Source organism: Crocuta crocuta, unplaced genomic scaffold (assembly GCF_008692635.1).
Source record: "Crocuta crocuta isolate KB4526 unplaced genomic scaffold, BGI_CrCroc_1.0 scaffold136, whole genome shotgun sequence".
NCBI lineage: Eukaryota > Metazoa > Chordata > Mammalia > Carnivora > Hyaenidae > Crocuta > Crocuta crocuta.
The window spans coordinates 196,822-268,910 of record NW_027531009.1 but is presented as its reverse complement, the minus strand read 5'-3'; the positions used below and the strand labels follow the sequence as shown (position 1 = coordinate 268,910).

At 40.2% G+C, this 72,089-nt stretch overlaps 2 protein-coding genes and 1 long non-coding RNA gene across 3 annotated transcripts; all 3 read left to right on the top strand.

Annotated features, from left to right (window-relative positions):
- Positions 1–8,771: 8,771 nt before the first annotated feature.
- On the top strand, positions 8,772–10,381 carry LOC144237141 (protein FRG2-like-1). The gene is made up of 4 exons (XM_077770820.1): positions 8,772–8,952; positions 9,235–9,309; positions 9,542–9,619; positions 9,879–10,381. Exons 1-4 carry the CDS (start codon positions 8,772–8,774, stop codon positions 10,379–10,381), a joined length of 837 nt encoding a protein of 278 aa, XP_077626946.1.
- An 11,950-nt stretch (positions 10,382–22,331) lies between these two features.
- LOC144237133 (uncharacterized) lies at positions 22,332–66,320 on the top strand. Its single transcript, XM_077770813.1, is given in 7 exon segments — positions 22,332–24,119; positions 28,985–30,961; positions 45,862–45,990; positions 46,040–46,202; positions 47,397–47,489; positions 48,461–48,525; positions 63,440–66,320. Coding segments are annotated over 7 exon segments (5,532 nt in total). The 5' UTR covers positions 22,332–23,803; the 3' UTR covers positions 66,229–66,320.
- LOC144237140 (uncharacterized) lies at positions 59,175–59,513 on the top strand. Its single transcript, XR_013336773.1, has 2 exons — positions 59,175–59,261; positions 59,370–59,513. It is a non-coding gene; the product is annotated as an uncharacterized LOC144237140 (long non-coding RNA).
- Positions 66,321–72,089: the final 5,769 nt, after the last annotated feature.

The window sequence follows — 72,089 nt, the reverse complement described above, 5'->3', positions numbered from 1 at the left end:
TGTGCTGTCAGCGCTGAGCCTGATGTGGGGCTTGAACCCAAGACCCTGTGATATCATGACCTGAGCCAAAACTAACAGTTGGTTGCTCAACTGACTGAGCCACCTAGGTGCCCCTTCAGTTCAAGTCTTTAGATGGAAGGCTGGATGGATCCACATGGGTAGATGTCATCTCAGGTTTCTTGACAGGTCAGGTCTATTCTTGTATATGTAGATGGGCATTAGCCTGGTAGGATGCTGTAGAAAAACGCCATTCAAATAAAATATATTTTACTCTCAATGAAGAGTAAAAAGACATTGGACCTATGGGAACATTTCACAGTAAAAGAAATGCAAATGGTCATTTCACATATAAAGAGGCATCCATCCTTGAGGGGCACCTAGGTGGCTCAGTTGATTTGAGTGGCCGTCTCTTGATTTTGGCTCAGGTCATAATCCTGGGGTCAAGGGATCAAGTCCTGTGTTAGGTTCTGAGCTGAGCGTGGAGCCTGCTTAAGATTCTCTCTCTCTCTCTCTCTCTCTCTCTCTTTCTCTCTCTCTCTATCTCTTTACTTCCTCTTTCTCTCTGCCTCTCTTTCCCACTCAGTCTCTCTCTCTAAAATAAAAGATTAAAATTTAAAAAGTGGTATTCATCCTCAGTAGTGGTCAGAGAAAACCAATTACAAATTATCATATGCTTGTTGTGTGACCATGGGTTTGCTAAGTTAAAAGTTTACTAATATGTTCTCTTTCTGAGATCAGTAGAAGCACACCATCTCATACATGCATGTAGGGAAAATCAGTGGCCAGTGACTTTTTGAGAAACAATTAGGGAATCTTTATCAAAATTAATAGATGCATATTCTTGCATATAAGATTCTAGTCATTGGAAGACACTTGAACATGTACTTAGTAATATCCTCCACAGCTGTCACTGGTGGACATGGAATAATAGCACAAAAACAAAGAAAAGTACATATATATCAGGAATCTCTTTGGTCATCCTGGATTTTAAGGATAACGCCCCTACATGAGGGACATAGAAATAAAGTAAATCAGGAGACCCATGAAGAGCAGCAGAGCAACAGAGAGGGAAACAGCCTCAGAGTTACAAGAGTCTGTTATTTCCTTCCTTGTTGTTGCTCCTCTGGAAGTCTCCTGGGAATCTCCTGGAGTAGAATCATCATTGTCTGCATCTCTTCTTGTTTATGGAAGAACCTATATTAAGTGTCTGGACATGCCTCAATTTCCTGTCCGTACCTGGGAACTGGGAAGCAAAGGCATAGTCTTATCTTGTGCTTTGGGGTGAGAGGGGCATTGAAGGTGCTATGAACTTTGCCAAAGATTCTTCTTCCCTCATGTCAGATCCAATCTTCAACCCCAGATAGCCCCCCATGGAGTCTTGAGGTACAATAAAGAAATGGGGTACTTTCATTTAGGCTCTTTTGCTATCCTGCCTGCTGTATGCAGTTTCAAGATTTCCCTTTACATTTCTTTCCAGATGATCTTCCAGGACTACAATGAGTAAATGTTTGTCTTTCCCAAGCATTTAAGATATTTTAACATATAGGGGCTCCTGGGTGACTCGGTTGATTAAGTGTCTGACTCTTGATTTTGGCCCAGGTCACGATCTCATGATCTCATAGTTCGTGAGATTGAGCCCTGTGAGACTGAGCCCTGTGTCGGGCTCCATGCAGACAGCATGGAGCCTGCTTGGGATTCTCCCTGTCCCTCTCACTTTGCCCCTCCCCTGCTCACATGCATGCTCTCTCTCAAAAATAAATAAACTTTAAAAAAAGAGAAAAAATATTTTAAGTGTTTTACTTATTTCTGAGAGAGACAGCATGAGTAGGGGAGGGTCAGAGAGAGAGGAAGATACAGAATCTGAAACAGGCTCCAGGCTCTGAGTTGGCAGTTAGCACAGAGCCCAACGCGGGGCCTGAACCCACCAACTGTGAGATCATGACCTGAGCCGAAGTCGGACGCTTAACCGACTGAGCCACCCAGGCGTCCCTAAAAAAAGAGAAAATTTAAAGGACCACAAAGTACCAGAGACATCACTACAAGCATGAAACCTATGGATAACACAATGACTCTAAACCCATATCTTTCAATAACACTGATTATAAATGGACTAAATGTTCCAATCAAAAGACATGGGTTTCATAATGGATAAAAAAAAAACCCCAAAAACAAAACATGACCCATCTGTTTGCTGTCTACAAGAGACCCATTTTAGAGCTGAGGACACCTTTGGATTGAAAGTGAGGGGATGGAGAACTATCTATTATGTTACCAGAGGCCAAAAGAAAGCTGGAGTAGCCATACTTATATCAGACAAATGTTGGGGGCCGTTTTCTGAACTCATAGGTTGAGTAAGAACTCCTTATGAGGTTAAGGTAAGTTGCACGGACTCTTACTGTCAGGTCAGATGACGACCCTGATATCCACCCCCACCCAATTGTTTCAGCTTGAGTACCGACCCCCAAGTCACCTTGTTGATTGGTATTTGGAGTGATTCATTCTGGCTTTGATATGCTGATTGCACTTTGTGAAGGAACTTACTGTAGGAACTTCTTTTGTGGTTATGGGAGCCACACTGTGTTCCTGAAAGACCGGTTTTTCTTAATACCTCCCATTAAGTGATAAACAGGCTATTGACCCCTACTCACAAAGAACTAACTTTCGCCTATACTATGCTAATGCCACCTCTGGGCTATTCCCCACCTTTTGCATATCAATGTTCTGGAGAATCTTTACTGATAAAAGGATTTATCATCAGAATGCCACTTCTGTGCCATCTCCCAAATACTAAATCATAAAATAAAGTTGAGTCTCAGGCAGTGTGAAGAGGCCTGGCTGATGACCGGAAAGAATCTCGCGCCTCTCTCATCCCTTCCTCACCGACACCGACCATCCTTCAGGGACCCCTGGACCCGGCCAGAACCGGACTCCAGCAGACACACTAGACTTTAAATTAAAGGCTGTAACAAGAGATGAAGAAGGGCATTATATAATAATTATGGGGTCTATCCAACAGGAAGAGCTAACAATTATAAGTGTCTATGCACTGAATTTGGAGACATCCAAATATATAAAACAATTAATCACAACATAAGCAATCTTATTGGTAAGAATGTGATAATTGCAGAGGACTTTAATACTCCACTTACAGCAATGGACAGATCATCTAGACAGAAAGTCAATAAAGAAACAATGGCCCTAAATGATACACTGGATGAGATGGGCTTGACTGATATATTTAGAACTATTCACCCTAAAGCAGCAGAATATACTTTCTTCTTGAGTGCACATGGAACATTCTCCAAGATAGAAAAAATAAATAAATTTTAGCATACATATTTTTTAAATTTTATAAGAAATTATAATATGCAATATAATAATACATAAACATCTAAATATTATGTTAAAATATATCTGTTATATATAACATAAAAATATTTAACATATATTTACATTTATATTATAAAATTTAAAACATATATGTTATATGGGCATCAGGCTGGCTCAGTCAGTAGAGCATGCAATTCTTGATCTCAGGGTTGTGAGTTCAAGCCCCATGTTAGGTGTAGAGATTACTTGAAGATAAAAATCTTTTTAAAATATGTATATGTTATATATTTTAATATATTTATATACATATAAAATATATAATATATATTTACATATACAAGGTTTGAATTTTTATATGTTTCATATTATATTGTATATAACATATATTATTATTATATATATTTTGTGCTCAAGAGTGAGGAACCCTGAAAAATACTGAGCTCTTTGTATATTTCTCATGAATTTCTCTGTCTGAGCCTGGAGACGACTGTGCATGCAGAACAAAGAAAAAGACATCGGAATTTCAGTGTCCTTGGACCCCCATTTTAAGAATGACTTCAACCATCCAGATTCCTCACCTTTGCCTTTTTTGCTTCTGTCAGTCTTGCCAAAAGGCCTGGGGTCTGAGGTAACTGAGGCTTCCTTCTTAGTTCCAGGTTCTTCTCCTCCATGGAGGCTGAGGGCTGGGAGACAAGGGCCCCAGCCCTGCCCTTCACGGGACACCTCCTGGTCCTCACCATGTGTCCAAAGATCTGACAACAGTTCTTGCACATTATCTGTGGGTCAAAGAGGAGAGTGGTCAGTGAGGCAGCATCAATCACTGGCAGTTTTCAAAGGTTACTATCAGGACATGCGTTTTGATTTGGGAATTGGGTTTTCTGGAGGAGACACAGACATGTAACCTGCTAAGTGTCTGGAACATCGTGATGCAATCAATAGTCATATCCACAACCCATTTTATTTTTTTATATAAACACTTTTTTAAGTTTTTATTTAAATTTCAACTTATAACCCATTTTAAAGAAGGACACAAGGAGGAAAGATCAAAAGGTCTGAGAAGGGTGATAATGGCTCTGCTGTCCTTATCAGCTCAGATTTTGGATGCTGAGCAAATTCCACGGGACCTATTGGGCTTCCAGGATAAGTGAGACAGGATGAGGCTGAGTGGAAGCTTCCCCCTCCAGCTGGACTTTTTATTGCCGGAGGAGGCCCCGCTCAAGCTTTGGAGCTCACCTCATCAGCTGGAGACAATCAACTTTGACTAATCACCAGCCCCCTCTGAAGATATAAGGAGATTATTTCCTGTTTCTTTTCCTTTGCATTTTAATTTCATTTTTATCTGTTTTTATTTTACCATACATCTGATATCAACATTATGATGTCTCATTTCCAAGCATTTAAGATACTTTAACATGTATGTACATATTTTTAAAACTACATATTACTTTCTGCAAGTGCAAGATATGCATCCACATCCATAGACTGTTTACTTCTGTATCATGACTTTTCTCTCAATTGTTTCTAAAGAATCTCCCTTTCACACATATATCTGTAGTTCATTCTGTTTCACCACTGTTTGCCATATACTTGGGCCAACAGACTGGACTTTTGGTTTTTCTCTCTGATCCTATTCATGGGCATTTATGTTGTTTCTAATATTTTCCTTCCACTGGAAATGCTGCCACAAACATACCTGGGCCATGTTCTTGTTTGCTATGAATTTCCCTGTTGCTATGAACAGAAAGTGAGGAACCAAATTTCTGGATCATGGCTTTCAGGCATCTTCATATGTAGTGGCCATATTGTCCCCTGATGTGGGTAAGCCAATCACACCCACACTAACCCGGGAAGAGAGTCTTCAGTTCCCCACATCCTTGGTACACAGGGTAACGTTGGAATTTGTACTAATTGTATGCTTGTGAACTGGTGATGTTGTTTGTTTATTTCCGTTTGTTTTGTTGTCAGCAATGTTGTATGTGTGTAACATAATATCATATTCATCACAGGCTTACTAACCCATGAACTGTTTTTTTTCTTTATTTCTTTTTCTTTTTAAAAAAATGTTTTAAAACGTTTATTTATTTTTGAGACAGAGAGAGACAGAACTTGAGCAGGGGAGGGGCAGAGAGAGAGGGAGACACAGAATCCGAAGCAGGCTCCAGGCTCTGAGCTGTCAACACAGAGCCCGACGTAGGGCTCAAATTCACAGACTGCAAGATCATGACCTGAGCCGAAGTCGGCCCCTTAACCGACTGAGCCTCCCAGGCGCCCCTTAAATTTCTTTTTAAATTCACTGTGGAATGTCTTTCTTTCCTTTTAATGGGTAGACATTAATTTTTATATATTGTGGATATATTTCTCTCTGATGGGACTTGGAAGTATGTGCTTCAATTTTGTAACTAGTCTTAAATTATATTTTCAGAAAGAATGCACCAGTTTTAGTTATATAATAAGTATTAGTAATGTAGGAACTTTATTTACACCCTAATTAAAAAAAAAATTAAAAAATGTTTTTGAGTAATTTGAGTGTTGGGAGCCATTCTGAACTCACTAGTTGAGAAAACTTCTTGTGAGGTTAAGGCAGGTTTCCAAGGCCTCCTGCTGTCAGATGATGACCGATATCCACCCCCACTAAATTGTTTCTGCTTGAGCACCGACCCACAAGGCACCTTGTTGATTGGTATCAGGAGTGACTTGTCCCGTTATTCTGGTCCTGATATACTGATTGCACCTTGTGGAGGAACTTCTTGTAGGAATTTCTTCTTTTGTGATTATAGGATCAAACATTGCATTTCCTGAAAATCCTGTTTTTTCCCCTTAAGCAAACAAGCTATTGACCCCTGGTCTCAAAGGACTAACTTTTGCCTTTGCTATGCTAAAATCATTGTTTTGTTTGTATTTGAATGCTAAAGATACCTTCCTTTCCCATATGATAAACATCTAAATCACCTACATCAATCACTATTGATAAAGGTTATGTATGAGTCTTATACAAATCTATGTTTTGGGAAATTTTTACATATCAAAGAAATTTGTCATCAAAAATCATTGTCTAAGGGGCGCCTGGGTGGCTTAGTCGGTTAAGCGTCCAACTTTCGCTTGGGTCATGATCTCGCGGTTCGTGGGTTCGAGCCCCGCATTGGGCTCTGTGCTGACTGCCAGCTCAGAGCCTGGAGCCTGTTTCAGTCTGTGACTCCCTCTCTCTCTGACCCTCCCCTGCTCACGCTGTCTCTCTCTCTCTCCTAGAAATAAATAAAACATTAAAAAAAAATCATTGTCTAAGACAAATGCCACTTCTGTCCTGTTCCCCATACACTTAGCCATAAATAAAGCTAAGTCTCAGTCAGTGCAGAGATGCTGCCTGGTGACCAGAAAGAATCTTGTGGCTTTCTAATCCCTCTCTCGTCGACATCATCCATCCTTCAGGGACCCCTGGACCAGCTGGAGCTGGACTCTGGCATTTGAGAGAATGTGAATATGAACTGGGTATTAGATGACTATGAAATTTAAAAATAGAGGTGCCTGGCTGGCTCGGTCAATAAAGCATGTGACTCTTGATCTCGGGGTTGTGAGTTCAAGCTCCAGGCTGGGTGTAGAGATTACTTAAAAGTGAAGTCTTCAGGGGTGCCTGGTTGGCTCAGTTGGTTAAGCGTCTAACTTCAGCTCAGGTCATGATCTTGTAGGTTGTGAGTTCGAGCCCAGNCTCCACCGCTCATGCTCTGTCTTTCGCTCAAAAATAAATAACCATTAAAAAAGCTTTTTAGGGGCGCCTGAGTTGCTCAGTGGGTTAAGTGTCCGACTTCGGCTCATGCCATGATCTCACGGTTTGTGGGTTCAAGCCCCGCGTCGGGCTCTGTGCTGACAGCTCAGAGCCTGGAGCTGCTTCAGATTCTGTGTCCCCCTTTCTCTCTGCCCCTCCCCTGCTCACACCATCTCTCTCTCTCTCTCTCTCTCTTAGAAATAAAAACATTATTAAAAAAAAGCTTTTTAAATAAGAGAATAAAATCTTAAAAAAATGAAGTAAAGAATAAACTTGTGTTGTAATAGACTGGGAGTCTTTTCATTATATGTTGTATCGATAGTTATTTACTCGAGAGGCATTTTATGATTCACACCTTGTTTATTACAGAGATTCCAAGTTCTAGGACTTGCACTCAAGTAACTCTCATTCCGAAGGAGAAGTTTGGAGTGGATGATACAAGAATGGCAAAACATTGACATATTTTGAAGGGGTCATAATAAATAGAGATTCACTTTATTTTCTTTAATTGTCTGCATGCTTGAAATTTCCATATTAAAAGCTTTAATGAGGGCGCTTGGGTGGCTCAGTCAGTTAGGCTCAGGTCATGATCTCAGGGTTGGTGGTTTTGAGCCCCATATGGTGCTTAGCACTGTGAGTGGGGATTCTGCTTGGGATTATCTCTCTGCCCCTCCCCCAACAGGCATGCGTGTTCTCTCTCTCAAAACAAATAACCTATTAAAAAAGATTTAACAATCTTTCATGAAAATAAGTCAAGAGGCGCCTGGGTGGTTCAGTCGGTTAAGTGTCTGACTTTGGCTCAGGTCATGATCTCATGGTTTGTGAGGTCAAGCTGCTGCAATGGGCTCTGTCTTGACAGCTCAGAACCTGGAGTCTGCTTCAGATTCTGTGTCTCCCTCTCTCTCTCTGCCCCTCTCCCACTCGCACTCTGTCTCTCTCAAAACGAAATAAATGTTAAAATAAACTTTAAAAAAGAGAAAATAAATCAACATCGGGGAACTATCTTCACCATTAATTATTTTTCGTTCATTGCTGGTTTCACTTTTATCTAAAGATGTGGTATTTGTCAGATGTACTCATTGACTTGTTGATGTTTCTACAGTGACACCCAGTCCTTAACGATCCAGGGCAGAGCTCAGGTTCTCTGTGGCCAAGAATAGGAACACAGGAAAGAAATACTCCGTTTGCATCAAATGGGTCTGGTAGATTTTTTTTTAAGTCCGATTTTCCTGTGACTTACACAAAATGAAATTACCTGTGAGAAGAATACTGACAATACATGTTTTCCAGTGATATGGAAGAAACCTTTCTAATGAGCCTACTAATCCCTGTACTCTTGGGAAGAAAGAACACAGATCCATCAGGGTCCTAAATAGTCCTGGGTGGGAGTTGGACCAGAAGTAAGACAGGGAGAGGTCCCGCTTTTTGACACCACGACAGGACCCTGCAAAAGTCTCCCCTTAGCTGAGGGGGTCTCCCCATTGGAAGCACAAGTGGTTGGCCACGTACCATCTCTCCCAAGAGCCAAGGTTCCCCTGAGAGGCAGGAAGGTGGAATTTTTCCAGCCAATAAGAGCGAGCCACGCCCTGCGGAGGCGCCTATAAAAGGCAGGTCCCACTGGCCAGTGTGCACTTGGGAGTCCCGGCGGTGCAGGGAGACGGGCCACGCCGTGGGCTTCAAGATGGACTTGGGAACTGAAGGCTCGGACCCCCACAGCTCCTCCGAGCGACACCCCACTGACCAGCCGCCCTGCCAACAGAACTCGTTCACAGAAGGCGGCTCACATGTGGAGGAGAAACCACTGGAAGGCAAAGAAGGGACATTATCGTCCCCGCTGAGAGAGAGCCGCACCCAAAGGCGAGGTAGGGATGCGGGTGGTTTGTGTCCGGGGGCTGGAAGGAGGGGTGGGGGTCAGGGTTTTATGCGGAGGTCGGTCCGGATCTAGATCCCTAGGTCACCCAGCTCTAGGGAGGCTTTGACAAATGGGGCAGTGATCCCCTGGAACCAACTAGCTTGGTTCACCTTGGCCCCCGGCTGAACAGCCTCTGTCGAGAGAACCGTCCACAGGCTGGGATCGGGGCCGGGCTAGGGCTTCTGCGGGCCTCGCGAGAGGCCACGCGCCCAAACCGCCCCTTTTCCTCCAGGGTCTGACGCCAAGACGGATGAGGAGGATTCCAAGGAAAGCGAGCTCAGAAGAGACAGCTGCATTTCCAGATCAGGTGAGAGCTGGTTTTCCGGAGGGGGGGGCGAGGGGGGGCAGAGGACGTGGGATAGCTCGGTCTCCCCGCCAGGGACCTGGGAGCCCTGCGGCACCCTTGCAGCTCCTGGGCTCGAGGAACGGCTGGGAACCTAGTCTTGGCGGCCAGCGCTGGCCCTTGCGTGTCCAGGATGGACTAGGGCGTCGAGGGGGCCGGGCTGGACGCCGTCACAAAACTCTGGCTTTGTCCGCAGAATCCGAAGGCTGCTCCAGTTGGGAGGGCTCTGGGAAGAGGAAACTCCCTTCCAGCGACGGCACCAGCCCTGCAGCAGGTGGGATCTTGCTTTGGGGCCCGAGGTGCGCACAGGGAGGTCAGATACGCGGGGCGCGGGCACGGAGGGTTGTTGAGCGGCTGAATCGGGTTAGGAGACCCGGAATCCCGGGAGCTCTGGGGGGTCCTTGGTGGGCCTGGCATCGCCTCATCCCAGAGCTGGGGCGGGAAGGCGGAGGAGACAGGCGGGGTTCACCCGAGGGAGTGGGGTCCCCTGGATCCCAGCTGGCGGGGCGCTCAGCCACGTGCGTCCTCCGCAGGGGCCTCTCCGGCAGACGAGCGCGGTGTGACTCCGGGAAAGAAGACACGGAGGACGCCGGGCTCGAGCCAAGGCAGCGACGGCGAGGAGCCCGCGGATGCCCAGCGCAGGAGGCGCGGGGCGCGGGGCGCGGGGCGCGGCCGGCGGAGCAGGTGCAGGTCCCCAGGAGGCCGGCCGCCCCCACTGCGGAAGAGGCTGGTGACCGCCGTGCGCGCCCTGTCCGAGGCCGTCTATGAGGACGTGGCTGCGGTGTGGGAGCAGCAGGGCCATTGCCCGCTGACCTGGGAGCGGCGCTCGCGGCTCGGGCAGCTCTGGGAGCCTCTGTGCGCGGCCTTGCAGACCGTCTACACCATGGCCAACCAGGCGGCCTACGTCTTCCCTGCCGAGAGCTGGCTCGTCCCCGCCCCGCCGCCGGCCCCCCGGCCTCCAGCTGGGGATGGAGGAGAAGCCCGGGGCTCCCCCAGGGAGGGACACGGGGCCCCCCCTCCCGGGGTCGGGAGCTAGGCTGCCCGCGCTCGGCCAGGCACCCGCGCTTCCGCAGAGCTGGGCGCGCAGCCCCGGGGGTGAGAACACAGCCCTGCTTCCGCTCAGACCGCAGATAGCGCGTGTTATAAGCGATAGGACGCGGGGTGGTCGGAGGAAAGGTACTGCAGACACGCAGCGGGAGTTGACGAGGTTTCAATTTCATGTTGCACGTTGTCGTGCGTTTTGAGTATCTTAGGACAGCCAAGCATTGTTTTATGATGAGAAGAGGTATCAGGATAGAATTCCTAGGTTGTTGCTAAAGTCTAACAAAGTGAACATACTTCTGTCCTCCTCTTTGATCCTGAAAAGGCGCTAAATCTTGGGTCTCTTGCCTCCAGTTTTGGAGGACTGAGGCCACAGGCCTGGGGTAGCGTCTGTGTGGAGAGATGGTTGTATTGTTCAGTGTGATGAAGTCATGGTGAAGTCATCATGTCCTTTTCCTTCACTTTTCAGTTACTTCATATGAAATATTGGTGTTACTGACCATGTTCCTGTATTTATTCTTACAGCTGGCTCATATGCTAAATTTTAAATTTTCTTCTATTTATAGATTTCATGTTAACCTGTTTATGAGAGGATATTAAATCTAATATGGATACTGTCATTTTATATACACTTTATATAGTTTCCTATTTGTACTTTTCACTGGGATCATGCAGTCTTTCATCATATAAATGTGTAGAATTTTATGTAAGCAAAGTAAATATATTTGGGCACTGTCTTACCCTTTTCTTCATAATTTCCATATAACATAGTGATAAAATAAAAATTAATGCTTCTCATGGATTGTGTGTCTTAGATAATTTTATATTCATCCAGATGGAGTTTGTTTTATGGGAGGTGAGGGTTAGGAAAGAGGCTGTTTTCTTTTCACCTCTACCTCACTTCCACGTTGACTTTCCTACACCTAGCAGCTCTTATTGTAGGCTGGGAGAGCAGTTAATTATCCCATCGAATGGAATAATTCATGATAATATATTATAAATCCATTTGAACACATGTCATGGCTCAAGTGCCTGCATTTGTATAAAAAATTACAATTTGCAAGTTATATTTGGGGATTGGGGGTGCTATTAAAAAAGGATGAAAAATAAATTTTAATGTAATAAAATAATACAAGAAAATACCTGGGAACAAATCCAATAAAAATGTATCAAAAGTGTATGAGAAACTGTATAAAATTTCTGAAATATATGAAAGTAGACATAAACTGGGGCGCCTGGGTGGCTTAGTCGGTTAAGCATCCAACTTTCGCTTGGGTCATGATCTCGCGGTTCGTGGGTTCGGGCCCCACATGGGGCTCTGTGCTGACTGCCAGCTCAGAGCCTGGAGCCTGTTTCAGAGTCTGTGACTCCCTCTCTCTCTGACCCTCTCCTGCTCACGCTGTCTCTCTCTCTCTCCTAGAAATAAATAAAGACATTAAAAAAAAAAAGAAAGTAGACATAAACAAATGAAGAAGTCATATCATTGTTCTTGGGTATAAAAACTCCCAATTAGCAAATATCAATTGTCCATAAGGTAAGTATTAAATTTAATTCGTTTCTGATACAGATACCACCAGTTACTTATTGGAGCTAGTCAAGTTATTGCAAAAACAAACAAACCCTATTACTGGGTCTCCTGGGTGGCTCAGTTCGTTGACTTCTGACTTCGGCTCAGGTCTTGATCTCATGGACTGTGGGTTTGAGCCCTGTGTCGGGCTCTGTGCTGACAGCTCAGGGCCTGGAGCTTGTTTTGGATTCTGTGTCTTCCTCTCACTCTCCCCCTCTCCCACTCACCCTCTGTATTTCTCTCTCTCTCTCTCAAAAGTAACCACTAAAAGAAATTAAAAATCCTACAGCTGAAAATACAAATAAAAATATGTAAGAAAACTCTGAAAAAAAAAAAAGAATATAAACTTTTAGTTAAGCAAGATGAATAAGCTCCAGAGATCTTCTGTACAACACTGTACATATAGTCATCAATGTATTTGTACACTTAAAAATCCATTAAGTGTATAAATAATGGGCGTCTGGACAGGCACCCCACTATTTACAGAACTATTAACAATAGTCAAATTAAACATTAACAATAGCCCAAATGTCCATCAACTGATACAGGATAAAGAAGATGTGGTATAATTATACAATGGAATTTTGCTCCGCAATAAAAAAGAATGAAATCTTGCAATTTGCAACAATGTGGATGGAACCAGAGTGTATCATGCTAAGCAAAATAACTCAGTCAGAGAAAGACAAATATAAGATTTCACTCACATGTGGGATTTGAGAAACTTAACAAATGAACATAGGGGAAGGTAAGGAAAAATAAGATAAAAACAGAGTGAGGCATACCATAAGAGACTCTTAAATACAGAGAACAAACAGGGTTGCTGGAGAGGAAGTGGGTGGGGGGGATGCGTTTAACGGGTGATGGGCATGAAGGAACCACTTTTTGGGGGTGAGCACTCGGTGCTATATGTAAGAGATCAATCACTGGGTTCTACTCTTGAAGCCAAGACGACACTGTAGGTTAAATACCTTGAGTTTAAATAAAAAAATAAAGAGGGGGGGTGACTGGGTGGCTCAGTTGGTTAAGCATCTGACTTCAGGACAGGTCATGATTTCACAGTTTACGAATTCAAGCCTGCTTTGGGCTCTCTGCTGTCAGTGAGGAACTCACTTCAAATCCTCTGTCCCCCTCTCTTTTTGCCCCTCCCCAGCTCATTCTCTGTCCCTCGCTCTCAAAAATAAATAAAAGAGTTACAATAAAAGTTACAATAAAAGAGAAGAACATGCCAATGATAATTTACATCAGGGATCACTGGATTTGTTTGCACAAGTCAGTGACAATACATTTGGAAATGTAGATGATGTGGAAATTTGTTAGGAATATATGCTTTACCAATACTGATCTCTCTAGTGTTAACAGGAAGTCTAAACAGAACAATATCTACAAAAAGGGAGAAGTTTCTGAGACCCTCGCAAATAAAAGCACCAGGTTCAGATGGTGAAATGGGTAGATTCAATAATTCCTCTCTCAGATAAGCCAATACTCCTTTAAATTAATTAAAAAAATTTTAAATTTAATTTGAGAGAGAGAGAGAGAGAAGAACACAAATGGGGGAGGGACATAGAGAGAGGAAGAGAGAGAATCCCAAGCAGGCTTTGGGCTGTCAGCACAGAGCCTGACATGAGATGAACTGTGAGATCATGACCTGAGGTGAAATCCAGAGTTGGACGCTTAACCAACTGAGCCACCCAGGTTCCCCAGTAGTCATTTAAATAGCAGTGGGTAGTTACCACATCTTCCCAAACCTGTACTTTTGATGAGTTTTCAGTGGTCAGCTCTGATTACCTATTATTAAGAAACATGAGTTCAAATTAATCCTTTGTTTTCCCTACCCCCAAATACACAATCAAATACTCCCCATATCCAAGTCAGACACTAGAACCATAATGGCGGACAACTCTTAGTTCACAAATACAAATACAGAAACAGTACACACTGATGCAAACACACGTGCATATGCACAACATACACTCAAATGCACAGCCATATACATTTACACACTCACTCACATACACTCCATAGCAAACTCACACTCACACCCATAAAATACAAGCACAGTCACATTTACACACACTCGCCTGTACTCCTACATTCCCAGTTCCATGTATGTAATTACATTCAAACAGTCTTCATGCACATATGTATCTTTTTTTTTTACGAACCAGAAAAGAATATGTTATTTATTTTTATTTTTTTATTTTTTATTTTATTTTTTTTACAAATAGTTTATTGTCAAATTAGTTTCCACATAGCACATATGTATCTTGACAATGTGCTCACCTATGGGAAGAATACAGGACTCTCCAGTCCTTGGATGCCTGACAGTGGGGGCACTTTCCACCTTTTTCAATTCTTCCATCCCTGTAACAGCCCCAAAGATGCTATTTACCACATGCAATATCTTAAAGTGCTGTGAGCATTGCCATTGCAGGGGCAGGCGAATGGGGCAGAGTTGGAAGGTTATAAGCATGTGATAGAGAAGGGTCCAAATGAGGCCAGGGGGATGGCGTTATAGGTCGTGTGCAGAGAGCATGGGAGGGAGGAGGATCAGATGCAAAACTCTTCAAAGTCATATGAGGCCATAATACTTGATAAACACAGATAGGTACAGAAAAGTAGGGGGGAAAGGCTAACATGAACCCTGAAGTACGAGACAGAGTCAAGGACATCAGGATGAGCACATATACAGCTGTAAACACACAAGGAAAATCACTAGGAAAAATAACTCAGTAAGCTAATAGGGTATAATAATGACATACAAAAAAAATAAATAAAAAAGAAAGAAAAAGGGCTCAATAAATAAATAAATATCTTTAAGATAAAATGAAATAAACCAACTAGGAATGAACCTAACAAAAATGTGTAAAGCCATTATGTAGGAAAAAATAAAACATTCCTGAAATATATGAAAGTAGAAATAAATGAACGTAAATTTACATCATATTCTTCAGTAGAAAAGCTAATTATAAAAGGTCAATTTTCCTTATGCTAATTTATAAATTTACTTGGATCTTGATATTGTTACCATCAGTTAGTTTTTCGAATTAGCAATGTTACTGCAAAATATAACAGAATAATGAACAAATAAGAAGAGTCAGAAAAACTCTAAAAAACCCCCTCAATATGAGTATGGTTATCCTTCTGAGATGTTTATTTATGAACAGACTATTAGATCAGTGAAGTCAAAAACTGAGAAGTATGCCAAAGTGGACAAGAAAAGTTAATTACCAGCAAAAGCTCAAGTGGGCATAACATCAGTAACACTTAGCATTTGGGAAATGGGAATTCCTATTAAAATGACCATAAATAGTCTTTTCTTCGCATCCCTCAACAAGATAAAAGTCAAACAAAAGAGAAGTCTGTAGGGTATAAAATAATTAAAACATGGTTAAATTCAAGACTAGCTTCTCTCTTTCAATAAATTTTTCCTAAAAATCTAATTTTCAAGCATAAAATAGTCTTCCAAAATAAAAGAGAACAAAGATTTTTAAAAATTTAAATTGCAATGACATTTAGCAATTAAGAGATTCATCAATATACGGGTGCACCTGGAAGTTCTCAAAGGCGTTTAAATTTATAATTCTTCACAGGAGGTGTGGATTCGAATACCAAATTTAAAGAGAGAAAAATTAATGAACACCACAGAGGGAGAAATTTTTGTTCCTTTAAAGAAAAGTGGCAGCCCTCCGCCCCCACAGCTAGGGCCTGGCGGGGAACTTTCTAGAGAACGGAGAGCACAAATGATAATTCAGTTAAAAGCTTTGATGGCGAGTTGGTACCGAACTGCATATTCCCCACAGGGCAGTTTTGCATTTCGCATTCTGGCGTCCATCACCGACGCCGGTCACCACGGCTTTTGCTTCATTAAACAAGGAGCTGTCACTGTCCGGGTCTCCGTCGCCCCACGAGGGCCCCCAGCCCCCGCACCGCTCCGCCTCCCGCGCTGGAGCGCGCCTCCACCGCTCTCTAAATTTTCCCCGGGAACCACGGTCAACTTGTGAAACTCCGCGGCTCCCAACAGAAGCGGCCCACCCTTCCCAGCCTGGCTCTAAACGACAGCAGCGGGACTGGAAAGAAACCAAAAGCGGAACCCGAAACCGCGGGGCAGGAAAGACAAACAGGACCAAAAGCCGGACCTAGCAAGGTGCTCAGAGAAAGACCCAGAGCTCCCCGGCCCCGCCCGCGCCTTCGCCCGCGCCCTCCTTCTCGTCCACGCCCGCGTTTCCGTAGGCCGCCTCGGCCCCGCCCCGAGATCGCCCCCCCTCGTGCGTCTAGACGCACGCGCATGCGCGNTGGAGGTGTTCGGAGTCCCCGCCTTCACGTCCAGATTTCGGGCGTCGCCTGGGAAGGTAAAATCCTTGAACCCCCTCACCCCTCTCGCTGGGAGTTCGTCCCTTTCGCCTCTCGCGGCGCGGCCAGAGACGTTCCGAATCCTGTCGCTCGGTGAGGGTCCCGGGCGTCTGCGTCGTTTCCGGTTAAAATCTCTCTGAGGCAGGTTCTGGCCCAGCTTTTCTGCCTCTGGCCCTAGCAGACCCCAGTCGCCTTGCGGGTCTTCTTCCTGCTCAGGATCTTTCTCTGACGCCTGAGTCTCTCCCCTGCCCCCAATCCCCAGCCGCGTCGGGAACGGTAGTCACTTGGAAGGTGGATGCAGGCCCTTTGGCCTGCTGCAGGGAAGGCAGAGTGGGGACAGAGATGCTGGGAAAGACGCAGAAATCTGCAGCGTCAGAGGGTCATCAGAAACTGGGGGAGAAGGGGGGGAAAAGAATGGAGGCAATTGAAAGAGGCTGCAGCAGAGTAGGGTCAAACTACTGGAGGAGAAAGAGCGAGGGAGGGACATAGAAATGGACAAAAAGAAGACAAACAAGGACACAGAGAGACTTAGAGACCAAAACACGTAGTAGGCTGAGACATAGCACAGGACCCAAACCTAGGTGAGCACTGAATTGATTGGATATGTGGTATTACGTTGTAAAGTACTGACTTGTGGCGCTATGACGTCGTTCGTCTCAAATTTGCTGAATTTTTTCAGTTATGCAGAAGAGATCGAAAGTTGTGAAATCCTGGTGTTTGAGGCATCTGCACTAAGTGTTGCATCAGAAGATAATTCCATTTGCAACCTCTATTCATCTAGAGATCAGAGGCCGATCAGGCAGTTGATGGGGGAAGCCTTTCTGTACCACATGGTGCTTTTTTCAGTGGCCATTGTTAACAGTACGGTTGCCTTCTCCTTTTTTTCGTGGCTCATGGCATTCTTTTCTAAATTTGATGTATGCCCACACTTGTTTTTTCTTTAATCTCAGAATCCACTGGATAGCTTTTTAATTTCCAAATTATTTTCCCTCTTAATTTTATTGTTCAGATTATGAGTTTCACATGCTGTCTATTCTATCATATGTTGGAAGTATTCTTTGATGTCTGTTAAGGAACTTTATAGTATTTCATTACACATTCATTAAGGATGTTGATATTCTTTCAACACTCAAAACTTAGCTTATCTGTTAATATTCAACAGTTCTCTTTCCTTACATTATGTTTTAAATTACCGAGTGCTAAGCCGAAATCTCCAACTAAGTAGATGTTTCTCTCAAGTCCCCTTTGTGTTTCCTGAACAGATGTTGAAGGATGGGCTGGCTTGATGTGGAACTTTGTTCCAGCAGAGCCCATCTGTTCATGGTACAGAGATTGCTCGGAGCTCATCTCCACTGGTGACACTTTTTCATGTTTTCCTGGACTAATAGCAATTTGTAATTTCATATAGTTCTGGAAAAGACAAGTTAAATGCTTGGGTTTGATTAAACCCGTGAAAGAGAAGCTTCTCTTGTTGAGGAATATGAACGGCAATCTGGAATTAGAACAGCCCTTTCTACTTAAGCCTGTCCAGGCCACCATTTCAGAATTTACTTACACCCAGTTCTGCTCACTCTACTCAGACTTCTTAAGGATAACTTGGTAAAATTACTCCCCTCGGAGCCCCAGTGCACCCCTCTGTAACATGAAACAATAGACCAAGAATTCTAAACCTGAACTAATAAGATCCCTGAAATGATTTTCAAAGTTGGGCATGGGTTTGTCTTTGGCAGTTTTCTGGGAGAGGGTGTGCAGTTATATATAGTTGGAGTTTACAGTGTGACCCAGTTCCCAAAATAATGAAAACCACTTAGAATGAGGCAGGAGCATAGTCTTAGAAAGAGAGACATGCCTCTTTCAGCTCCACCCTGTCTGTGTATCATAGCTAAATCTTAAAAATTTGATAGTGTCACCTTTTAACATTAAACCTTCTTATGGCTAACCATCACCATCAGGACAAAGATCTAAACTCTCAGTGTGGCTACCAGGGAGTTCTGGAGCTCCGGTGGCCCTTAAGAGTTGGTCCAGATTGATGGAATAGACAGACTTCTGTGTCCTGCATCAACCATTCGTTGGATGCTGGCTGCCTAGGGAGGGGCCAAGAACTGGAATGAAACAATTCCCTTTGGTCCAGTTCCAGGATAATGTGGAGTGTAGAGTGTGTAGGTTTCAGAAGGAGGGAAGGGCTTTCTGAAGGATTGGGTGAAAAATGCACTTGTTGGACTCCATATAGGACTTTATTGTCCCTGCTTGCATCCTGTTGTAATGGGCAGCAAAGAACTCTCTTTCTCCCATAGTGAGGTTCTCTCTATATATTGTGGCAGAGGAAGGGGTTATGTTATGTTGGTTCTAAGCATTAAACAACATGCTTTTGTCACAGAATATAACCTTACCTGAGAAGAAGACCAGAAAAAGAGGGGGGAAAAAGGAGGAATGGCTCTTTTCCAGGTAAAAGTCACGTATTTCATTCATTGTTCTTCTTCCTAAACTGTCACACTTTGGACTTGTTACTCTTCTGTGTCTCAGAGGTGTCCTGCCTACGGTATTTACTCACCCCCAGAGCCCTCTCCCAGTCTTCTCCCATCTCCATGCAGATTCCATCTCACTGTGACCCAGTGACATGGAACGTGGGAAGATGCTTCTTTTAGGTGGTCATGCTGTGAAGGATTTTCTTCCCAGGTAAGGACTGGAGGTGGGGAGTAGGCTCTGTGGTATCCGTGAGGTTGGGCTGTAAGGATTCCTCAGAGACCCCTTCTGGATCCCTTTCAGTTCATAGAAACCAGGATTAAAGAGATTACTATGTAAGTAATGTATTAATGTGCACAGGTACCTGAGAAACCCTGGCAAATAAGAGTAATGGGGGAAATTTGCTTTGTCTGATTTTACAGTGCTGTTTGACGTTAAACAAGGGAATCTGTGCTTCTAACTACAAAACATTAATATTTTGGAATAGAATGGGAAGTTCAAAGTAGGAATAAGGAATATAGAGAATGTTTTAATTAACATAATTAGTTTTAAAGTGTAGAATCAACCTACTTCTATAATACTAAGTGTTCTTCAAATTATTTATAGCACATCCCTCTCTAAAGACCATGGTGTTCTTTTAGGAACTCTTACACAGTGCACATCTTTTAGATAGAAATGTTTATAACTTAGCCAGACATAAGAGCAGAATTTTCTGTCATCAGAGAGACTAGTGCTCAATTTTCTTTTTATGAATTGTTAAATGTTGTTGTTATTATATTTTTGTATTAAACCCCCCTACTACATATTTTTGTGGTTCACTTCCACATGGGTATGCATTTTAGAAACTAAGAAGTAAAATACCCCCTTACCTGTCTTATTTTCCACCGTCACTGATTGTCTTCATCAGGAAGTGATGTTCTCGCTAGTGCAAATCAAAATGCATTTATATATTGTAATGTGATTTTAGAAAATATTCTTCCATAAATGTGTTGTCATATTTTATTCTGCAAAATTGGAATATTTACATACCATATGTTTTGACGTTGCACTCATGTTCGTAAACATAGAGATTACTGCCTTTTTTTTGGATCCTCATTGGAACATTCTCTAAGTGAAGATATGTGATTCCTTTACAATTTCTTACTGTTACAAAATGCCATGGTGGCTGCTTCTGAGTAGGCTGACTTCACTACAGATATCTAAGGATGTCTTATGAACGTACACCTTAAGCATGGTCAGTTTTTTTTAAATGATTTTTATTTCTGAGAGAGAGAGACAGAGAGAGAGACAGTGTGAGCAGGGGAGGGTCAGAGAGAGAGGGAGACACAGAATCTGAAGCAGGCTCCAGGCTCTGAGCTGGCTGTCAGCAGAGAGCCTGACGCAGGGCTTGAACCCACGAACCGTGAGATCATGACCTGAGCCAAAGTCGGATGCTTAACCCACTGAGCCATCCAGGCGCCCCCAGTCAACTTTAAGACAAAGAGAATGTAGAAAGTAGCAAGACAGAAAAAACTTCTCGTGTACAGAGATTCTTAATAAGTTTAATGGCCTATTTCTAATCAGAAACTGTGGAGGTGAGGAAGCATTCTTGTGATGTATTTAAAGTTTGAAAGATTAAAAAACAAATCTACGAGGAGTTCGTTACCAGGCAAGCTATGCTTCAAAACTGATAGTGTAATTAAGAGACTCCTACATGAACAAAAGCAAATGGAGTTCACACTTACAGACTTAGCCTACAGGAAATACCAAATGGACTTCTTTTGGCTGAAAAGGATGGAAACTAGCAGTACCTCAAATCTATAGGAACAAATGAAGAACACTAGTAAAGGTAACTACATGAGTAAATACAGAATCCAGTATTATTATATTTTTGTTTTCTAACTCATTTTTTCCTACATGTCTTTTTTTTAATAGTTTATTGTCAAGTTGGTTTACACATAACACCCAGTGCTTATCCCAACATCTTACATGTCTTAAAAGACAAATGTGTAAAAACAGTAAGAAAATCTGCCTTTGAGTGAATAAAACATCTGCTCATTTGTTATAAAGTAGTAGTTTTTGACAATAACAACATACAGGGAGACTGTATAGCAACTGTTGTATGCTATTAAAGGTGAGTTAGTGTCAATTGTAAACTGTAATCCCCAGGATAACCACTCAGAAAATAACCTGAAAATAGACAGAAAAATAAATATAACGGCAATCAAAATGTTATGCACACACAGATATAGACACCCAAAGAAGGGAGGAATTATGAAACAAAATATTAGGCATACAAACAGCAGATGTCAGAAGTAATTCTCACCAGTAGTAACTTGAAATCTGCATAGATTAAACTATTTAATAAAAGACAAAGGAATTAGGTTTTAAAAATGATTCCACTCCATGTCTATAAAAGGCGCACATTATTTTTTTGAAGTCTTTATTTATTTTTATGTTGAGAGATTCAGTGGGGGAATGGCAGAAACAAGGAGAGAGAATATCCAGCAGGTTTCACAGTGTCTGCGCAGAGCCAAATGCAGGGCTCAAACTCATGAACTGTGAGATCATGACCTGAGCTGAAATTGAGACTCAGACGCTTAACCGATGGAGTCACCCAAGGCTCACTTTAAATACATAAATAGGTTGAGAATGGAAGGATGGAAAAAGATATTCCATGCACATAGTAATGAAACCTAGCTGGGTAGCTATGCAGATATCAGACCAAATAGACTTTAAGTTGTAAAATTGTTATCGAAGATGTTGCAGGACATATATTGAAAAAAGGGTCAATCCATCAGGAAGATAAAAAAAGTGTTAAGCAATACGTACATAGTAGCAAAGCCCCCACATTTTTAAAACAACGATTGAGGAGATAGTTCTACTATACTAGTTGGAGACCTCAATGCTCTCTTTTCAAGTAATGCATGAAACAACCAGACATCAATAATAAAAGAGTGAGCAACACTGTAAATCAGCTAGACTCAGGAGACATATACAGAACACCGCATCCAACAAAAACTCAGGAGTAGAAGGGAACTTGCTCAGTTTAAAAGAGTATTAAAGTTCCATGGCTAACCTCATACTCAACGGTGAACAACTGTAAACTTCCCCTTAATACCAAGAATAAAATAAGTGTGCCCCATTTTGCCATCACATAACAACACTGGAAGTTCTAACCAGAGAAAATACAGAGGAAAAATACCTACAGTATGTCAAAGTTGGAAAAGAAATCAAACTATTTCTACTCATAGTATACATGAGCTTATATTTTTAAATAAACAATCCTCAAATATTAGAATGAAGTCATTGAAGTTACAGAATACAGTATCAATACTCAAAATGGAGTTGTATTTCTTTTGTATAGTAGCAATCAACAAATGAAAACAATTCCATTTACAAGAGCAAGAAAACAAATGGGAATAAATTTAACCGAGGAAATGGAAGATTTATACACAGTGGAAACCACAAATTGCTGAAGAAAATTAAAATGAACATAAATAAATGTGGAGATACCCTGTGTTTGTCACTCCATAAATGGGAGTCCTCCCCAGAGCAATATAAAGAGTAATGCAGTCCTCAGTAAAATCCTAACTGTTTTTTGGCCAAATGGGAATTCTGATTCTAAAACTCCTATTGAATTGGTAAGGATGCCACATAACCAAAATAAATGTGAGAAAGAGCAAAATTGGAGGACCTACAATTCCTGACATCAAACCTTACTACAAGTTTCCACTAATCAAAACTATAATTCCATCAGAGTCTAGAAATATAGATGAAAGTAATAGAACTGAGTGTCCACAAATAAACCCATATATCTGTAATCCTTTCCTTTTTTACAAGTATGTCAAAAACAGACAATGGGAAAAGACTAGTCTTATAAATCGTACTGGCAACAACTGGATATCTGAGTGAGAATGAAACTACTTTGTACCATATAAGGAAATCAATCCAGAATTAATCAACGACTAAATGTAAGAGCTAAAGCTATAAAAGTCTTAAGTGAAAACATAAGGGCAAGTCTTTATGACCTTGGGGTTGGCAGTGGATTTTTACACATGATCCCAAAAGCAAAAGAGAAAAAGACAAAGTAGATAAATTGGTCATTGTCAGAATTAATCATGTCTGTGCACTGAAGGACATTATCACATAAGTGAAACAATTTACCAAATGGAAGGAAATAATTTGCCAGTCACATGTCTACTAAAGGTCTGGAACCTAGAATATAAGGAGAACTTATACATTACATTATACATTAACATATAGAATATATGAAGAACATATACAAGTCAACAACCAAAATACAACTTAAAAAATGGTCAAAGGATTTTAATAGACATTTCTCCATAGAAGATAGACAAAGGAAATAAGCACATGAACAGATGTTCAGTGAAAGTAGTCATTAGTAAAATGTAAATCAAAACCACAATGAGAGATCATTTTACACCCACTAGGATGACTTGTAAAACAACAACAACAAAAAAGTGTTGGTTAAGAGGTAGAGAAATTAGAATCATGACACGTTGTGTTAAAATGTAGCTGCTGTGGAAAAGAATGTGGCATATTCTTAAAAAATTAAACCACTTGACCCAGTAATTCTGCTTCTAGGTATTTATATAACCAACAGAATTGAAAACAAATATACAAACACTAGTACTTGAAAGGTCATGGTAACTAATATTAGCCAAAGGTGGTAACAATGAAATGACCATCAGTAGTTGAGTGAATATGGAATACTCTGCAGTCAGAAAAAAGGAAATGTACTACTGGTACATTCTATATCTTGGATGAACCCTAATAACAACATTATTCTAAGTGAAAGAAGGCAGATGCAAAATATCATATTATTGATCCCATTTCATTCACATGAAAAGACCCAATATTGGTAAATCCATAGAGACAAAGCATTAGTGGTTGCCATGGACTGGGAAATAGGAAGCAATTGCTTAATGGGTAAAGGATTTCCTTTGGGGGTTATAAAAATGTTTTTGATCTAGATGGAGGTGATGTTTGTGCACCATTGTAAATGCACTAAATGCCACTGAATGGTACTTAAAAATGGCTAATTTTATGTTAACTGTAGCCCTTCAAAATTATCTTACAAGGAACAAGGAACATTCACTCTAGCCAAGTCAGTCTTTACACATCTGTGCTTCTCTAATTTTGTGTCAAATAAGAACACGTTCCCTGTCCACTCGGTCAGATGTGTTTTCCTTTCAGGGACGGTTGACATTCAGGGATGTGGCCATAGAATTCTCTCAGGAGGAGTGGGAGTGCCTGGACCCCGCTCAGAGGGCCTTGTACAGGGACGTGATGCTGGAGACCTACAGGAACCTGGTCTCCCTGGGTGAGGAAAACGTCTCTCCAGAAGTTGGTAATTACTTTTTATGTCTTTGCATTTTCTACTGAGATCCTCTTGATTTGATCATAAGAGTTTCAAATTCCTGTTCTTAAGGGGGTGATTGCTGCTGTTTTGATTGAGATGGAAAGTCTTTATAATGTGACACATGGATTCTAACTTTGTTTTCTTCAGAAGTTCTGCATTCATGCTTGTTTAGGTGGGAGGTGATGACAGCACTGGGTGTTGTATGTAAGTGATGAATCACCAAACTCTACTACTGAAACCAGTATTACACTATATGTTAACCAACTTGAATTTAAATCAAATCTGGGAGTCTGGGAAATAGGATTTAAAAACCCTTAAATTCTTACTAAAGTCCACTCTCATTGACATCTTTAGAGATAGGGCTAAGAGACAAGTTATTTAAAGTTGCGGGGGAAAACGAAACCTTACGGTGAATATATTTAAATCTCTGACTCTGTGGTCTTATCCTTGTGCTTTTGGTTTAGTCATTCTTGGAAAAGAACCAGATCTCTGCATTCCTACAATAATCCTTAATCATTGAGGCAGTTAGTTGATTAATTTTTGAAATATATTTCTTTTTTTAATGTTTTATTTATTTCTAGGAGAGAGAGAGACAGCGTGAGCAGGGGAGGGTCAGAGAGAGAGGGAGTCACAGACTGAAACAGGCTCCAGGCTCTGAGCGTCAGCACAGAGTCCGACGCGGGGCTCGAACCCACGAACCATGAGATCGTGACCTAAGCGAAAGTCGGACGCTTAACCGACTAAGCCACCCAGGTGCCCCTGAAATATATTTCTACACCCACATAGAATGAATGTCTTTTCCTCTTTGCTGAACAAAGAGCTGGGAATGTGTTCTGGAAGATCAAAGCAGATCATGTTCTGTTTTTCTTTATAAATGGAAATCTATTCTTGAGCTGAATATTATCTCTGTTTTGGAAGAAGGGAAAGAGCCCTGGACTGTGGATAGTGAAGTGAATATGGGGGGACATCCAGACAGGTGGGAACATACTGTGATGTGAACACAAGTCAGAGCTCAGATAGGCACAGAGTAAGTGGCTCCAGTAAATATTGTTTGGGAAGGATCTGTGGGAAAATACAAGTTTATTTCTTAGGAGCTTTCCAAAGAATTCCTCCCCCCACCCCACACACTTCTCATTCTATTATTCAGATGAGTAAATCAAATATGTACAAGGTTAAACTCCAACTTCAAGGACCTACAACACATTTACCTGGCCCCTCTGACCATACTGGTTCTGAGGTTTGAGAGGGATGGAGATGGCTGTATCTAAGAAGTCCTTCCCCCAGTCTCTCGGTTCTCATTCCATATAGGTCAGAGGTGAGGCCTCTGTAGTGCAGACCCCAGGACCAGTTCACTTTCCATTTCCATTTTGTATCCGTGGGAGAACTTCTCAGGACATAAACAAAATGTAATACCTGTCTAATAAAGTAGAGCTAAAATCTATTTTTCTTTCCTGGGCTCTCCCAGCTTCTTGAGGTCAGGCGCTTTTCCATTAATTTGGAGGAAGTCATGATGTGCATAATTCCAAAAAGTGAAATTCCAAAATTAGATGTAGTTTAAATATAGCACAGCTTACTGATATCTCTAGTTAGCTTTTCTATTGGAAAAACCTGTATCATTCCATAGATGTTTATTGTATTCTTGGTATATGGAAAATACTATATTGATATACATATATATTTTTTTGTGGGCGGGGGAGGTTATTGTTTAAAGAACTCAAGACGCAACAACAATTTTTGTTTTGTTTTTAAGTAATCTCTGCACCCAGCGTGGGGTTTGATCTCACAACCCCAAGATCAAGGGTTGCATGCTCTACTGACTGAGCCAGCCAGGCATCCCTCTTATTTATTTATTTATTAAAAAAAATTTTTTTTTTAAAAAATATTTTTATTTATTTCTAGGAGAGAGAGAGACAGCGTGAGCAGGGGAGGGTCAGAGAGAGAGGGAGTCACAGACTGAAACAGGCTCCAGGCTCTGAGCGTCAGCACAGAGCCCGACGCGGGGCTCGAACCCACGAACTGCGAGATCATGACCTAAGCAAAAGTCGGACGCTTAACCAACTAAGCCACCCAGGCGCCCCCCAAAAATTTTTTTTTTAGCATTTATTTACTTTTGGGAGAGAGAGAGGGAGGGGCAGAGAGAGAGAGGGAACACAGATTCGAAGCAGGCTCCAGGCTCTGAGCTGTCAGCCCAGAGTCTGGCGCGGGGCTCAAACCCATGAACTGCAAGATCATGACCTGAGCTGAAGTCGGATGCTTAACCTACTGAGCTACACAGGTGCCCCTTTATTTTTTTGACTTTTTGATCCCGTGACCCATTTCTGCCACTGCTTCCTCAACTTCCTGCCTCTTCGATCCACAGATATGTTCTCTGTATCTAAGAGGGGTTGTTTTGTTTTGTAAAAATTCCATGTATAAAAGAAATCCTACTGTATTGGTCTTTGCCTCATTCTACTTAGCACAGTGCCCTCAAGGTCCATCTCTGTTACCACAAATGGGAAGATTCTTTTCTTTTTTATGGCTGGATAATATTGTGTTGTATACACACATCTTTATCCATTCACCCATCAGTGGACACTTAGATTGTGTCTGTTTCTTAGCAATTGTAAATAGTGCTACAGTGAACATTAGAATGCTTCTATCTTTTTGAGTTAGTATTTTTGTTTTCTTCAGATAAATAATCAAAAGTAGAATTAGTGAATCACACAGTAGTGTGTGGCCACACCAATTTTTGCTCCCACCAATAGTGCACAAATTCTCCACCCATCACCAGGACTTGTTATTTCTTGTCTTTTTGATAATTGCCATTCTAAGAGGTGTGAAGTGATATCTCACTGGGTTTTGATTTGCATTTCCTTGATGATGAATGATGTTGAGTATCTTTTCATGGTTCTGTTGGACATCTCTAAGTTTTTGGGAAATGTCTATTCAGATCTTTTGCCCATTTTAAAAATTTGATTATTTGAGCATTTTTTTGGCTATGTTTTGGATTATTGCCTCTTAACAGATACATGATTTGCTAATATTTTCTCCTATTTAGTAGGTTGCCTTTACATTTTGTTGAAAAGTGTTCCTTTGCTGTTCAGACACTTTTTAGTTGATGTAGTTCCACTAACTTTTGCTTTTGTTGATTTTACTTTTGGTGTCAACAGTAAAAAAAAAAAATCATTCCTGAGACCTGTGTCAAGGAGCTCATTACCTCCTATCATACAGGAATTTTATGGTTTAAGGTCATAAGTTTAAGTCTTTAATCCATTGTGAGTTAATTGTTGTCTATGATGTCAGATAGTGGTGCAGTTTAGCTCTTTTGCCTGTGGGAGTCCAGTTTTCCCAAACCATCTATTAAAAATATTGTGCTTTCCCCATTGTACAGTCATTTCTACTTTGTTGTAAATTAATTGACCGTGTGTGTTTATTTCTGGGCTCTATTCTGTTCTGGTGATCTATGTGTCTATTAGACTTAAGCTAATACCATACTGTTTTAAGTACCACAGATTTATAATCAGGGTGTTTGAAGTCAGGGAATGTGATGCTTCTAGCTTTGTTCTTCTTTCTCAAGATTCTTTGGGCATTTGGGGTCCATACACATTTTAGGATTTCTCTGTTTAGTTGTGTAGGTTTTTACGTAGACATAAATTTTCAACTTATTTGTGTTAATACCAAGGAGTGTGATTGCTAGATCATATTTAAGAGTATGTTTAGTTTTGTGAGAACATGCAAACTGTCTTCCAAACAGGTGCACCATTTTGCATTCCCACCAGCAGTTCTTACTGGTTCACATTCTCATTAGTATTTGTGTTAGTGTTCTGGATTTTGGCCATTCACATAAATGTATAGTGATATCTCATTGTTATAACATATATTTACCTCAATTAAACTTATGCCTTTTTAAAAAAATTTTTATTTTTGAGAGAGATAGAGTTTGAGTTGGGTAGGGGTAGAGAGAGAGAGAGAGGGAGAGAGAGAGAGAGAGAAAGAATGAGAATCCGAATCCAAATCCGAAGCAGGCTCCAAGCTCAGAGCTCTCTGCACAGAGCCCCACCTGGGATTCGAAACTATAAACCATGCAATCATGACCTGAGTCAGAGTCGGACACTCAAACAACTGAGCCACCAAGGCACCCCTATGGCATTCTTTAAGCTGAGTATTTGTGATGTCTTGAGAACATATTTTTTGTTTAAGTTACTGCTTTAGTCAGAGAAATGTCGTTAACTTGATTTGTCATAGGCTTTTATTTAATGATGCATTATTTTAGTGAGCTTGGTTGGCTCAGTTGGTTAAGCATCTGACTGGATTTTGTCTGAGGTCATGATATTACAGTTCCTGAGTTCGAGTCTGGCAGTGTTCAGTGTGGAGACNATCTAAGTGAATAAACTTAAAAAAAAAAATTCTTGTACATGTCTCCTGGAACAGGTATATATTATATAATTCTTTGGAGTGTATACCTGGAAATGGAATTAATGAGGTATTTAATTTGATAATTTTTAGAGCAAATGCTGAAATAGATGTAAGCCTCCAGTCTTCCTATAATACCATACTGTCTCCCTGTTGAATGGAGAGATTGTTACTTCATACCATAGTATAAATTCATATAGAATGAATACTTTTATGCCTAGTGCTAAATCAGTTCCTTTTTCTATGGTCAGGCTTTTAACTTCTAACACAATCATTCCCATATATGTTAAAATACTAGTACTGTCCCCACATTTATAAAAAGAAAACTTAAAAACATTTTAAATAACAATAGTGTTTGAATACCATGCCAGAGAAACTTCCTGTGATAATTATAAAATATTATTTTGGTGTTAATTATGGAATTTAGTATAAAATATTTACATTCCAACTCTGTTTGATAGGGAGTCTTGCTGGATTTGCAATCAAGGAATTATCACCGATAGAAGACATTAATAAAGGAGAATTTTACCCCTTAGTGATATTGGAGAGAAATGAAAGTCATGGCATCAAGGATTTTGATCTCAAAGAAGTCTGGGAAAATATGCACAAGTTTGCGAGTCAATGGGGATATGATGCAAGAAATTATGAAGAAGTGCCTTGGACCCATAACAAAGATCTCATTTGTAGAGAAGATCATAAACCTAATCATTCCCCAGTTAATCTTCCTCAAAAGCAGTGTGTTTCTGTAAGAAATAATACATACCTGTTTTTCAAGGATGATGATCCATTTATAAGGAATTTGTTAAAACTGGACAATAACAGAAGCAGTGCTGGAAACCAATACATAAACTGCTTAGAAAATACAATTGGATTAAGTTTGCAGTCACACCTGGCAGAACAGCAGAGATTTCACAGTGAGGAGAACATGTATGAATGTAATCCAATTGAGAAGTCTGTCAGCAATGGTTCCTCAGTTTCACCACTTCAAGGAATTCCTCCCAGGACCCAAAACGTTTGGAATAAATATAGAAAGATTTTTAAATATCATTTGTTACCTGCACAAGACAGGAAAGCATATGCTAGAGTAAAATCTTACAAATGTAATTACTGTGGGAAAGCTTTTAGCAAAAGCTCAAACCTCACAAGTCATGAAAGAATTCATTCTGGACAGAGACCTTACAAATGTAATGACTGTGGCAAAGCCTTTACAGAGCACTCACATCTTACTCAGCATAAGAAAATCCATACTGGAGAGAAACCTTACAAATGTAATGAGTGTGGTAAGGCTTTTATCCAGCGTTCACACCTTTGGAGTCATGAGAGAACTCATACTGGAGAGAAACCGTACAAATGTAATGAATGTGGCAGACCCTTTGCTGAGCGTTCAAGCCTTAATCAACATAAAAAAATCCATAGTGGAGAGAAACCTTACAAATGTAATGAGTGTAGTAGGGCATTTATCCAGCGTTCACACCTTTGGAGTCATGAGAGAACTCATACTGGAGAGAAACCGTACCAATGTAGTGAATGCAGCAAAGCCTTTGCTGAGCGTTCAAGCCTTACTCAACATAAAAAAATCCATAGTGGAGAGAAACCTTACAAATGTAATGAGTGTGGCAAAGCTTTTAAGCAGTGCTCACACCTCATTAGACATCAGAATATACATCCTGGAGAGAAGCCACACAAATGTGATGTGTGTGGCAAGGCTTTTATCCAAAGCTCTAGCCTTGTAGAACATCAGAAGACCCATACAGGAGAAAAACCGTATAAATGTAGTAAGTGTGGTAAAGCTTTTACCAGACGTTCACACCTCTGGGGTCATGAGAGAACTCATACTGGAGAGAAACCGTACAAATGTATTGATTGTGGCAAAGCCTTTGCTGAGCGCTCAAATCTTACTCAACATAGAAAAATCCATACTGGAGAGAAGCCTTACAAATGTAATGAGTGTGGCAAAGCGTTTACCCAATTTGCAAACCTTACTAGGCATCAGAAAATACACACTGGAGAGAAACCACACAAATGTAATGTGTGTGACAAGGCTTTTATCCAAAGTTCAAGCCTTTTGGAACATCAGAGAATTCATACAGGAGAAAAGCCTTATAAATGTAATAAGTGTGATAAGGCTTTTATCAAACGTTCACACCTTTGGGGTCATGAGAGAACTCATACTGGAGAGAAACCGTACAAATGCATTGAGTGTGGCAAAGCCTTTACGGAACGTTCACATCTTACTCAACATAAGAAAATTCATACTGGAGAGAAACCTTTTAAGTGTAATGAGTGTGACAAAGCTTTTACCCAATTTGCAAAACTTATTAGGCATCAGAAAATACATAGTAGAAAGAAAGAGTATAAACGTAATATGTGTGGCAGTGCTTTTATTCAAAGCTCAAGCTTTGGGGATCATCAAAGAACTCATAGGAGAAAGAAAACTTGCAAATAAAGTGAGCAAGTTTCAACACTTAACATCAGAGATTCCATCATGGAGATGAACCATGTGAAACTAATATATGTGGCAAAGCTTGTAACCAGGGTTAACACCTCCCTGATAACAGAATACAAATCTCTGAAAGAAAGCACACACAAGGAATGTATGGCAAGGCTTATCCAAAGCTTATTATACCTTGTGGAACATAATTTTTACTAGAGAGAAACCCTACAAATGTAAAGAGTGTGATCAGGTTTCTAAAATGTGTACAAATTTGGGGAGGGGGGTAATATAGGTAAGTGGGATTAAGATGTACAGACTTCTAGTGATAAAAAAAAAAAACACAAAAAATGTACAACTTTGTGCTTTGTGGTCTTGAAAGCATTCACATAACATGGAAGTCATGCAAATGTGTCAAGGTCTTTACCTCAGGAAACACCAAAGAATTCATACCAGACAGAAACATTACACATGTAATGAAGGTGATAATTTGTTTAGCCAATTTTCTCATTGGACTACAATTAAAAAATTCACACTAGGGGAAATTGTGTATTGTGAGGATTAACCAATTTTAGGTGTTAAATTCCACAGAAAATTAAAAATTATTTAAGAGAGACAAGATGTTGTGTGTCAATGGAACAAGTATGTTGTGGAAAGACCTAATCATCTGCTGTTTAAATATTTTATAGAGGGGAACCCGGGTGGCTCAGTCAGTTAAGCGTCTGACTTTGGCTCAGGTCATGATCTCACGTTTCATGGGTTCGGGCCCCACCTCAAGCTCTGTGCTGACAGCTAGTGCAGAGCCTGGAGCCTGTTTTGGATTCTGTGTCTCCCTCTCTCTGACCCTCCCCTGCTCACGCTGTCTCTATCTCTCAGAAATAAATAAAACAGTAAAAAAATTTTTTAAATAAATATTTTATAGAGATTTTATTTACCTCTCTACATCCAGTGTGGGGCTCAAACTCATAACCCTGAGGGCAGGAGTCTCATGCTCTTCCAACTGAGCCAGCCAGGTACCTCTATGACGTTTTTTACTTAGTTACTTAAGTTTTCTTGACACTCCATTATTATTGATGACTTATAACCTCAAGTTTGGAATCCACTGATGTTATACTTCCATTACATGTGTTTCATTTGTCAACCATAGTGGTGGTCTCAGAATGCATTGGTAAGGTTAAAAGAATCTCTTTTATTAAGTGGGGCTTAGTCATTTCTTTATACCTTGGAAAAATCCATGATGCTAATTTTAAGATGCAGTATAGTATATATTTTGGAGCATAAGGAGTGGCAAGGAATGATTCTAAACGCTATTATTTTTAATAGTGGTAAATTAAAAAAACATGGTAAATTGCCATGTTCTCTGTGGCCACAGCCCCTTCTCTGGATTTATTGGTATGATTGACAGCCTTGGTTGATTACTACAGGAAAGGATTATGGTCTCATATGTGATCCTGAAACACTAGGTTGGGACATTGAGACCATGATATTTTCATGTGGGAATAATGGGTTACTTGGGATGGCATTTGTGTTAGAGAAACACAACAATGGTCTCTCCCTCTTTTGAAAGGTAATAGTATATCATAGATGAATAAAAATTACTCTTATTTTTGGAAACTGAAGAGAAAATTCTAGAGGATATTTAAATCAAAAGAACCAAAGTAGTAGTGCATAGGTGGCTCAGTATGTTGAGTGTCTGATTAAATTTTGGGTCAGAGTCATGGGATCACGTTCTACGTTGGGCTCTTCTCTGAGTGTAGAGTCTGCTTATAATTCTCTCTCTCTCTCTCTCTCCTTTTGCCTACTTGTGCTCTTTAAAAAAATAAATAAAATAAAAATAAATGACCCAAAAGTAGTATGTTTGTGAAAGATTTATTTGGTCTGCAGAATATTTTCTCTACCATCTTTTTCTTTTACCTTCTGTTGTTTAGGCATGAATATGAAATTTGAAAAATTCCCCAATATACTTAGTTAATTATTAGAGAACACACAAGTGGGGAACAGTGTTAGAGGGAGAGGGAGAGAATCTTAGGCGGGCTCCACTCTCGATGCAGAGCTGGCACAGGGCTCTATCCCAAGACCCTGGGGTGTTGGCCTGAGCAAAAATCAAGTCTGACACTCACCTGACTGAGCCACCCAACTGATCCCCCTAATATTCTTATTAAATTGCATTATTAACATGTGTAGCTAATTGAGAAAAACCTGGGATTATTTCCATGTAAATAAGACAAAACCTAATAAAGAAAAGACTTTTGCCCGTCCCCATTCATCCTTCTTGGTCATACAGCGGCCATCCTGCTGTAAGGAGACAGTGCTGAGTGCTGAGGGAGGTGCAACAGGCAGAGGACTTCCCAGGGGACCCACCCCATCCCACCCTGCATCTCTGGGCTTCCTGTTACGTGACAATGACAAACTAGTTGTTTCAGCCACTGATTTCTAGGAGGTCTGTCACCCACAGATAAGAACTGTCCTACCTGACCAATAAGATTAATATTTTACTAAGAATAGAATAGAGCATTTGAGAGGGAATCTTGAGTTTAACATTTTGTAGCTAAGAAAAGCTGCAAAAACATCATTCTTCACAGATGGGTTAGAGCTGTTTGGCATATGCTGCCTAATACAATGTAAACCAAAAAAATATAGCTAGAATTTATATGAATGTTCACAGTGCTAGGGTAGAATGTTAAAGGAGTAAAGAATTTGGTGCCACAAATGGAATCATATGGTTACTATGCATGTGAACTATTAGTCTCTGAGCTTATGCGCTGCAGTAACTTTCTACTTTGCACAGATAAAATGCATTCGCTCATTCTGCCAGTCAGGAAATATTCTAATCACTGATATTAGCAGGCAACAAAATTCCCTGTCTTCAAGTAGCTTATATTCTAAAAGGGGAAGTCTATAAGGACAAAATATGATAGTGGTAAGTACCATAAACATGTTCATGTACAGTGATATATCACAGGGTTTCCTAATTTAAACAATGTTTTCAGGCAATGCGCACAGGATGAAGTCATCTTTAGTCAGAACCACAGAAAGTGTATCATGCAAATTCAAATGGGGAAGGGCAAGTGGGTGGAGAAAACAAGCAGAAAATTGCTGGAATGGGAACATATTTACAGTGGACCTGGAATATTCACAATTGATTTGTGGCTTGGTGAAATGTGATACTCAGTTTCTACCGGAGACATTTAAAAATTGGGACTCCTTCTGGTTAGGATTAAAAATTTTTATTAAGAAAACTCCCCAGAGTGCTTAAGATTATACATGGTAGGTCCAAAACCATGATCTGTTTGGAGAATGAACAGACCGATTTCTTAAATGGCAGCCTTACCACTATCGAGAGAACACGGCGGTGGGGTGGTGTAATGAATTAGTGGAAAGGTGGTAAATGCTGTTTGTCAAAACTGTCTAGGAAGTTGATCCTAGAACTTGTTAAGTAACATACTTTTCCTGTTGTCTACCTCTCTAGCCAGCCAGGGGTGTATTGCTTTTTCCATTTACAAAAGTGTAATATTTGGTAGGACTTTTACACCTCAGTTATATCTTCAATTTCAATATCATCGAATTTTTACCATACAAGAAGATAGAGTACTTATGAATTGAATAGTAACAAAATCACATATTTCATGTTTTCCTACTAGTTCAAGACCTAGTAACTCCCAATTACTTCCAGTTTTACTCTTCCAGTTGAGACCAATTTGTGTCACCATTGCCTAATACTTTGACTGTAAAATTGGCTTTTCAGTATGTTTCATATCCTAATTTTATACTAAATCAGATGTGATGAGAATGTGACTCTGTGCAAGGTCGGCAACCTTTTATGTCAGGAACATATAGTAAATATTTTATTCTTTGTAAGCCATACTGTTTCAGTTACCACTCTTCCTGTGAGTCCTTATTGGGTCCAAAGTACCTAAGTGTGAGTGTGGCTGCATTCCAGCTACGCTTAAAAACAGATGGTGGCTGCACTTGGCTCATGTTCTGTAGGCGGCAGACTCCTGATCTACACAAAGGAATTAAGAGCACTAGAAGTAGCGACTATATGAGTAAATAAAAACGGTCTTTCCTATTTTTAAGCCTCTTTAAAATATAGTGGATGATAAGAAACTAATAGTCTAGCATATATGTGTATAGCATATGTTAAAGAAACCTAAATAGGGGTGCCTGGGTGGCTCAGTTGGTTAAGCATCCAACTTCGGCTCAGGTCATGATCTCATGGTTTGTGGGTTCGTGTCCCGCGTCCGGCTCTGTGCTGACAGCTCAGAGCCTGGAGCCTGCTTCAGATTCTGTGTCTCCCTCTCTCTCTGCCCCTCCCCTGCTCATGCTTTGTCTCTCTCTGTCCCAAAAATGAATAAATGCTAAAAAAAAAAAAAAGTAGTATAAACTCTCGTGAAGGTCGACTGTGGTAGACTCTATAGGATAAAATCCCTAAAGGAGGAGTGCCTGGGTGGCTTAGTCGGTTAAGCGTCTGACTTTCGCTTAGGTCATGATCTCGCGGTTCATGGGTTCGAGCCCCACGTCGGGCTCTGTGCTGACTGCCAGCTCAGAGCCTGGAGCCTGCTTCAGATTCTGTGTCTCCCTCTCTCTCTGATCCTCCCCTGCTCACGCTGTCTCTCTCTCTCCTAGAAATAAATAAAAATATTAAAAATCGCTAAAGGAAACACATAAAAAATAGTTATAGCTAACACCAGTGAACCAAAGAAAAGGATTTAAAACAAAATAATCTGTAAAAGTTGAGTTATTTCAAAGAGGGCAGAAAGAGAGGGAATAGAGCAAAGGAGACATTATAAAAGCAATAGCAAAGGAATTTAAATATATCTCTGTAAAAGGAAATAGTTCAAAGGCCCCACCAAAAAGCAAAACTTATCACTGGGTTGTTTTTTTGTTTTTGTTTTTTGAGTGAGAGAGAGGGAGAGTGAGAATCTCAAGCAGGTTCTGTGCTGTTAGTGTAGGCCAAACATGGGTTTCAATTTCAAGAGTCATGAATCGTGACCTGAACTGAATTCAAGAGTCTTACACCAATAACCATGTGAGCCAACCAGGCGCCCCTGACAGTTGGATTTTTTAAAGACAGACAACACAGTATTTCCTACAAGAAATTCACTTCACAAATTAAGGACACAAAGTAAAATCTTGGACAAAAGATATAAATGTTATTAAAAATAGAGTAGCTATATCAAGATCAAAGTAATTTCAAGAGCAAATAATATGACCGAGGATCATGGAATCTGTTTCAGAATCATAAAGAGGTACATTCACCATAATGACGTGAAAACCCTAATTAATCTCTTTTGTTTTCGCTACACACAAATATGTAATCCAGTACTCCTGATATCCACGTCAGACACTAGGACCATGATGGTGGACAACCTTTGTTCACAAACACACACACATAAACATTACACATAGACGCAAACACACATGCATATACACAACATACACTCACACACACATACACTCCATAGCAAACTCACACTCATGCACACACTTGGGAAATTACAAGCACACACAATTACACACACTCGCCCATACTCCCACATTCCCAGTTCCGTGTATATAATTACATTCAGTCTGCATGCACATATGTGTCTCGACAATGTGCTCACATGTGGGAAGCATACAGGAATCTCCTGTCCTTGGATGCCTCACAATGGGAGCACTTTTCACCTTTTTCACTTCTTTCATCCCTGCAACAACCCCCAAAGATGATATTTACCATGTGCAATATCTTCCAGTGCTGTGAGCATTGCCACTGCAGGGGCAGGTGAGGGCAGAGTTGGAAGGTTACAAGCGTGTGATACAGCAAGGTCCAAATGAGGCTGGGGGGAGGGGGTTATAGGTCGTGTGCAGAGAGCATGGGAGGGTGGAGGATCAGATGCAAAACTCTTCAAAGGCATATGAGGCCATAATACTTGATAAACACAGATAGGTACAGAAAAGTAGGGGGGGAAGGCTAACACGAACCCTGAAGTATGGGATCAGAGTCAGGGACATCAGTATGAGTACAGTGTTAGCTGTAGATATGCAAATAAACTGACAGATAACGAGAGAACTATAAATCTGTGTGTGAACAGGTTACTTCCCAGGTCGGTCTATTCACAGGGTCTAACAGCAATGACATCCTAGTAACAAGGAGAACACCCAGCACCCACATCTTGCTTTCTAACACTATTCTCTGATAAACTCATTGGAGTTATGGCTGATCCTATGGCGGGAGCAGGGAAAATACAAGATGAGCCTGGAGGATCTGGTAGTGACAGAANGATGACATATCAAAGGGACATAATAGCTAAACCTGAAAGAGCTTCAGCAGCCTGTCACCAAATCTCTGACACCAAATGCGATTCGATGTAATTCTGACTTTATCTGGTGTTAGTAGAGACCCCACAAGTTAAGGGCAAAGGCCTTCCCAGAACGGCCTCCGCTTCAGACACCAAACCTCCTGCACAATCTCCAGCCAACTATAAATTTAAGGCTTCCTCTGAGCCCTGGGCTTCAGTATTTGCTGGGAAGTCTCACAGAACTCAGAAAGTGTTATATGTATGATAATCTTTGATAAAGTTAATTCTTATATTAGAATCCACAAAAATGGAAGCCTCCCCAGTTGTCACACCCACATCACAAATCAGAATCTAAATCAGCCTGCTCTTATGTGAAACATCAGAAGAAAACGTAACATATACCAATCACTGTCCTCCAACTCAGCTTCAGCAGGCCAACCTTACCCTGAAGAACAGCACCTGCTGGTTCTAAGGAAATCCCCAACCTCCTGGCCAGTCATGCCCTGTCCCTGCACTGTCTCTTCTAAAACTCAGTCTTGCCCCAGAGGGGCTCTGTCCTCCCATCGATCAAGGGTTGTCTTCCCTGGAATAAAAGACAGCAAACTTGTTACTGAATTGTTTTAGTTTTGTCGTTTCACATTTTAATGTAAAGAATAGCAGTAAAGAGCCAGATGGCGGCATCCGTAGAGCAAGGTTTGGGAGGATTGCCCACACAGTAGCTTTTGTCCCGCACCAAGAAGCTCCCAGGAGCTTCTCCAGCTGTTAATCAGGGCTTCACTATCTAGGCATAGTTGATTAAATCATTGGCCATATAACGTAACTCAATCCCCATCCAGCCTCCTTCTTCTCCCAGAGGCTAAACTGCTGAATGATTCCATCCAATCATGTAGTTGCCCCTTCACAGGTGTCCTGTCCCCTATTTGGATGTTCTGTGGTGGAACTCACAATCTGCGAGTTCGTGACCTGAGCGGAAGTCGACATCAATGAACTCAGCCACCTAAGTGCCCTTAAAATATTTTATTTTTCAAATGTTCTATATTTAAGTAATCTCTACACCCAATATGAGTGGAGTGTACACCCAATATGGGTGGAGCTCAAGGTCATGATCCAGAGATTAAGAGATGCATGCTGTACTGACTGAGCCAGTTTGGCCCCGCTTAAATAGTTCTGTATTTCAGTTATATCCTTTTTTCCCTTTCAGTGGTGTCTATATTGCCTTGGTGGTGATTTCCAAAGCGATACTACCCCTTGTTAAACAAAATATGTTCATATACTCCACCTTCAAATTGCTACTCATCTCCTGCACCAAGCTTGATAAAATGGTCCTCTGCAACCTCTTGTATCCTCAAGTTGGAAAAAGAAGAAGTCTATCTTGAAATCTTTTTCTCGCCAATACACCCAACTGCCACTAAGATTTAACACAGAACAGTCTATCTTCTAAACATCTGAACAGTCCATTCAGTCTTTCCCCCACATACCCAATTTGTTTACTGGATGACTCCCATCTGCACCCTTTGTAAAATTCAGCTGACCCCTCTTCCTGTGGTTCTCTTTGTCCCCTGAAGTTTACTCTTCAAATGTTGGCCAGAAAGTATTTTAATTAAAACACTCATCTTACTCCATAAATGTTATCATATTTCAAACATCCCCAATTTCTCTTAGATATGAGGCATAATATTCACACCATAGCCTCCAAAGCTAGCAGTAAATAAAACCTAGCTATCCCTCCACCTTCACCCCAGGTCATTTGCATCACAAATCAGGGTTTACAATCCCAATCTCAGGTACATCTTGGGAAATTTAATATCTCAATTTGAAAGTTACACAAAGATACTTCCAGTATGTTCACAGTATTTCAGGACTGTTTTATGGAATCTTTACTTCTCCACTCTTACCAATAATAAAAATACAACTTTATAAGCACACACATATTAATTTCAGAAGATTTCATGTACCATACTCTTTACTATTTCCTATTAGGCTCTTATCAGTGTGTCCTGTTTACCCCTCTCTCTGCAGTGACACTGGCTCATTATTGTTCTTAACATTCTTTGAGGTCTTAGTGCATCAATGAACAGGTGGTAGACAATTCATATTTCCCTGATGACATGAGGGAATTATGTCCATAGCACAGTGCAGCCTGAATACAGTGGGGTAATGGTTCATGAGGACAAAAGGGCTAATACTGGAAAAGACACAGTGATTAGTACAGCGACATTCACCCACCACCACCTAGAATTTTCGAAAACAACAGGTAAACATAAAGGATGGAAAAAACAGCATAAAACGATACAAACTTGGTCACCAAAACAAGGATGCTTTGGGTGGCTCTAATCTCATGGTCTAACCGGAGGTTCTCGGGGAGAGATTGTTGCTATGGATGCGTTGGACCCTCTGCTTGTGCCTGTGATGTAGAAAAACCATGGTGTTTCTGGACAAGGTCATGTGTTCCAAACACAAAATGCCATGGGAAATGTCATTGCTACATCTAATGAGACTGTGATCTTGTCTCTACGCTGTGAAGCAGAAAAATATCCCAAACCACTTCTTTTGGTAATAGTTTCGTTGTTTCATTTACCAGCCATATAAGTAGGAAAAAACATATTTACTAACATGGGGAACACCCCACACAGGATACTGGAGGGACCAATGTATTTTGGAGCTTTGATTCTTAAAGTCTGTCCACCTGGAGTTCCCAGGGCTGATGGTGATGGCCTGGAACAAGGGGCAGGTGGGACAAATGGACATTACCTCTGGCCACTCTGAACATACAAAGAATGTAGCATCCATAATAATTAAAGTATTAAGTTATACATGCACTGAATAATTATATATGAGCCAGTCTGATTTATTTAATGTAAACAAATGTTAAGACAGTAGCGGAACTTATTTCAGTTTTTGCCTGGACCAAAATGACAATGGCATCCATAACAGAAATTACTGTGCAGAAGTGCACTGTGTGCTATCATATGGGACATGAAACATCACATAGTGATAAAGCATGTTAGGGCAGAAAATAAATTAATCCTACTTAAAGATCACATCACTATATATTATTTTAGAATAAACAGATTGAAACTCGAATCTATATTTGATTTGGAAAAGCTGTTGAAATACTATACAAATATGCAAAATGGATTTCAAAACTTGGAATCTTGGGCATTTAATGAATTGAAAAGCAAGAGAGGTGAGTAGCAAGGTGGGAGTACTATTGAAATGATTTTTGCCTGCAGAAATATAGTTTAAACTTGCCTTTTCTTTTCTTGATGAGATTATATTTTCAAATTATTATTTTAAAATTAAAATGTAAAAATAAAGTCCTTAATATTTTGTTCTTTAAAAACCATTTATAGTGATGTTATCTTTTTCTTAAAGGATCTTTCCTAATTTTTTGACAGTAGATTGTGTCACAGATCAAGAGGTCACAGAGATTTTCAGTAGAGACACATTTATGGTCTCCATTAAGCCCACGGAACTCAAGTTACAGAAGAATAAATTTCAGCATTTCCCATTCAATCATGCTGTTTCTGTTATGAATTGGGTATTTCAATGAGTTCCATCATACTCATTGTCACAAGCACGTGTCTTTACAGTACTCACAGTATTGATCCTTAAAATGTCTCTGTAACTCTTGCTCAATGTATGGAGTAACTAACTAATTCTGAAAGTATAATCTTTCTTCTTTTTAAGTAGGCTGTCCATGCCCAGTGTGGGGTTAGAACTCACAACCCTGAGATCAAGACCTGAGCTGAGATCAAGAGTTGGAGGCTTAACTGACTGAGCCACCCAAGCGCCCCCCTGAAATTATAAAATTAAGACTGACAGCACTTGGATCAAACCAAGAACCCCTTCAATGAGGATTTTGTTAAATTACATTAGCAGCAGTCATGCATTGATTTAGCATCTCTCTCAGAAGCTCAGCCTGTGCAGTAATGTTCTTTTCCCAGACACGCTCACCGACTCAGATTCCTGCTGCATCTCCCAACCTTAGAGACCCTGCTTTCAGACTAAACTAGAAGATACTCACAGACTCCTCCCTGCCTCCAGGACTGGGAACTAGGTGTAAAGTAGCTGGCAAAGCATGTGTGGGAGGGAGGAAGCCAAACCTTGAGATATAGGTTAGTGATTCTGTGACCTCACCTCCCCAAAGAATTTCAATCTTCATGTCAGCTGTAGTGACAATGATAGCTCAACACTTGGGGAATGAGAAGTTCTGAAAAATTTTAATTCCCAAGATCTATTTGAAGTTTCTAGTGAGTATATCCAAAGGGACCATTGGAGTGTTTGAGAGAGACTTCAATTTTCCATTGTTCCTGGAAGCAGACAGGGTCTCACATGGAAGCAGGAAATGCTGAGGTCTGAGCCATGAAAGACCAGCTTTATTGGATTCTGTGTTCTCCTGAGAATTTCTTCTACCCTAATCTAATTTTTTGTTAATCCTCAGACCTAAGTCCCACCACCATTTAACTTATGGGCACAGAGAAAGAATCCTACAAATGACCCAAGCATTTCCTATTTAAAAAAATTTTAATACCTGCAATCCATTTTAAATTTTCAATAAATTCAAATAAAGGACATGATCTCAGTAAGTGAGATTAAAGATTATTTGTCCCACTTCCCTAACTCAAAACAAATTAACTAGAAAGCCTGTATAACATGGACATTTTCTAGGAAAATACATTTTACCAAAATTGACTTAAGAAAGGGCATCTAAACATACCAAATCCATAGAGAAAAGGAAGACATTTATCAGAGGCCATCATAAATAAAAGCACATGGATCAGATTAGCAGCCAGATTCTTCCATTCTTTTAAATAGCAGATAACCTAATGCTACTTACTCAATTCAAGATCATTAAAGAGGAAGTAAAATTTCCAAGTTATCTTTAGAAGTCACATAAAATTCTTTTTTTTTTTAATATTTTATTTATTTCTAGGAGAGAGAGAGAGAGAGAGAGAGAGACAGCGACAGTGTGAGCAGGGGAGGGTCAGAGAGAGAGGGAGTCACAGACTGAAACAGGCTCCAGGCTCTGAGCTGGCAGTCAGCACAGAGCCCGACGCGGGGCTCGAACCCACAAACCGCGAGATCATGACCTAAGTGAAAGTCGGACGCTTAACCGACTAAGCCACCCAGGCGCCCCATAGAAGTCATATAAAATTCTGATACTTAAACATCCTAAAGTCTATACCAAAAAGAATACCACAAAAAGATGTCACCTCTTCCTACTGATGGTACTATGTAGAATAAATATAGCCAAAACCCCTGAAAAATATATAAAAATATGATGAGCAAAGAAATTTGTGTCTTGAATTCAAGAATGATTCACCTTTGGGAAGTTCATTAATATACTTTATCATATTATGAACAGAAATCAAGCAATCTTATTCATAGTTACAAAAACATTATTTGGAAGAATTCATCAGGTAAGCCTGTTAAAACCCTCGAAATTAGGAATTTCTTTCGGATCTTTCCCAACTTGACAAAGTTTGCATCTTTCTGATAGGGAAGAGCTAGAGATATTCCACTAAAGCCAGAAACCACACTAAAAATGACATGATCACCTGTTCTATTAATTTGTCATTGAGTTGCAGGTTTAGCCAGGGCATTTTAACATGGCATAGGAATTAGAAAGACAGAAAACTATGTTTGCAGATGATACAAGTATACCTCTGGAAACACAAAGGAACTCACAGAAAAATCCACTCTGAAAAATAATTCAGTAAGACAATAGGTTATGGTATTGATATACAAAAACAATAGCCTTTTTGTCTATAGGGTAATATTTTTAAGATTTTATTTTTAAGTCATCTCTATACCCAAGATAGGGTTTAGGTCATAATCCTGAGATCAAAAATGGCAGGCTCCACCAACTGAGTCACCCAGGTGCCCCCATACATAGGATATGTTTATACAATAGCTTATGTACAACATAAGAGTCATTTATGAGTTTCAGTAGGAGGATCTGCAATTACAAAAGTATAACATAAAATGAAATAGGGGCACATAGGGGGCTTAGTCGGTTAATGTCCCAATCTTGATTTCGGCTCATATTGTGATCTCATGGTCATATGATCAAGCCTTGTGTCTTGTTCCATGCTGAGCATGGAGCCTGCTTGGGATTCTCTGTCTCTGTCTCTCTCTTTCTGTCTCTCAAATAAACAAACAGAAACAAACAGATAAATAGCTTTAAAAAAATAAAATGAAATAAACTAACCAGGAATGAATCTAACAAAAATATGTAAAGCCTATATGGGGAAAAAAAAACACATTCTTGAAATACATGAAAGAAATAAATGAATGTAAATTTACATCATGTTCTTGGGTAAAAAACCCCAATTTTATAAAAGGGTTAATTCTAGGTTAGCTAACCTATAAATTTAATTTGATCCTGATACTCACATGATGAGTTAGTTATTTCAAACTAGCAATGTTACTGCAAGAATGTTACAGAAAACTGAACAATAAGAATAGCCAAAAAAGAAAAACCCCAAAAGAAGAAAAAAAAAAGCCCAAAATAAGTATAGTTATCCTCATGAAATGTTATTTATAAACAGATTATTAGATCAGTGAAGTTAGAACTGGGTGGCTCAGTCAGTTAAGCGTCCGACTTCAGCTCAGGTCATGATCTCATGATCCCTGAGTTCGAGCCACAAGTCGGGCTCTGTGCTGACAGCTCAGAGCCTGGAGCCTGCTTCGGATTCTGTGTCTGCCTCTCTCTCTGCCCCTCCATCATCCCATTTTGTCTCTCTCTCTCAAAAGAAAATAAACATTGGGAAAATACTGAAAATGGTTAAATTCCTTCCTAAGTCCTGCTTCTCAAGCACCTGACTGTACCCAAACTCGGATTCATCCTCTTTAATGAAGTCGCTCAGCAACATTATTTGGGTTGAAACATCCTCATTGACTTTTTTTTTTTAATGTTTTATTTCTTTCTGAGAGAGAGAGACAGACAGACAGCTTGAGCAGGGGAGGGTCAGAGAGGGAGATACAGAATCTGAAACAGGCTCCAGGCTCTGAGCCGGCTGTTAGCACAGACGTAGGGCTCAAACCCACAAACTGTGAGATCATGACCTGAGCCAAAGTCAGACACTTAACCGACTAAGCCACCCAGGCGCCCCCATCCTCATTGATTTTTGTTGCAACTTGTTTTTGTACGCTCAGAGTGACCAGTGGTGTATCCATTGGCACCACCTGATTCTTGAGTGTCTTGCAGGACATCACGATTGGCCACAGGAACTCCAAGATGATAGAACTTAAAAGCTCTCCAGGCCTAACAGCTGCTTGATTGTAACTTGCTGGTAAATACCACTTTCTCTCTTCGTGTGACTGAACAGTGAAAACATCACATAGAAATATGACTGGGGATGCTGAATAACAAGATCACACAATCATCACTTACCGTACTTTTAACCTTCCCTCCTGTCAGGCATTTGGGATTCATGATCTGGGCCAGCATCTCCCTAGTTTTCAAGCTCTTAAGATACAAGCAGTGGGTTCAGCTCATTCACAGGAACATCTCCAGAATTTCCCCGGAGGGAAGGGCTACCCAAGGCATCCTTGTCTTGGTAAGCACCTTTGTGTCGTTTTAACCTCTCTTTTCCACCTTTTCATATCATTTTGTTCTTTCTGAAAATCCCAGTTGGTGGGTGCTGAATCCGTGTGCCCTAATCGTTCCATGGTTTGTTTTAACAATCAGCCCTTTTGTTCTCTGGAGCCCTGACCTTATTGTGTCCAGGGTCATCTCTGTATGCTGCAGAAGGAATACACAACTCCCTAAAATGACAAGATACCTATAAACTATTGTAAACTGTTAAACAATGTGTAGTCGCTTTTTAATTGACTCCTTGCAGAGATTTAAGCATTGGAAGGGGCAGTCACATAACAGAGACGGTGTGAAAAGCGAATCCAGCCTACACCACTTTCAGAATTCCCACAGGAACAAAGGAGGAGCTATTAACTTGCATATTTCCCATTAAAAATTCTTAAGAGTTTATAAGATGCTGCTGAAAATGAGAAAAATTAGTTTTACCATTGCTTGTATTATTCACATGAAGAACAGACATCCTTATGATATGTTCTGGAAATATTTCAAAACCAGTATTTTATCAGTACTAGGAAAAGTACTCTGAAAAAGTACACCTTTCAGAAGCTCTGTTATCTGCGCTTGACACTAAGCATTTAGAAACAGAAGACAAAAAGATCAGTTATTATTATTTTTTTTTCTGGGCACCTGGGTGACTCAATTGGCTGAGCCTGGGGCTCTTGATTTTGCCTCAGGTCAGGATCTCAGGGTCTCAGTCTACCCACGAGGACCCCCGACCCAAGGTCCCCGCACTGCTCCTCCTCCCCACCTGGAGCGCATCTCCACCTCTCGCTAAAAATGTTCCCCCAAACACACCAAAAAGCTAAAAACAAAACGCTTCTCCGGGTACTGTACTCAACTTGTGAAACACCGCGGCTCCCAAGAGACGCGGCCCGCCCTTCCCTAACGTTGCACCCAGCCTGGCTCCAAGCCACACCGGCGGGACTGGAAGGAATCCAAAAGTAGAACCCGAAGGCGCGGGGCGGGAAGGATGAGCGGAGCAGCAGAGGACAGGCGGACAACGCTGCCCTGGGCCTAAGGCAGGTCGCCCAGGCCCCGCCCCCACCCGTGCGGCCGGGACCCCCTTCGGCACCGCCCCGCGACGCACGCGCGTGCGCCATTTTCTGCACACCCGGAAGCGGATGCCCCAGAGCAACGTGCGCACTCCCTCGGGTGAGCGAGTCTCCGTTTTTTGATTCGCACCGGCGGTCGCGCTCCTCAGAGCCCGCCTCCACCGCAGGTTCGGGGGCGCCTGGGAAGGTAAAGTCCTCGAACGGTCTCCTCGCTTTCATCGCTCGCGGCGTGGCCGTAAGGCGTTCCGAGTCCTTCCGTTCGGGGCGGGTCCCGGGGGGTCTGTGGTGGTTTTTGGTTAAAATCGCTCCGAGGCAGGTTCGGGCCAAGCCTTTCTGCCTCTGGCCCTTGCAGACCCCGGTCGTCTTGCCGGTCACTTTCCTGCCCGGAACCTTCCTCTGACTCCCGAGTGTCCCCCGGCCCCCACCCCATACTGCGTCGGGCACAGGGGTCACTCGGAAAGTGGATGCAGGCCTTTCGCCTCTCCGGGGGAAGGCAGGGTGGGGACACAGATGGCGGGAAGACGCCGAGATCTGCGGAGTTAGAGGGTCGTCAGAAAGTTTGAGGAGAAAGAACGGCGGGGATTGAAACAGGCTGCGACAGAGTGGGGTCCGACTGCTGGAGGGGTAGCGAAGGAGGGACTCAGAAATGGAGAAAAGCTTGAATGGAGACCAGGGCACAGAGAGACCGACACGGAGAAGAAAGCACGCAGTGGTCTCAGACGCCGCACAGGACCCAAACGCCAGTGAGGACTCAGGATAGTAAGTTGTGAAGTACTGATTTGTGGCTCTATGACCTCGTTAATCTAGAATTTGGTGAATTTTTTCAGTTATGCAGAAAAGATGGAGAGTTGTGAAACCTGATGTTTGAGGCATCTGCACTTTCTAAGTGTTGCATCAAAAGGTAATTCCATTTGCAACCCCCACTCCTCTAGAGATCAGAGGTCGATCAGTCAGTTGATGGGGGAAGACTTTCTGTAACCACATGGTGCTTTTTACAGTGGCCATTGTTTACAGTACGGTTGCCTCTCCCCTCTTTTCTGTGGCTCATGGCATTCTTTTCTAAATTGGATGTATCCTCACCCTTGTATTGACGTTAATCTCAGAATACATTGTATAGCCTTTTAATTTCCTAATTATCCCCCTCCTAATTTTATTGTTCAGATTTTGAGTTTTATATGCCTTCTATTCTGTCATACGTTTCAACTATTCTTTGATGTCTTGTAAAGAACTTTATAGTATTTCGTTACACACCCGTTAATGATGTTCATAATCCTTTAACACTGAAAAACTAGTTTAGTGTGCTAATGTAATATTAATTTAATTTAATACTTAATATAATTTGTAATTGTGTATTAAATATATAAATATATTTAACATAATATTAATTTAATTAATATTAATTTAATATCTTCTTTCCTTAAGTCAGTTTGTAAATTACCAAGCACTTAGCTGAGGTCCTCAGTGAAGTAGATGGCCCTTCAAGTCCCCTTTGTCTTTTCTGTACAGATGTTGTAGGATGGTCCGGATAGATGTGGAACTTTGTTCCAGTAGAGTCCATCCAGTCACAATACAGAGATTGCTCAGAGCTCGTCCCTACAGGTGACCCTTTTTCATGTTTTCCAGGGCTAGAAACTATTTGTAATTTCATACAGTTTTTCTGGAAAGGAAGAATTAATTGCTGGGGTTTGATTAAACTGATGAGAGAGAAGCTTCTCTCATTCAGGAATATGAAAGTTAATCTGGAATTAGAACAAGCCCTTTCTACTTAAGTCTGTCCAGGCCACCTTTTCAGAATTTTCTTAACACCATTTCTACTCAGTCAACTCAGACTTCTTCAGGGTAACTTGGTGAAGTAACTCCCCCTCTAACTCTCAAAGCACCCACCTGTAACATGAAATGATAAACCAAGAATTCTGAACCTGAGCTAATAAGATCCTTCAAATGATTTTAAAATTAGATGTGTGTTTGTCATTGATGGTTTTCAGGGAGAGAGTGTGCAGTTATAATTGGAGTTCACAATGTGACCTACTTCCACAAATATTGAAAATTGTTAAGATAGAGGCAGGAGCATAGTCTCAGAGACATAAGCACGCCTCCGTCACCGCCACCCTGTCTGGGTGTCATAGCTAAATCTTAAAAATTTGATTGTGTCATCTTTTGACATTAAACCCTCTTACAGGGAGCTCTGGAGCTGGGGTGGCCCTTAAGAGTTGGTCCATACTGATGACATGAACAGGCTTCTGTGTCCTGCATCAATCATTCCTTGGATGCTGGCTTCCTAGGGAGGAGCTAAGAACTTGAGTGAGGCCATTCCCTTTGGTTGAGTGCCAGGTAGACAAGACGATGCAGTTGTGTAAGTTTGAGCAGTAGGGGAGGGCTTTGTGAAGAATTGGGTAAAAAATGCACTTGTTGGCCTCCATATTAGGACTTTCTTGTCCCCGCATCCCTTCTGTTACAGTGGGCAGCAAAGGACTTTTTCCCAAAGCAAGTTTCTCTCCATATGTATATTGTGACAGATGGTGGGGTTATGTTGATTCTAAACATTAAGAAACATACTTTTTGTCATACAGTATAACCTTACCTGAGAAAGAAGACCAGAAAAAGAGGGAAAAAAGGAAGAATGGCTCTTTTCCAGGTAAAGTCCTATTTTTGTTAATTGTTCTTCCTAAAATGTCACACTTAGGACTTGTTAATCTTCTCTGTCTCAGAGGTGTCCTACATATAGTGTTTAATCACACCCAGGGCTTTGTCCCAGTCTCCTCTTATCTCTGCTCATTTCATCTCACTGTGGCCCAGGGACATGGAACTTGGGGAACGGCTACTTTTAGGTGGTCGTGCTGTGAAGGATTTTCTGTGCAGGCAAGGACTGGAGATGGGGAGTAGACTCTGTGGTGTCTTCAGTAAGGATTCATCAGAGACCCCTTCTGGATCCCTTTTTACCTTATATAAATCAGGATTACAGAGATTATATATGTAAGTAATGTATTAATGTGCACAAGTACCTGAGAAACCCTGGAAAATCAGACTGACAAGAATTTGCTTCATCCGATTTTATAAATGTGTTTTGACGTTAAAACAAGGGAGTCATTGTGCTTCTGACTCCATCATATTAATACTTTGGAATAGAATGGAACGTTGAAAGTAGGCATGTGAAATAGAGAGGGTGTTTTGTTTTATTAACCTAATTAGTTTCAAATGTAGAATCAATCTATTTGTCTAACATTATCACAGACTATGGTTCTGGAGTTCTCCCTTGTCCAGCAAGAGAGAAGATGCAGGATGCAATACACGAGCGGTTAATTTCCTCTAGGGACAAAAGCCCCGGACAGGAGTTTCAGGTCCGTATTTATTGAGCTCACAAGATACTACACAGCTGGTAAATGTGAAGAAAACAAGGTCTTACACACATGAACGTGGAGAAAACCATCATTAACTTGTGAGTGTAGGAAGCAAAGGGTCTCGGGAGCAGGTGGAGTTTGTGATTGGAGTACGTTAATAAATTGGCATCAGATGGAAAATAATTTCCTGCAGGTGATATAACAAGTTACTTGTGATCCTATCACAGTATCTCGAGAGGCAGCTTCAGGTGTATTTGCCCCATGGTGGCAGATTTTCGCCCTAAGCTCTTGTTTACCTAATGACTTAGCCTTGGGTGCTTTTCCCTGTGGTGGCAGCTTGCTGCCCTAAGCTTTTTAACCTGTTTATATAAGTGTCAGGGATTCTTGAACTATTTCCCCCTAGTTTCCCCTTTAGGTTTTTTCATCTTAAATTTGTGTGTGAGGACTGTAATGATGAGTACCTAATCCTCTTTCGGTGTTTAGAGGGTGCTTATGCAGTGACATCAAAAGAGACATCTGCTTCACAGAGTTATAAAGGAGGATTAGCACCTTTGTTTTTTTCCTATAAATTGGACAGCAGCCATAAGGGCTTCGAGGGGTGCCATTATTTGCGTATAGAAGTTTGGCTTCTTAGCTCTTTGGTAGTATTGAGCATAACTTGGTTCAGTACGTGTGCAGTTTGATAGTGTGCTGAAGACTAATTCCAGCAGCGGCAGCAGAGGCTATAACTGTGGCTAGGATCCCCATGATTAAGATGTCTATGAAGCACCTTTGCCTGTAATGTATACCAGTGATGGAGATCATTACTGTCTGATGCAGATCAGGGGTATATGCAATACCATTGTGTTGTAAGAGGACGCTGGCCTGGTTAGACAGGCGTTTAAGGTTTCCCCATGTTATATGAGGGACTAGGAATTGTATTTGTAGAGTGACTTCAGGATGAGGAGTCAATGAAGAGACTTCTTCCATCTTGAAAAATCGGAGTGGTGGTTGGCCATTCTGAGTCATTCTCGGGAAGTCCTGTTGATTAGAAGATTCCAGGGGTCTCCCCCATGCCATGATATGGGTTCCCCAACAGAGAGGGAATCCACAGACGTCCAGAATCTGAAAGGACACAAGCATATCCTCAGCTCCTAGTGAGAAGTTTGAACCAGCACCATACGATGAGAGAGTTAACATAATTTACAAGAACATAGCTTAGCTGTGGTTTGTCCTTGAGGGTCAAGATTTGGAACCTTAAGGGTGATCATAGTGCGATTGAGGAGACGTTGAGGTTGTAGACAGCCATGGGTAATTCCCACTTTTTGTTTTCTTGACATATTTTTAAGCTTATTATGTGCTTGCTCATTCTACAGTTGCTTGGCCTTGTGGATTGTAAGCAATTTTAATTTTTTTATGCCATTTCTTTCTTCCTTTGTTTCCCACATCATTCCCCCCTGAAGAGTTTGACCCTTAAAATCTTCAGGGTTGCTGAGGGTGGATGTTCTTTTCTTCTGTAACTTCTTCCTGCTGAATAGGGATGTAGAGAGTCCCTAGCTATGGGTCAGCATTGGTACGTTGGGGTAGGTATAGCAGAGTTACGGGAAAGGGAAAGACTGTTCAGGGGAAACAGCATCCTTGAGTAGAATGGATCATCTGTCTACTGGAAATTATAGTGATGAAGAAGTCTTCCAACAACAAGAGTCAGAAAGCTAGGACAAAAAAGACTCAAAAATGGACATGGTTAACAGGTCTAATGCAGTTGACAAGGAAATTCAGTTATTTCTGTGGCACATAACACTCAAGTATCTGAATATCAAGTGATGACCTTATACCAAAAAATATTAAAACTAGGAATTGCATATAATATCTTGAATAGTTATAGCATTTCCCCAGATGGAACCTAAGGTTTATTATTTTGTTGACAGTGCTTGCAGAGTAACTTAACATAGTAAAGAAGCCTAATTGGTAAAAAGACTTCATTTACAATTTAAATCTTGGGAAATTTGTTAGAAAAAAGCCTCAGAAAGGATGTTATGCTGAGCAAAATAAGTCAGGCAGAGAAAGACAGGTACCATATGTTTTCACTTATAAGTGGAACAGGAGAAACTTAGAGAGGACCATGGGGGAGGTGTAGAGGAAAAAATAGTTGGGGAGAGGGAGGGAGGGAAACCATGAGAGACTCTTGAATACTGAGAACAAACTGGGGGCTGATGGGGGAAGAGGGGAAGGGGGGTGATGGACATAGAGGAGGGCACTTGTTGGGATGAGCACTGGGTGTTATATGGAAACCAGCTTGACAATAAACTATGAAAGGGAAAAAATGGGGAAAAAATAGAAAAGAAAAAACCTCAGAAAGTTATAAAGCACCAACTGTGTTTACCATCAGACCCAAATATCCTTACTTTCTCTGCAAAAAGAAGATGAAAGCAGGTTAGGCTTGTTTAGTAATTAATGCTTTAGTATCCCATCCTATTTAGAAAAGGCCTAGCTGTCTGACAAATTCAGTCCTAATTTATCATGCCAGGAAAACTTTTTGGGTAACTAAAGCCTTTGAAAGCTATCTTAACAATTACTCATGAAAAGTATAACACAAAGTTAACAGTTAGTTAAAGTCATAACATGAGCTTATTTGACCTTTGGTAAACAGGTCTATTTCAAGCCAACAGACGTACTTTTGGGTCCATCTAAACCACTTTGTCCCCCATGGTTAATTTTTACCTGGAACACTGGTGATGAAATCTGAACTGGGAGCTCTTTGCTCCTTGATATTTTGGAGACCATCTTTAAGGATTGAGAAAAGTGTCTATAGCTGATAATATGGCTTACAGTTCTGAATATTGGGTAGACCTGGTCCAGTGCATAATATATGTTCCCAAGTGTTTTCCAGTTTTCCAAAGGCAAAAAGCCTTGTGAGTTTTCCTGGTATCAGTAAACATCGTAAGGGCATTCTTAATAGGATGTTGCATTGGGGTAAGGATGTCCTCAGAGGGAATCTTTTGTTCCTTTAATTAAAAGGTCAGATTTTTCCCAGATGTAGGGGTAGTTGTCGTTCTCTGGATTTGGGGTGCTGAAGGGGCTGGCTGACAATAGGGAGGTTTAGGTTCCATGGACAAAGTTTTTGTTTACTTTGAGTGGGTTTATATTTTCATAAACATCATCCGCACTCGGGGAGAATAGCCATAGAGACCATAGACCATGTAAGAATAACCTCAGGCAGATCATTGACACCTTCCTTATGCCATGCCTTAGTGTTTTTCCTATTCATTCCCAAAAGTCTAGGTCTAAGGTTCCTTGCTCAGGGGACCAAGAGCAGTGTTGCTGGATAATCCTAATAATTTAAGGAGTGCTATAAGAATGTGTTCTTTCTGTTCTAGGGATAGGGAGTTTCCTATAATAATGCTCTCAAAAGTTCCGTGACAGCAAATCCTAGTATAATTTCTCTTTTCTCTTACCTGTCAAGAGGGATTGTACTTTTTATGTTTTTAGAGCTATAGTCGTTCTGTGGCTTTTTGCAGTCCTTGAGTTACATTGGCTTCTTAGCCTGGTCTCCTGCTGTCACGTGGACTTCTTAGTCATGCTGGCTCTTCTAATCACATTGACTTCACAACACCTTCTATCACGTCGAATTCTGTCACCTCGGCTTTTATCACGTTGACTTCTGTCCCATCGGGGTTATCGTCTGGTGAAGACTGTGAGCCTGGAGTTCTCTCTTTCCAGCAAGAGAGCAGATGCAGAATGGATTACAAGAGAGGCTAATATCCAGGAGGAGACAAGAGCCCTGATCAGGGGTTTCGGCTCCATATTTATTTAGCTCAAAAGATACTACACACTTCGTAAACATAATCAAACTCATACACACATGAATGTGGAGAAGATCATCAGAGAGTAATTATTAACCTGTGTGTGTAAGAAGCAAAGGACAAGTGGAGTTTATGATCAGAGTACATTAGTAGATTGGTGTCAGATGGAAAGTAATTTCCTGCAGGTGGTACAGGTTTCTCCTGATCCCATTACAGTATCTCGCTAGCTAACCTCAGGTGATTTTGCCCCATGATGGCGTCTTTTCTGACCTATGCTTTCTTAACCCATTTATGTAAGTATAAGGGATTCTTGAACCTATTTCCCCACATAACAGTAAGTGTTCTCTATATAATTGATAGCACTTCCATTCCATAAAGACCATGGTGTTCATTTAGAGACTCTTAATGCTGCCCAGATTTTAGAGAGAAATGTTTATAATTTAGCCAAACATAGGAGCAAAACTTTCTGTCATCAGAGAGACTGGTGATCAATTTTAATTTTACAAATAATTATTAGATTTTATTATTTTTGTGTGTGTGTGTGTTTTTGAAGTCCTCTAGTATATGTTGTTGTAGTCCAGTTCCATACAGTAATGCAATTCAGAAACTAAGAAGTAAAATATCCTCTTCCCTGTAATATCTTCCGTCATCACTGATTTTCTTCATCAGGAACCGATGTTCTCTTTAGTGCAAATTTTCTAAATGTGCATTTAGGTAATGTAATATGATTTTAGAATATATTCTTCAGTAAATGTTTCATCAGATTTTACTCTGCCAATTGAAATATTTACATACTACATGACTTGAAGTTGTTTTCATGTTAGTAAATAGGAGATAACTGCTTTCTTAGATCCTCATTGGAGCATTCTCTAAATGAAGACACATGGGTCCTTTACAAATTCTTACTGTTTTCAAAGAATGCCATGGTGGCTGTTTCTGACCAGGTCAATTTCAATACAGATATCTAAGGATATTTTAAGATTGTACATCTTTTAAGCATGATTACCAGGCTATTGATCTTTCTGAGGAAGCACAGACATTCCACTTAGTAAATAAAGATTTTAAATCAAGTGTCTTGAACATCCTCAGCTAAAGGAAAATATGGAAGAAAACTAAGATGTAGGAGAACAGTGTTTTAACAAATAGAAAATATCAATAAAGTGGTAAATTATAGCAAAGGGATATAATAGAAATGCTGAAGTTGAAAATTCACTAGAGAGTTCATCAGCAGATGGACAAAAAGAATAAAGCATCAGTGAACCATAAGCATAGAGTAACTGACATTGTCAAGTGTGCGGAGGAGAGAGGGGAATCAGCTGAATAAAAGGGAAAAAAAAAGAAAAATGGTCAGAGACAACGAAACCTTTGGGACACTATAAAGAATACTCATATAAACCTAATAGGAGTTCTAGAGGGAAAGGCAGAAAGAACATTTGAAGAAAGAAGAACTGAAAATCTCCCAAATTTATCAAACAGAACATACGCATCCAAAAAACTCAGTGAAGTTCAACTAGGTCAAATGCATGCAGATATCGGGCAGTTATACACTCAGTCAGCTTTTGTAGAACAAAAAGGGAATGTGGAACGTAGCAAGACAGAAACAATTTCATGTGTACAGGGCTTCTCAGTAAGTTTAATGGCCTGTTTTCTCATCAGAAACTGGAGGCCAGGAAGCAGTCTCCTGAGGTATTAAAGTTTGAAAGATTAAAAAAAAAAACTTATTGGGAATTCTTTACAAGGCAAACTATACTTCACAATTGATAGTGAAATTTAGAGACTCCTAGATGAACAAAAACTTACAGACTTAGCCTACATGAAATGCCACTTGGTGTTCTTGAGGCTGAAGTGGATGGAAACAGTAGTACTTCAAAGCCGTAGGAACAAATAAAGAACGCTAGTTATGGTAGCTACATTAGTAAATGTAAAAGCTAATTATTATGTTTTTGTTTTCTAACTCATTTTTTCCTACGTGTCCTAAAAAACAAGTGTAAAACAATAAGAAAAATCTGCTCTTGAGTGTATGAAACAGCTGTTCATATCTTTAATGAAGTAGTTTTTGACATCAACATAAAGGGAGACTGTATAACAGCACTTGTTTGTATACCATTAAAGCTAAGTTAACATCACCTGAAATTCAAATATTAATGGTTTAATATGTAAAGTGTAATCCCCAAGATAACCACTCACAAAATAACTTGAAAGTATACAGAAAAATAAATTGGAAGACGAGCAAAAAGGTATGTACACACAGACACCCAAAGAAGGGAGGAATTATGTAACAAAATATTAGACCTACAAGCAGCAGATGTTAGAAGTAATTCTTACCATTAGCAACTTGAAATGCAAATAAATTAAAACCTTCAGTAAAAGACAAAGGGATTTTTAAAAATACTTCCACTCTATGTCTGCCTACGGCTCACTTTATTTTTTCAAAGNCATTAGTAAATGTAAAAGCTAATTATTATGTTTTTGTTTTCTAACTCATTTTTTCCTACGTGTCCTAAAAAACAAGTGTAAAACAATAAGAAAAATCTGCTCTTGAGTGTATGAAACAGCTGTTCATATCTTTAATGAAGTAGTTTTTGACATCAACATAAAGGGAGACTGTATAACAGCACTTGTTTGTATACCATTAAAGCTAAGTTAACATCACCTGAAATTCAAATATTAATGGTTTAATATGTAAAGTGTAATCCCCAAGATAACCACTCACAAAATAACTTGAAAGTATACAGAAAAATAAATTGGAAGACGAGCAAAAAGGTATGTACACACAGACACCCAAAGAAGGGAGGAATTATGTAACAAAATATTAGACCTACAAGCAGCAGATGTTAGAAGTAATTCTTACCATTAGCAACTTGAAATGCAAATAAATTAAAACCTTCAGTAAAAGACAAAGGGATTTTTAAAAATACTTCCACTCTATGTCTGCCTGCGGCTCACTTTATTTTTTCAAAGTATTTATTTATTGCTTATGAGAGGACATGAGGGGGAGGGGCAGAGAGAGAGAGAGGGAGAGAGGATCTCAAGCAGGCTCCACACTGTCATTGCAGAGACCAATGTTGGGTTCGAACACACAAACTGTGAGATCATGACCTGAGCTGAAATCGAGAGCCAGACACTTAAGCAACTGAGCCACTCAGGCGCTCCAAGGCTTACTTTAGATACACAAGTAGGTTGAAAATGGATGATGGAAAAAGATATTCCATGCATGTAGTAATGAAACCTAGCTGAGTAGCTGTACAGATATTGGACTGTAAGGTGTAAAATTGTTACCAAAGATGTTGAAGGCCATTATATATTGAAAAAAGGGCCAGTCCATTAAGAAGATAAAACAACTATGAATAATAGGCACATAACTACAAAGCCCCTAAGTTTTTGAAGTAAACATTGAGATTGTTCTGCTCTATTAGTTGGAGACCTCCATGCTCCCTTTTTAACAATGGATAGAACAACTAGACATCCATAATAAAGCAGTGAGGAACCTGGTAAACTAGCTAGACTCAGCAAACATATACAGAAACTGCATCCAACAAAAACTCAAAAGGTGGAGTAGAAGGGAACCGGTTCAGTTTAAAAAAGTATATTAAGATTCCATGGCTAAACTTATACTCAATGGTGAGCAACTGAAAACTTTCCCCTAATACCAAGAACAGAACAAATGTGCCCCAATTTGCCCCCACCTAGAAGTCAACACTCTACTGGAAGTTCTACCCAGAGAATACAGAAGAAAAATAAATAAAATGCGTCAAAATGGGAAAAGAAATCAAGCTATCTCTATTCATAGGATACATGATTTCCTATTAGAAATAAAGATCCTCAGACTTAGAATGCGTGAATTCATTGAAGTTACAGAATACAGTGTCAACACTCAAAATTTAGTTGCATTTCTGTATAGTAGCAATCAACAAATGGAAAGTAAACAATTTGATTTAGAAGAGCAAGAAAACAAATGGGAATAAATTTAATCGAGGAAATGGAAGATTTATACACAATGAAAACTACAAAGGTTGCTTCAGAAAATTAAACAAAACCTAAATAAATGTCAAGATTTTCTTGTTTTTCGGGGCACCTGCGTGGCTCAGTTGGTTAAGCATCCGACTTCGGCTCAGGTCAGGGTCTCCGGGTTCCTGGGTTCGAGCCCCATGTCAGGCTCTGTTCTGACAGTTAGCTCAGAGCCTGGGCCCTGTTTCAGATTCTGTGCCTCCCTCTCTCTCTTACCCTCCCCTGCTCATGCTCTCTCTCTCTCTCTCAGAAATAAAACATTAAAAAATTTTTTTTCCTTGTGTTTCTAGCTTGGAAGACCATAAAGCGGGAGGGCTCTCCAGAGCAATATAAAGAGTAATGCGGTCCTCAGCAAAATAACAATAGCGTTTTTTTGCCCAAATGGGAATCCTGATTTTAAAACTCCTATTGAAATGGCAAGGATGCCATATAGTCAAATAAATGTGAGAAAATGAAATTGGAGGACCTACGATTCCCGACATCAAACCTTTGACAATAACTTGGAGTAATCAAAAGTATAATTGCAACAGAGGCTAGAAATATTGATCAAACCAATAGAACTGAGCGTCCATAAATAAACCCATACATCTATAATCCATTCCTTTTGTACCTGTGTGCCGAAAACAGACAGTGGAAAAAGAATAGTCTCTTAAATGATACTGGCATAACTGGATATCCATGTGAGAATGAAATTGAAACTACCTTTTACCATATAAGGAGATCAATTGAGAATTAATCAAAGATTAAATTTAAGAGCTAAAGCTATAAAAGTCTTCAGTGAAAACATAGGAGTACATCTTTATGACCTTAAGGTTGGCAGTGGATTTTTACACATTATCCCAAAAGCAAAAGAGAAAACAACAAAGTGGAGAAATTGGTCATCATCTCAATTGTTCATTTCTGTACACTGAAGGACATTATGACATAAGTGAAACAATCTACCAAATGGGAGGAAATAATTTGCCAATCACATATGTCCTAAGGGTCTAGAACCTAGAATAAAGGAAGAACTTACACAATTCACAGCCAAAATGCAAAGAACCCAACTTGAAAATTGGACAAAGGATTTTAATAGACATTTCTCCATAGAAGATACACAATTGAAACCAGCACATGAACAAACAGTTGTTAACTAAAGTAGTCATTATTAAAATGCAAAACCAAAACCACAATGAGATATTATTTCACATCCAAAAGGATGACTATTGTAAAACAACAACAAGAATAAAGATGTGGAGAAAGTCGAAGCATGACACATTGCTGTACAAATGTAGCTGCTGTGGAAGAATGTGGCAGATTCTGAAAAAATTAAACCATGTGACCCAGTAATTCTACTTCTAGGTAGAACCAAAAGAATTGAATACAGGCATCCAAACACTTATACTGGAAAGTTCATAGCAATTTACTAATATCAGCCAAAGTTGATAACAACCAAATGCCCATCAGTAGTTGAGTGAATATTGTCTAGCCCTGCAATGGAATACTCTGCAGTCAGAAGAAAGAAAATATGCCCCTGATACATAATGTATCATGGATGAACCCCAAACATGAATCTATGTGAAAGAAGGCAGATGCAAAAGGTCACATTTTGGATATCTTTCCTTTAACGTGAAAACATCCAAGATGGGTAAATCCACAGAGAAAAGGCATTAGTAGTTTAGTGGTTGCCAGGGACAGGGCAAAAGAAGCCCCTGTTCATGGGTAAAGTCTTTCCTTAGTGGCTGAAAAAATGTTTTCGATCTAGACTGAGGTGGTGTTTGTGCTATGTTGTGAATGCACTAAGTGCCCCCCTAATGGTTATTTAAAATGGCTAATTTTATGTTAACTATAACTCGCTCAGAATTACCTTACATGGATTAAAGAAAATTGACTCCAGCCGAGTCAGTCTTTACACATCTGTGCTTCTGTTGTTTTGTGTCACTTTAAGAACATGTTCCCGGGGCGCCTGGGTGGCTTAGTCGGTTAAGCGTCCGACTTTCGCTTAGGTCATGATCTCACGGTTCGTGGGTTCGAGCCCCGCGTCGGGCTCTGTGCTGACTGCCAGCTCAGAGCCTGGAGCCTGTTTCAGTCTGTGACTCCCTCTCTCTCTGACCCTCCTCTGCTCACGCTCTCANCCATAGAATTCTCTCAGGAGGAGTGGGAGTGCCTGGACCCTGCTCAGAAGGCCTTGTACAGGGACGTGATGTTAGAGAACTACAGGAACCTGGTCTCCCTGGGTGAGGATAAATTCCCTCCAGAAGTTGGTAATTACTTTCTATGTCTTTGCATTTTCTTTTGAGAGCCCTTGTTTTGATCATAAAAGTTTCAGTTTCCTGTTCCTACTGATATCTCTTAATTCTCCTTCCATACAGGTCAGAGCTGAGGCCTCTGTAGTGCAGACCCCAGGACCTATTCACTTTCCATTTCCATTTTGTATCCTTGGGAGAACGTCTCCTGAGACAAACAAAATGTAGTATCTGTCGTCTAATAAAGTAAAGTCTATCTCTTTCCTTGGCCATCCTGGCTTCTTAGGGTCGCTCCCTTGTGCATTAATTGAGAGGAAGTAATGATGTGGATAATTCCAAAAAGTGAAAACCCCAGAGTGGATATAGTGTAAATACAGCACAGCTTACTGATATCTCTAGTTAGCTTTTCTGCAGGAAAAACATGGATCATTCCACAGATGTTTATTGCATTCCTGGTATACCACAAGCACCATATTGATATTTTGGGGGGAGTTTTTGTTTGTTTGAAGAACTCAAGAGGCAGCAACAATTTTTGATTTTAAGGAATCTTTACATCCAGAGTGGGGTTTGAACTCACAACCGCAAAGTCAAGGGTTGCATGCTCTACCGACTGAGTCAGGCAGGCATCCCTCATTAATCTTTTTAAACTTTTGATCACCTTCATCCATTTGTGCCACCGTGCCTCAACTACCTGCCTGTAGCAACAACCAACATATTCTCTATAGCAACCACCAATATGGCCTTTGTATCTAACGGCTTCTTGTTTCTTTCAGATTCCACATAAGAGAAATCATACTGTAATGGTCTTTGTCTCATTCCACTTAGCATAATGTCCTCAAGGTCCATCTCTGTTGTCACAAATGACGAGATTCTATTTGGTTTTATGGCTGGATAATATTGTGTTGTATATACACATCTTTATCCATTCACCCATCAATGGACACTTAGATTGTGTCCATATCTCCTCTCTTATAAATAGTGCTGCAGTGAACATCAGAGCACTTCTATCTTTTCAAGTTAGTAGTTTTGTTTTCTTCAGATAAATACTCAGTAGAATTGGTGGATCACACAGTAGTTCTCTTTGCTACACAAATAATTCTCCACACCATCAACAATGCTTGTTTTTTCCTATCTTTAACTAACTGCCATTGTAATATTAGGTGTGAAGTGATATTGTGGTTTCGATTTGCATTTCCTTGATGATGAATGATATTGAGCATATTTTCATGGTCCTGTTGGCCATCTCTGTGCCTTTGGAAAATTTGCTAATGTTTTCTCCCATTCAGTAGGATACCTTGGATACCTTTTCATTTTACTGAAAAAGTGTTTCCTTTAGTGTGTAGACATGTTTTAGTTTGATACAACCCCACTTATCTTGCTTTTGTTGTTTTTTCTTTTGGTGTTGAGACTCCCCCCCCCCCAAATAAATAAAAATCATTGACCAGACATGTTTCAAGGAGCTCATTACCCTCTATCTTAATTTAACAGGATTTTTATGGTTTCAGGTCCTAGGTGTAAGTCCTTAATCCATTCTGAGTTAATTTTTGTGTATGCTATTTGTCTGATAGTGGTCCAGTTTCATTCTGTGGTCCAGTGGTCCAGTCTGCTGTCCTGTCTTCCCAGTAGAATCTATTGAAGAGTTTGTGCTTTCACCATTGAATTGTCATGTCTCCTTTGTTGTAAATTAATTGACCTTGCGTGTGGGTTTATTTCTGGGCTCTATTGTGTTCTGTTGGTCTATGTGTTTATTTTTATGCTAGTACCATACTGTTTTAATTATCACAGCTTTGTAGTCAGGGAATTTGAAATCAGGGAATGTGATCCCTCTAGCTTTGTTCTTCTTTCTACAGATGCTTTGGCCATTCGGGATCTTTTGTTCCATAGAAATTTTAATACTTTTCTGTTTTGTGGATGGGTTTTATGTGGACTGAAATTTTCAACTTATTTGTGTGAACACTAAGGAATATGATTGCTACGTCATATTAAAGAGTATGTTTAATTTTGTACGAACGTGCGAACTCTCCAAAGAGGAGTAGCATTTTGCATTCCTACCAGCAGTGCATGAGAATTCTTACTGCTTCACATTCTCACTAGTATTTGGTGTTATTGTTCTGGATTTTGGCCATTGTCATGCTTGCGGTGATATCTCTTTGTTATAACACATATTTTCCTTGGTTACAGTTATGTCTTTTCTTTAATATTTATTTGTATTTGAGAGAGAGAGAGAGCTTGAGCTGGGTAGGGGCAGAGAGAGTGAGAAACAGACCCAAAGCAGGCTCTAGGCTCCAGAGCTGTCAGCAGAGAGCGTATCGTATGGGCTCCAGAGCTGTCAGCAGAGAGCGTATCGTATGGTTTGAACTCATAACCCTGCAATCATGACCTGAGTCAAAGTCGGACACTTAACTGACAGAGCCCCCCATCTGATCCTATGGCATTCTTTAAACTAAGAATGTGTGATATCTTGAGAACATTTTTTTTAAGTTCCTGCTTTAGTCCTAGAAATATCATTAACTTCATTTACCATAACCCTTTCTTTTTTTTTTTTTTAATATTTTTATTTATTTCTAGGAGAGAGAGAGAGACAGCGTGAGCAGGGGAGGATCAGAGAGAGAGGGAGACACAGACTCTGAAATAGGCTCCAGGCTCTGAGCTGGCAGTCAGCACAGAGCCCGACGCGGGGCTCGAACCCACGAACCGCAAGATCATGACCTAAGCGAAAGTCAGACGCTTAACCGACTAAGCCACCCAGGCGCCCCTTACCATAACCCTTTCTATAATGATACATTATTTTGGGGCCCTGGGGTGGCTCAGTCAGTTGAATATCTCACGATTTTGGCTTGGGTCATGAAGTCACAGTTCATGAGTTCAAGCCTCACACTGGGCAATGCACTCATAGTGTGGAGACCTTAGGGGATTCTCTCTCTCACACTCTCTCCTTGCCCCTTCCCCATTCACAAGCTTACTCTCACTCTCTCTTAGTAAACAACCTTAGAAATCATTCTAGTATGTGTCTCCTGGAACATGTATACATTATGCAATTCTCTTGAGTATATACCTAGAAGTAGAATTCGTGGGATATTTAGTTTGACATTTCAATACTGAAATAGATATAACTGGACAGTCTTCCTATAACCCCCTGCTGTCTACCTGTTGAATGTTTTCCACTTTTTACTTCATGCCCATGGTATCATTTTTAGAGTATGCATCAATATTATGCCTTTTGCTAAACCTGTTTCTTTTTCTGCAAGGTCATGCTTTTAACGTCTGCCACAATCATATTCCCCTAGATGTGCAAGCACAAGCACTATTGGCACATTGTCCATTACTCCTTATGCTTCACTCCTGCTTTCCCGAATCCAAATCTTGGCCTTCAGATTTTTCACTGGGCTAAACAAACCATCCTGGTATCTCCTGATATATTAATTTTGAGCACTTAAGCACCTACGTTTATGCAGTACCTGACTCTCCCTGCCCCCTGCACTGCAGAAGGACCCCTATTCATACACAAGGGACATGTGTATGAATTGGTCAGGACAGCAGCTTGATCTGGTGTTACATTATATTATGTGGTTAATAATGTATGAAGATAGGATGAAAGAATCAAGGTATTTTAAGGAATCTCTAGGTTACAACCTACATATTGATAGATCTAGCAGGTTAAGTTAATAAGTAACCACAGTTACACAAATGAGTAGTTTCTAGAATTCTGAAGCATTTTTCCTTGGAGAACTAAAGACCGGATTTACACTCCATAAAGAACACAGACTAGAGGGAATGAAAGATCCATTGAGTATCACTGAATTATGAAATATTGAGTTCAGGTAAACACATTTGTATAATAATTAGGAATTAAGGAATATAGACATCTCTAGGATGTCATGCACAGTTTTAAAATAGCCCGTGTATATAGATGGGCTCCGTAATCCTGAAGTATCATTTAAATATCCAGTTATATGTCCAAAAAATATGGATAGCTAGTGTATTATGTATGTTTTGAAAAATTACCTAAAAATCAGAGAAATTGTTAATAATTCCTAATATTAACCTTATAAAAAGAAATTTTAAATACATTGTATTTAACAGTAGTGTTTGAAGACCATGGTTGAAAAACTTCCTTTGTTCATTGGAAAGTATTGTTTGGGTGTGTAATTATGAAATTTAGTATAATATATTTACCTTCCAACTCTATTTGATAGGAAGCCTTTCCGCTGGATTTGCACTCAAGGAATTATCACCAGTTGAGGACATTAATAAAGGAGAATTTTCCTCCTTAGTGATACTGGAGAGAAATGAAAGCCATGGCATCAAGGATTTTGATCTCAAGAAAGTCTGGGAAAATAGACATGAGTTTGAAAATCAGTGGGGATATGATGCAAGAAGTTTGACCCATCACAAAAATCTCACTGGTAGGAAAGACCAGCAACCTAATCAGTCCTCAGTTACTCTTCCTGAGAAGCAGAGTGTTTCTCTGAGAAAAGATACATACCAGTATTTCATGAATGATGAACCATTTATAAGGAATTTGTTAAAATGGGACAGTAACATAAGCGGTGCTGGAAATGAGTACATAAACTGCTTGGAAAATAGAATCGGGCTAATTTCCCAGGCACACCTGGCTGAACTGCAGAGATTTCATAATGAGGAGAAAATGTATGAATATAATCCAGTTGAGAAGTGTGTCAGCAATGGTTCCTCAGTCTCACCACTTCAAAGAATTCCACCCAGGACCCAAAAAACTTGGAATAAATCTAGGAAGATTTTTAATTTGTTACGTACACAAGCCAGGCGAGCACACACTAGAGGAAAATCTTATAAATGTAATGACTGTGGGAAGGATTTTAGCAAAACCTCAAACGTCATGAGTCATGAAGGTATTCCTTGTGGACAGAGACCTTACAAATGTAATGCATGCAGCAAAGCCTTTGCTGAGTGTTCAAGCCTTACTCCAGATAAGAAAATCCATATTGGAGAGAAACCTTACAACTGTCATGAGTGTAGTAAAGCCTTTGACCAGTCTTCAAACCCCTTTATGCATCAGAGAGCCCATACGGGAGAGAAAGTATATAAATGTATCATAAATGTCAAGACCTGTAGTCATAATTCGAAATTCGCATATCATCAGAGAATGTATACTGGAGAGAAACCTTACAAAAGTAGTAAGTGTTCTAAAGCGTTTACCCAGTTTGGAAACCTTAGTAGTCATAAGAAAATATACGCTGGGGAGAAACCACACAAATGTAACGTGTGTAACAAGGTTTTTATCCAGAGGTCAAGACTTATGGCACATCAGAGAATTCATACAAGAGATAAACGTTATGAATGTACTGAATGTGATAAGGCTTTTATGAAACGTTCAGAACTCTTGCGTCATGAGAGAACTCATACTGGAGAGAAACCTTACAAGTGTGTTGATTATGGCAAGGCTTTTTCGAGGAGTTCATACCTTACTCAGCATAAGAGAATCCATAGTGGAGAGAAACCTTACAAGTGTAGTGAATGTGGTAGGGCTTTTAACCAAGTGTCCACCCTTTGGCGTCATGAGAAAATTCATACTGGAGACAAACCTTATAAATGTAATGAGTGTGGCAAAGCCTTTACCCAAGCTTCAAAACTCACTAGACATCAGGGAGTCCATACAAGACAGAAACCATATAAATGTAAAGAATGTGGTAAGGCTTTTATCCAACTTTCACACTTTAGACTTCATGAGAAAATTCATATAGGTGACAGACCTTACGTATGTGAAGAATGTGGCAAAGTCTTTACCCAGCCTTTAAAACTCACTACACATCAGAGAGTCCATACAGGAGTAAAAGCACATAAATGTATCATAAGTGGCAAGGCCTATAGTCAAAATTCAAACCTTGCAAATCATCAGAGAATATATACTGGAGAGAAACTTTACAAAGGTAATGAGTGTGGCAAAGCATTTACCCAGTTTGGAAACCTTAGTAGTCACCAGAAAATACACGCAGGGGAGAAACCGCACAAATGTAATATGTGTAGCAAGGACTTTATTGAAAGGTCAAGACTTATGGCACATCAGAGAATTCATACAAGAGATAAACGTTATGAATGTACTGAATGTGATAAGGCTTTTATGAAACGTTCAGAACTCTTGCGTCATGAGAGAACTCATACTGGAGAGAAACCTTACAAATGTATTGATTGTGCCAAGGCTTTTTCGAGGAGTTCATACCTTACTCAGCATAAGAGAATCCATACTGGAGAGAAACCTTACAAGTGTAATGAATGTGGTAGGGCTTTTAACCAAGTGTCTACCCTTTGGCGTCATGAAAAAATTCATACTGGAGACAAACCTTATAAATGTAATGAGTGTGGCAAAGCCTTTACCCAGGCTTCAAAACTCACGAGACATCAGAGAGTCCATACAGGAGAGAAAGTATATAAACGTACCATAAGTGGCAAGGCCTATAGTCTAAATTCAAACCTTGCAAATCAGACAATGCATACTGGAGAGAAACCTTACAAATGTAATGAGTGTGGCAAAGTGTTTACACAATTTGGAAACCTTAGTAGGCATGAGAAAATACACACTGGGGAGAAACCACACAAATGTAATGTGTGTGGCAAGGCTTTTCTCCAAAGTTCCAGTCTAATGGAACATCAGAGAGTTCATACAGGAGAAAGACCTTATAAATGTACTAAATGTGATAAGGCTTTTATGAAACGTTCAGAACTTTTGCGTCATGAGAGAATTCATTCTGGAGAGAAACGTTACAAATGTATTGATTGTGGCAAGGCCTTTTTGAGGAGTTCACATCTTACTCAGCATAAGAGAATCCATACTGGAGAGAAACCTTACAAGTGTAATGAATGTGGTCGGGTTTTTAACCAATTTTCACACCTTTGGTGTCATGAGAAAATTCACACTGGTGACAAACCTTACAAATGTAATAAGTGTGGCAAAGCGTTTACCCGATTGGGAAAACTTACTAACCATCAGAAAATACACACTGGCTAGAAACAACACAAACAAGATGTATGTACCATGGCTTTTATCCAGACGTCAAGCCTTTTGGTCAGAGAATCCATATAGGAGAAAACCCTTGTAAATGTCCTAAATGTGATAAAGCTTTTAGCACACATTCAGACCTTTGCAGCCATGAGAGCACTCATACTGGAGAGAAACCTTACAAATGTAGTGAGTGTGGCAAAACCTTTGCTGAGTGCTTGAATCTTACTCAACGTAGAAAGATCCATGCTAAAAAGATAAATAAAAAAGATCCATACTAGAGAGAAACCTTATAAGTGTAATGAGTGTGGCAAAGTGTTTACCCAATTTGGAAACCTTGCTAGGCATCAGAAAATACACACTGCAGAAACCACACAAGTGTAATGTGTGTAACAAGGTTTTTATCCAACGTTCAAGCTGTATGGCATTTCAGAGAATTCATAAAGGAGATAGACATTACACATGTAATAAGTGTGAACAGGCTTTTATCAAAGGTTCTCACCTTTGAGGTCATGAGAGAACTCATACTAGAGGAAAACCATACACCTGTATTGAGTGTTGAAAAGCCTTTACGGAGTGTTCACATCTTACTAACTCAGTGTTAACCTAATATGTGTGGCAGTGCTTTTGTTTAATTTCAAGCTTTGGGGAACATCAAAGAATTCATAGGAGATAGAAACAAATGAGCAAGTTTTCAGACTTGTTCAACATCAGAGATTCCTTCATGGAGAGGAACCATATGAAACTAACATGTGGGAAAACATGTATCTAGAGTTCACACCTCCCCCGATATCAGAATACAAATCTCTGAAAGAAAGCACACGCCAGGAATGTATGGAAAGGCTCATCGAAAGCTTATTTAATCTTATGGAATGTAAGTGCTACTAGAGAGAAACTGTACAAATGAAATGAGTGTGATCTGGGTTATTAAAAATGTACAAATTGGAGAGGGGATAAAATAGGTGAATGGAGTGAAGAGGTACAGACTTCTAGTGGTAAGAAAACAAAATGTACAACTTTGTGCTTTGTAGTCTTGAAAGAATTCACATAAACATGGAAACCATACAAATGTGTCAAGGTTTTTACCTCAGCACGAAAGAATTCATACTGGACAGAAACATTACACGTGTAATAAAGGTAGTAATTTGTTTAGCCAATTCTTCACTGGACTACAATTTAAAAATTCACACAAAGTGAACTAGGTTTAATTTGAGGATTAACCAATCTTTGATGTTAAATTCCACAGAAAATTAAAATGATTTAAAACTCATGAGATGATGTGTGTCAATGGAACAAGTGTATCTGTGGAAAGACCTAATCATCTTCTGTTTAAATCTTTTATAAAGATTTTATTTTTCTCTGTACCCCCAATGTGGGGCTCAAACTCACGACCCCAAGAGCAGGAGTCACATGCTCTTTTGGTTGAGCTAGCCAAGTACCCCTATAACATTTTTTACTCAATTATTTGAGGTTTCTTGATGCTCCATTATTATTGATGACTTATAACCTCAAGTTTGGAATCCACTGGTGTTATAATTTCATTACGTGCATTTCATTTGTCAACCATAGTGGTGGTTTCACAGAAAGGATTGGTAAGGTGAAAGGAATCTCTATCATTGAGGGGGCTTAGTCATACTTAGATTCAAACCTGGAAAAAGTAGGATGATAAGTTTAAGATAAAGTATACCATACATTTGGGAGCATAGGGAGTGGGAAAGAATAAACTTAAAATTGTTATGTAAATTGTCATGTTTTCTGTAGTCACAGCTCCTTCTCTGGATTTGTTGGTATGATTGAGCGTCTTTGTTTATTACTCCATAAGATAGATGATCTTATGTATATCATGGATGAGTAAAAATTAGTCTTAATTTTGGAAACTGAAGAGAAAATCCTAGAGAGCATTTAAAAGAACCAAAGTAGGGGTGCTTGGGTGGCTTACTCTCTTGGGTGTCCGGCTCAGGGTCATGGGATCAATGTCTATGTTGGGCTCTCTGCTGAGTGTAGAGCTTGCTTACTATTCTCTTTCTTTCTCTGTCTCTGTCTCTCTGTCCCTCCTGCTTCCTCATGTTCTAAAAACAAACAAACAAAAAGCTAAAACCAAATTAGTATGCTTGTGAAGGATTCAAATTTGGCCACTTAAATTGCATTTTGACTCCATTTTATTTAGGATACTCAGTTCTCATATCTAAGTAAAATATAAGCTTTTCTGTAACCCTAAATGAATCATGTGCCTTTTTAAATCCCAAGTGCATCATGGTTTTTGGGGCACATTTCATAATGAACCCTAATACATCCTTAGGCTCTCTAGGTTGAATGTCATGTATTAATTTTCATGTTAGATTCAAACCTACAGTTTTGGAAATATATATTCATAAGTTGCATTTAAGAGTTACCTACCTATAGTATATCCTATAGTATTTTTGTGGCTCTAATGAAAATACATTTGCAATCAATTTCAAACTCAAACCTGCAAATGGCTTCCTCATTCATGAATATACACTATATGATTCTGTATCTACCTGCCTTGTGTGCTGAAATGAGACCCATGGTCTGCAACTTTACATTAAATGAAAATAGAAAAATAGCAAGCATATGAAAAATATTAGGAACTAATGGAAAATGTGCAAAGTAAGGATAAAAGTAACACAATCTATATTGTGCGAGAGTGCTCAGGGAATAATTTGAAAAGATATTTTCATGAGTTTGCTCTTAAGAATGAACATACACATTGGGGCGCCTGGGTGGCTCAGATGGTTAAGTATCTGGCTTTGGCTCAGGTCATGATCTCACAGTTTCATGAGTTCAAGCCCCATGTCAGGCTCTGAGAGCCTGAGCCTGCTTCAGATTCTGTGTCCCCTCTTTTGTATGCCACTCATGTTCTGTCTCTATCTCTCAACAATAAACATTAAATTAAAAAAAAAATACACAATGGGAATCTTATTTGATAATTAGGAATCTCGTATTTACCCTCAAACATTTTTTGCTTGTTTGCATTTGTGCTTATTCCACGGGAACAGGATGTTCAGATGTTAAGAATAATGACTGCATGCACTGAAGTGTTAGGAGAATGTTGATTATATGATGATGTTTTTTCAGGAAAGCAGGGTAGACTTCTCAAGTTCTGAAAATGACTGAGAAAGCAGGAAATGGTGACTACTTTGTTATGATGCATAATGTGCCGGGCCAGATTGATAGTACTCATTTACAGTGTGAATTTACAACTGCTGCCAAGGGAAGGGCCTCTTGGGCTTCATTATTAGCTTGCCCTGCCCAGATGGACAGAAGAGTAAGAGGTTATAATGATGCTTCACAGGTATCATTAGTTGGGCATCAAAAGTAGTCAGACTCTTTAATATAATATAAACCTGAATGTTTACTCCTGACTGACTTGCTGGGAAAGACCACAGTCATCCTCATGCTAACTACTACCTTCTCCCTGATGCACACATAGCCCCACCACACAGTATCGGTGTGGAAAATGGTCATGAAATACTATTTATTTCAATTACTGAAGATATTTTTAGACTTGTCACGATTGTTTTTCTATTAAGTTGTAGTCTAATATTAAATACACTCAGAAGTGATAGACTGTTTCCCAACTACAAAACTTTTGTAGCTCTTTCACTTCAAAGGAGAATGGAATTAATGTCATCTTAAAGTCAGTCCTTCCATTCTTCTACCAAGATACTAGAACCAAGGACTGCCTGGGTGGCTCATTCGGTTAAGCATCTAACTCTTGATTTTGGCTCAGGTCATGATCTTATGGATCGTGGGATTGAGCCCTGGGTTAGGCTCCACACTGAGCATGGAAAAATAAACTTTAAGAAACTTCTTTATTAAACATTTTTTTTTAATAAATGAAAAATTAGAAAAAAGAAACATTTAAAAAGCTACTAGCAAAGAATCTCTGTATTGAAACTTGGCAAATTAGTGTTGGATTCAGGTAAATAAAATTAACTTAAAATTAATATATTTCAAAGGAAACGTGTAAATTAGAAAACCCTAAGGATTAATAACCTTTGACTCATTTGGAACACCTATGACAGTGGTCATGGGTTGCATGCAATATTGTACACTCAGGATAAAGACTGATAAACAGATAAAGTCTGTCGATAAAATTTTACTTACCCACAGTTATCCTTGACTACCTTGTCATTAAGTTTTATTAAAGGGTATATGTTCTTAATTTTATTTTTACATCCATTTTTTATTGAGAGAGAGAGAACACAAGTGGAGGAGAGGCAGAGAGAGAAGCAGACACAGAATCCTAAGCAGTCTCCAGGCTGTGAGCTGTCAGCACAGGGCCCAATGTGGGATTAGAACTCAAAAACTTTGAGATCATGACCTGAGCCAAATCAGATGCTTAACCCACTGAGCCACCCTGGCACCCCAGTTAAGAGGTATATTTAAGTTTGGTCTGCAAAGTGTATTCTATACCATCTTTTTCCTTTACCTTCTGTTGTTTAAGCATGAATATGAAATTTGAAAAACCCCAGTATCCTTATTTTAATCTATTGTATTTTAGAGAGAAGTGCACGCAAATAGGGGACGGGCAGAGGGAGAGAATTTTTTTAATTTTTTTTTGTTTATGTTTTATTTATTTCTGAGAGAGAGAGAGAGAGAGAGAGAGAGACAGCATGAACAGGGGAGGGTCAGAGAGAGGGAGACACAGAACCGGAAATAGACTCCAGGCTCTGAGCTAGCCGGCAGCACAGAGCCCGACGCGGGGCCTGAACCCATGAAGCGTGAGATCATGACCTGAGCCGAAGTCGGACGCTTAACTGACTGAGCCACCCAGGCGCCCCAGAGGGAGAGAATCTTAAGCAGACTCCACACTCAGTGCAGAGTGTACCCATGTCTCCATCTCACGACCTTGGGAGGTTGGCCTGAGCCAAAATCCAGATTGATGCTCAATTGCCTGAGCCACCCACCCACCCCACTAATGAATGCCCTTGTCAAAATTGAATTATAATGTATAGCTAATTGGGCTTATTTCCATGAAAATAAGACAAAACCTACTAAAAGGCCTTTGCCCCTCCCCATTCATCCTTCTTGGTCATACAGCGGCCATCCTGCTGTAAGGAGACAGTGTTAAGTGCTGAGGGAGGTGCAGCAGGCAGAGGACTGCCCAGGAGACCCACCCCATCCCACCCTGCATCTCTGGGCTTCCTGTGTGTGAGAATGATAAGCCACCTAGTTATTTCAGCCACTGATTTCTGGGAAGTCTGTCACAGAAGGGAAGTGTCCTATCTGACGAATAAGATTAATATCTGTATTGAGAGTAGAATGGAGCATTTGAGAGGGAATCCTGAATTTAACATTTTGTAGCTTAGAAAAGCTACAAAAGGCGTCATCCTTCACAGATGGGTTAGAGGTGTTTGGCATGTGCTGCCTACAAGTCACAATATGAACCAAACAAAATACAGCTTGAGAATTTGAGGAATGTTCAGAATGCTAGGGTAGAAAGTTACAGGAGTAAGGAATTTGGCGCCACAATAGAATTACATGTTTACTTGAGCTTTTGAACTATTAGTCTCTGAGATTATGTGCTGCACTAACTATCTACTTTGCACAGATAAAATGCATTCACTCATTCTGTCAGTCGGGAACCATTCTAATCACCGATATTAGCTGGAAACAAAACTCCCTGTCTTCAAGTAACTTATATTCTATAAGGGCAAGTATATAAGATAAAAAATATGATAGTGATAAGTGCCATATACGTGTTCATGTGTAATGATTGACTGACAGGGTTTCTTAATTTAAACAATGTTTTCAGGCAATGCCCACATGATGAGGTCATCATTAGTCAGAACCACTGAAAGTGTATCATGCAAATACAAATGGGGAAGCGCAAGTAGGTGGAGAAA

Excerpts from the sequence above, each read along its gene's own strand:
- LOC144237141 (XM_077770820.1), top strand. The coding sequence starts at position 8,772 with ATGGACTTGGGAACTGAAGGCTCGGACCCCCACAGCTCCTCCGAGCGA. Across the intron at positions 9,310-9,541 it reads CAGCTGCATTTCCAGATCAG|AATCCGAAGGCTGCTCCAGT; the intron begins GTGAGAGCTGGT and ends CTTTGTCCGCAG. Across the intron at positions 9,620-9,878 it reads CGGCACCAGCCCTGCAGCAG|GGGCCTCTCCGGCAGACGAG; the intron begins GTGGGATCTTGC and ends CGTCCTCCGCAG.